This window comes from the organism of the source record quoted next, unplaced genomic scaffold (assembly GCF_019419815.1).
Source record: "Pyrus x bretschneideri cultivar Hongxiangsu unplaced genomic scaffold, Pyrus_bretschneideri_v1 Contig37, whole genome shotgun sequence".
NCBI lineage: Eukaryota > Viridiplantae > Streptophyta > Magnoliopsida > Rosales > Rosaceae > Pyrus > Pyrus x bretschneideri.
The window spans coordinates 3,948,769-4,019,684 of NW_025999690.1; the positions used below are offsets into that span (position 1 = coordinate 3,948,769).

At 37.0% G+C, this 70,916-nt stretch overlaps 6 protein-coding genes and 2 pseudogenes across 7 annotated transcripts; 3 read left to right on the forward strand and 5 right to left on the reverse strand.

The window, feature by feature from the left end:
• Positions 1-2,651: 2,651 nt before the first annotated feature.
• On the reverse strand, positions 2,652-7,821 carry LOC103966845. Of its 2 annotated transcripts, none has more exons than XM_048563950.1 (10): positions 7,802-7,821; positions 7,351-7,764; positions 6,176-6,385; positions 5,916-6,018; positions 4,885-4,964; positions 4,725-4,802; positions 4,257-4,348; positions 3,613-3,724; positions 3,197-3,322; positions 2,652-3,111 (listed from the first exon to the last, which is right to left on the reverse strand). In XM_048563950.1, the coding sequence occupies exons 2-10, from the start codon at positions 7,591-7,593 to the stop codon at positions 3,001-3,003; spliced, it is 1,155 nt and encodes a 384-aa protein (XP_048419907.1). In that variant the 5' UTR covers positions 7,594-7,764; positions 7,802-7,821; the 3' UTR covers positions 2,652-3,000. The 2 variants fall into 2 exon arrangements, with proteins under 2 accessions (XP_048419907.1, XP_048419908.1); XM_048563951.1 differs by lacking the exon at positions 7,802-7,821 and adding an exon at positions 7,007-7,140 and having other exon boundaries at positions 7,351-7,762.
• A 5,045-nt stretch (positions 7,822-12,866) lies between these two features.
• Positions 12,867-15,458, forward strand: LOC103966844 (beta-glucuronosyltransferase GlcAT14C). The gene is made up of 4 exons (XM_009380061.3): positions 12,867-13,770; positions 14,059-14,134; positions 14,276-14,385; positions 14,567-15,458. Exons 1-4 carry the CDS (start codon positions 13,251-13,253, stop codon positions 15,115-15,117), a joined length of 1,257 nt encoding a protein of 418 aa, XP_009378336.2. The 5' UTR covers positions 12,867-13,250; the 3' UTR covers positions 15,118-15,458.
• A 2,478-nt stretch (positions 15,459-17,936) lies between these two features.
• LOC103966843 (B-box zinc finger protein 32) lies at positions 17,937-19,238 on the reverse strand. Its single transcript, XM_009380060.2, has one exon. It carries the CDS (start codon positions 18,994-18,996, stop codon positions 18,184-18,186), a length of 813 nt encoding a protein of 270 aa, XP_009378335.1. The 5' UTR covers positions 18,997-19,238; the 3' UTR covers positions 17,937-18,183.
• A 16,660-nt stretch (positions 19,239-35,898) lies between these two features.
• Positions 35,899-38,045, forward strand: LOC125480909 (annotated as a pseudogene).
• Positions 38,046-38,747: 702 nt separating this feature from the next.
• LOC125480910 lies at positions 38,748-43,563 on the reverse strand (annotated as a pseudogene).
• A 1,370-nt stretch (positions 43,564-44,933) lies between these two features.
• Positions 44,934-51,845, reverse strand: LOC103937765 (mannosyl-oligosaccharide 1,2-alpha-mannosidase MNS1). The gene is made up of 14 exons (XM_009347719.3): positions 51,339-51,845; positions 50,694-50,741; positions 50,053-50,235; positions 48,709-48,821; positions 48,136-48,201; positions 47,811-47,982; positions 47,522-47,611; positions 47,194-47,318; positions 47,015-47,080; positions 46,550-46,658; positions 46,355-46,453; positions 46,055-46,135; positions 45,803-45,973; positions 44,934-45,629 (listed from the first exon to the last, which is right to left on the reverse strand). The coding sequence occupies exons 1-14, from the start codon at positions 51,495-51,497 to the stop codon at positions 45,387-45,389; spliced, it is 1,725 nt and encodes a 574-aa protein (XP_009345994.2). The 5' UTR covers positions 51,498-51,845; the 3' UTR covers positions 44,934-45,386.
• Positions 51,846-53,819: 1,974 nt separating this feature from the next.
• On the forward strand, positions 53,820-57,732 carry LOC103937766 (metal tolerance protein C4). The gene is made up of 13 exons (XM_009347720.3): positions 53,820-54,356; positions 54,476-54,527; positions 54,647-54,779; positions 54,891-54,946; positions 55,297-55,411; positions 55,562-55,619; positions 55,729-55,847; positions 56,157-56,276; positions 56,502-56,603; positions 56,690-56,762; positions 57,120-57,187; positions 57,302-57,362; positions 57,456-57,732. The coding sequence occupies exons 1-13, from the start codon at positions 54,077-54,079 to the stop codon at positions 57,578-57,580; spliced, it is 1,362 nt and encodes a 453-aa protein (XP_009345995.2). The 5' UTR covers positions 53,820-54,076; the 3' UTR covers positions 57,581-57,732.
• Positions 57,733-67,202: 9,470 nt separating this feature from the next.
• On the reverse strand, positions 67,203-69,913 carry LOC103937767 (60S ribosomal protein L7-2). Its single transcript, XM_009347721.3, has 7 exons — positions 69,759-69,913; positions 68,693-68,871; positions 68,490-68,587; positions 68,346-68,403; positions 67,906-67,985; positions 67,709-67,811; positions 67,203-67,628 (listed from the first exon to the last, which is right to left on the reverse strand). The coding sequence occupies exons 2-7, from the start codon at positions 68,867-68,869 to the stop codon at positions 67,413-67,415; spliced, it is 732 nt and encodes a 243-aa protein (XP_009345996.2). The 5' UTR covers positions 68,870-68,871; positions 69,759-69,913; the 3' UTR covers positions 67,203-67,412.
• Positions 69,914-70,916: the final 1,003 nt, after the last annotated feature.

Below are 70,916 nucleotides of genomic sequence, written 5' to 3' on the forward strand. Positions count from 1 at the left end.
CGAATCATGAATTTGAGATCACAATTTACTAGAAGTATACACCATGTTCTAGGTTTTGTGTGTGAAATCTAGGCATACACCATGCTAGGTTGCTTCTTAGAAGAATATAATTTGATGCATACATCATGATTGGATTATAGAGTTGGGAAACTTAATCATCAACATAGGAATTGTTAATTGGATAGTTGATAGATAAGAGTCAGAATAGGATTGTTATTGGTGAAAGTGGATGTCTTAGCCTTTAATGTCTTGTTTGTTCTTAAGTTTTATTGTTATTGGTGTATTTATTTTCTTAAACCTTCAGCAATTTTATCCTTTAGTATTAACAACCAATATTTCCTTTAACTTTCTTGCTCAATAATATTTTCAATTTCATTTGTGATTGAAGTGGTTAGTTATCAAATTAAATCACCTGTTCCTTGTAGGATTCGACTCTGTACTTGCACTTCTATACCATCTACAAACCGTGCACTTGTAGATAAATGTGATTAGAATTAATCTATTTTAGGTTGCTCTAATTTACGCATCACTAGCACACAAGTCGGAGTTGCCTAATGCAACTTGTACGACAAGACTACGTGTAATCATAATATACGCTTTAGTTCTACAATCACATGAAGACTGGCGCTATTCGCGGTCACATACAAGTCGGAGTTGCCTATTGCAACTTGTATGACAAGATGTCAAAGTTGCCTATTGCAACCTGTACGACATGATTGGCACCTACTTGGATCTAAGGTGAGCGTGCGGTGCAGATGTGAACATACACGTGAAAGATTGGCCTTGGCCCTGGGCGAGCACTAACACCGGGTGCAGCAATGATGAGCAGACTACATAAATATAAGCATGCCATAACGATTCAATAATTCTGGTCAACATAATAAACTTACCTGCGCATCCCGTAGTATTATTTTAGCATTTCACAACAGTACAACATTTCTTATAACATTATTTAATCATGGCATAATAGGTATAAATCAATAAAACTTTATATATCATATATATGAAAACAAATGCCCACTCACTGATACGTCAATGGATCGTAGCCTCCTAGCCTCGCTTGTCCTCGTACATCCTCAGGATAAGTCTCACCTATGTAAGAAATAACTAACTAATTAATTAATAAGGATATAAACAAAAAGGCTAGGAAAAAAACCCCCATAGTTTGCTCAAACGGAGGGTTTAAATATACGAAAACGTTCTACTCGAGGACGTGGACCCATACATGTCTACCACTTGCCGGCCAGTGGCCAGACGCATCGTCACGCTCTGCCAGGTCACTGCCACATGCGCCTGACACGTTTGACAAACTGACAGAAGAATATTCCATCAGATTTGATGGAATATTCCATTAACCCTAACGACTTCAGCTACCTTTAATGGTGTCAGAATTTTTCGTTAAGTTTGACGGAATATTCTTTCTTCTTCTCTGGTGGACCTCCGCCGCCATCTGGTTCGTCGAAAACTAGAGAATTTGGCCGAATTCCAGAGAAATTTCAAACTTTCATATCTTTTTCATTTCTCAACCATTTTTGACAAACTTTATATAGACTCTCGGCCTTACTTTTGTTGTCTCAAACCCATGGTTTTCCTCGTCGACTCCACTTCAAAACTAGGCTAGTGGCCTTGGGGAGTCGCTTAAATGCTTCCAAACCTTCTAAAAATGTGCAACTCGAACGGAAAATAGTGGAGAAAATCACCCCTGGGTCAAAGCTTCCAAGTTGCTCCGAGTTGAACACTCAAAACTCGTCCATTTCGTGATCGGTTGGTATGGATGTGTTCGTGGGAACGAGAGGAACACGATGGTGGTGGTTGCAAGCTTGATCTGTGAAGATCTTTGATTGGCTGAGGAGAAGAAAAAATCTAATTGGGTGAGAATTAAGGAGAGTGATTGATTGGTGGGTAAAAACAGGTCACGGGTCCAGTTTTAAAGAGGGAAGGGATCAGCTTTCATGCAATATAAAACTACAAGAAACCTATAAAATCTGACTCACCCTATCTAAAACAGTGTTTCCAACACTGGATAATTTGCACACGCGTGTACAATTCTTCCCGTTGTTACTTTAAATAAACGTAACATTTTCGTTACAAGTCCGTTTTGGGTCTAACTCGCGCTCACGTGTTCATGACAACGAGTATTATTTAATTATGATAACAAGAAAATTAATTAAAAGCCAAATAAGTACATCCACATCACTTTACTAACAAGGACATAAATGTCAACTTACACACTCAGGGATAGAATTACATAAAAAAATTAGGGATGGGTCGTCACATTATGTGAGACCTATATAAATTTCTTGTAATGTATTATCTTACAAATTTGACAAATTATTAATTTTACACTTTATTCCCAAATCGAAACCGAACGTAAAAATTATTAACCGAAATTATTAATTTAACGGGTATAAAATTACCGAAGTTCTACTGTATTGTAACTCAATCCAAAGCAAATAAATATTCTAGTGACAACAACTGATGAGGTACATTAGGGATCACTAAACATTGTGAAAGGATTCACAAAATCCCAAATAATTTGTTATTTGCTACCTCCCCGTAGCACATAGGGTGTGCCGTAAGACTCAGGGCCGACACAACATTCTCATACAACTAATCATTTTAATACTCTGTTTAGTTAGAAACCACGCTACTAGACTCGACAGATTCATTAATATTATCAAGACCAGTAAATTATTGAAGCACATGATGAGAGTAATAAGAGGAGGCAGAGTTCTGTGTGTCTAAGATGAAGGGTGTCGGTAGCACAATGGGCCACCAGACGTCTAAGAACAAGACACACCTTGCGTGCAATTCCAAACTAAATAATGGAGCTATTACATTTCCTATAGGTTAACAGAATTATATGTAACTTGACAAAACACGGTACGGTTATTTTTATCCCAGTTCGAAACAACAGCGACTTGTTTTACAGTCCATCCACTCCGATCAGTCCATTCACTTGTAAGGAAATGCATCACGAGCGAATCCCTGTCATCACTTCTATAACTTGAATACTCGGCCTTTGTTTATCACTTTTCGGAGAGCAACCTTTGCTTCCTCCAGTGTCTCGACAGAATGGCCTTCGTCAAATGATATCCTCTGTACGTTGAACTGCAAACGGAGCAGAAGATCATTTTTAATCGTAAGAAACCGGGTAATGTTAGAGATTTAGAAGGTTGTTACTTTAGAAACCTACCTGTGCACCTTGGCGGACCCGAATATCAGTTCCCTTGCTGTCTATGGATATGAGAGCGGCATCATCCACCTCAGACTCGGCGGATAAAAGCTCTTTTAGGGGCTTCGAAAACATTGCATTGAGTTCCTAGATGAATAGAAAATTAACAGTGAGTAGGCCTAACTGGCAAAGAGGAGTGAAATCTGCAAAATTTACTTGGGGAAAACAACAATCAACTTAAAGGCCCCATACAAGCAGATAAAGACGAGCACACTAAAAGTTGACCAAAATCTGTCGACAGCATAATCAAAACACGAAGGAAATATCCCTTGCAGCACTATGCATACGTGTGGTTAAGATTATTGAAAATTCAAAAGTTCCTATTAGCCTTTACATAATTTTCTCTCAAATAAAAAAAAAAAATTGAGAGTGTTTACCTTCAGGTTCTGCTCCCCTCCATTAACTGCAATCCTATCAGGCTGCAGGGCCTCGTATTCTTTGACGTCGACCCAAGCAACAGTGCCAAAGCCACCAATGAAATATATGTCGCTGCAAGAAATCAAAAGAAAGTTTCAGCATGCCAAGAAATGCATTTAGTACCACTTTTGATCACCTCAGAAAACATGGAAATATTTGGCCAAGGAGTTTTACTTCTACATGGTCAAGGCATCACTTAATTCATCGTTAGGTATAAATTCCCACTCCAACACGCATTATTATTGTGCCCTAAAAGTTCCATTCTGTAAGAACAAGCAAAATAGAAAGGCAGCATCCGGCACCGTGGATTCTACCTAATGATTCATGGTCAAAACTTTACCACGTAATAAGAAATACAACTAGCCCGCCCCAGTTGTAAATGGACAATGCTTTTAAGAGGACATTGACACAGGCATACTTCAGGAGTCCGTAAAAGGTTCCCTGTCCCAAAATGGTTTTGACAATTTATGGTTCGGAAGAGCCTAGCAGTCAAAAACCAATTACAGACACAATGCGCAGAAAACAGCATGAAACACGAGAAATTTTTTAGTCATGGAATCAACATAAACGACACTAATTACTCAAACCAAAACAATTCACCAACCTTATGTTCTGCATCCTGAAGTAGTAGAAGTTTCCCCATTGTTGAGAAGGCCCCTGTTGATGCTTTGCTATGTATTGCTTATGAGCCCATTCCTACAATCACAGCCAAATGCAATGAACCTACTGCTAATTGTCTGTCCTCTTATCACACACATTTAACTTTTAAGCTAGACATTCAGCAGCAACAGCTGCGAGTTATAAATACGCTGACAACTCAAACTTTTCATGACCGGATTCTAAGAGCAAACTGCAAGTCAACTATAGAATTAATCCAAAAACGAAGAATTGACCCCAAACATGAGCTTCAAGCACCTAATCTTTTCACTACTATCTGCTAAATCATTCATTTCACATTTCTTACAGGTGAGAGCTTTTTGTTGCAGATCACCACTGTGGCTAGAGGAAAAAAAATAGACTTGTGCCCAGGTAACCAAATACATCCTTGCCAGGGTATGAGTTAGAAAATCACCTGTTCATGCTCTGGAAGTGGGTAGACATCACCAAAAATGGTTACCCTTGCATTTGACAAGCCGCTCCATCCAGGAATCTACACGAGCTAACTTTTAACAATATCCAAATGGAGAAAAATAGAGTAAAAAAGCCAAAAGAGAAGCAATCAAATCACTAACCTGCACAACAAGTGTGCATCTTGGATCAGCTAACAAATTCCGAGTATGGATGGCCAACGGTGAAAACGAAAATATAGGATCTACATATCATCAACGAATAACAATAGATTGATCAGTCGGGGGTCCAAAATACAGATCAAAGAAAACAAAATGGTCCAATATAGAGGATGACGGTTCAAATTGTCAACCACCGTAAACAAAGACATAATAGACTGCTAAACAGCCTCCATGCAACTGTTCAAGTTGTACAAATAAAAAGGGCTAATTATCACAAACGGTCCTTGATGTTTTGGAGATCCATAATTTTCGTCCTTTATATTTCACTTCAATCAACTCCATTACGGTGCTGACATGGCACACGGGACCCACAACTATACTTATTTGTTGCTATGTAGATGTTAGGGAAAAAAATCAACTTAATAGCTCAAAGTTTTTAAAACCATAATGAAAAACTTAAAACCTTCATCCCCCAAAACTTAAAAACCTATTAAAAAACACAACCCAAAACTCAAAAACCTCATCCGCCATGAAAGAATCCGTGGTTGAATCAATTGAGCTGAGGCACATCTCTGAATCTCCAGTCCAACTTCATCTTTAGTGATGGCCTGAGCAGAGAGGGGATGCAAATGGTTTATCATTTTCCTTTACCTATTTTTTTTTCAGTTTTGAAATTAAAACATTTCTTAAAATTTAATTATTTGCTTAAATCCATGTGGCATAATGTGATTGGTGTTGTGGGATAGCACACATGTGCCAATTCAGCACACAAACAAAACTTTAAGCAAATTTGGATGAAAGGACCGAACTGATGTGTGGGAACAAACATGGAGGACCAATGAATCAAAACATAAAGGAATAAATTATGATTTTCCACAACATTAAGGACCATTTGTGATAAAAACCCAATTTAAAAAAACATAGTGAAGGGGATTTTTAGAGACCACCTAGACTTTAACTTTATATGCAAATTCTTTTTTATTGAAGGATGACAAAAAACTGCTTAATAAAAATGTTAAAGCTCATTAACTTACGCCCTGATGAATCAGGTGCAAAATCAACTAGAGAACCAAATGGATATCCTTGTCGCCTGTGGTGCATGCAAGACATTACGGTGCACAAATGAGCAAATCTGGCCTTGAATGAGGAAGCAAGACGTATTTAGCAGCTTAAAAATAAATAATCAGCTAGCATATTAAATCCTCTTCAAGTGAAAAAAAAATAATATATATATATATATATATATATTATATATATTCATTCAGAATCAACAAAAATAACAAAAAGTGTCTACCTGCTCCATAAGATTGCGTACAGCTAAGGCGGGACGGGGTAAACCATGAGCTGAAGTTGCACTCTGCACCCCGCCAGAAATTGGAGTTCTAAAGAGCCCAGCTCTTGTTCCACCTCCTGCTCCACTAGCAGAAGGGGATGTAAGAGACATATCTACCATTAATGCCTCATCCACATTCTTCTCACTACTATCGAAGTGATTTAAATCGCCCTTCAGAACAAGAAAAACAGAAACAGACTATGATCAGATACAATTATAAAATCAGAGAACTATAAAACATATATGTACTGAAAAGAAGGGACTAACACTGCAAAACAAATGTGAGAGACCTAATTGTCAATTCTTAAAAAAAAAAAAATTCAAGCGTTTATAATTCCACACTGAAGCTATATGTAAAAGAACTACATGTCAAAAACCACCTTGTGCTGAAGAGGTCATTCCAAAGCAACATTTAGAGGTTGGTTCGCTGTTAAAAATCATTTAACCACAAAACAAAGGGTGGCAAGTTGGCAAGGGAGGCAATGCTCTATGGTGTCCCCAACTCACCTACTTTCTGAATGCAGTTTTAATAGCAGGCTATGGAGGCATACAATTGAAGGTTTTAAGTTGAATTTTCAGTGATATTCATTGTAAATTGGCTAAATGCGCATCGCAAAAAGTTTCTCTCTACTAAATCGTCTGCCTGTTTCGGACCAATCTGTTGTATGACCTATGGTTCGAAGAAACCAGACAGTGTTCACATATTGCTCCAGCACCGGGGCGTATTTCTAGAATAGCCCTTGTCGGTGTCATTGCTGAGCAATGTTTTGGAATATCAAGGATTTAACTCACAATTTTAGCTATCTGTGATAGTTGCCAGATTCCTTTCTTGATAAAGATTGTTGATTTTTCAGCAAAACCAATATGTCGGTTCCAATACATGTCAAATTCTTCACTTTTTCTTCGATCACAAAAGTTTAAAAGTCCTACAAATCAAAAACTAAACCAATATCAACAACTTGCACTCCAATTTCCACTTATTTGCACTTCCCACAACTACTTAACACAAAATACGATTTAATCAAAATTTTAAATTAATAAAAAAAACATACACGGACAAATTAACACAATTGCTGAAAACTTCACAAATTAAAACACGGACAAACATATGCAGAGAAAGAAGCAAAAGCAAATACCTGAGAGAAAGAGAGAGTGTCTTCGGAAAGCAAGCCGAACCCATTATTCGGAGGCCTCAGCTCTTCACTTTCGCCGGACCCAGAGGCCTCCCCGGACAGAGCTCGAACGCGAAGCCCAGAAAAACGAGAACTTTGACTGACTTTCACAAACCCACTTCGATTGTTCGGCGTTCTGATTGAAGTGGGGTTGTTCAGAACTGGGTGTACCTCCGGAACGAAGGCAGAGCTTGCGAGGGCTTCCATGGAGAATATACAGAGACAGAAAGACGGTGGATTAAGTGTTTGGTTGGATGTACTGTAAACTGCGGAGGCGAAACTGAGTGACAGATTTTGGGGTTGGAGATGGTAATTGTCTTGGGTTTGTCTTACGTTGTTCGCCCCAAAATCTGTTTTTTTTTTTTTTTTTTTTTTTTTTTTTTTTTTTTTTTTTTTTTTTTTTTTTTTTTTTTTTGGTAGTTTTTGGAAGTGGCATGCAATCGAGGAAGGTGAATAAATTGGGTCCTAAACTATGGTGAGATCTCGCGGATCGTTTTAGAGAATCTTCTGCATAATTGTGTATAATATCGAGAGTTGGGACAAAGTATCCTAAACGATGGTGCCAATCCTTCACCTGATAAAAATCTGCGACAGGAGTCTACAAAAGGAAATCTCCTTAGTAGGTTTTTCAGTTTCAATGGGACAAGGACTCCCAATCCAAATCAGAATTGGTTTCAAGGAACGGGGTACTATAAATACAAGGAATCATGCAACAGAAAAGGACCTTTAGAATCAGCATACAATTGCCCTGCGCAAAACCTCTCAAACATCTTGAGATTTTTCCTTTTCTTTTCCTGCCGACACACCTTCAGTTTGGATAAACAGCACTGCTGCCGCAGAATAAGCCGACCGAGGGGCACCTTCAGTTTGGATAAACAGCACTGCGTCGAGGTCGACCGATTATCTATCTAAGTCTCGGCCGAGAAGGGTTTTCGAACCCTTGTTGGTAGAGGTCATCTTACTAGCCTTTTCGGCATAGTTGGGTGTTACGAATTGTATTGCTCGGCGCCTTGGACGCCGAGTGATTTTATGATTGGATACTCGCAAGTAAGTTTCAGGGTTCGGCATTCCAACGGCCGAACTACGTTTACCATCAAGACATATATCACATTCGAGTACCTGTGCCCATATAGTTTGGTCTCGATTCGGCATGCTTATACTCTTACGAATATAATCACAGTGACCGAATCAGGCTCCGACGATTTGTGAACTCCGTCGAATTAGTAGCCTTGTCTTCAGGCTATAGACCCCAGAGACCGAGAGCGTTCCTTCCTCGGTCGCAATCGCAAGATACAGAAGTTAACAGCGCGCTCAATGCGACATTATCAAATTTTACTCCTCGGCCGAGCTTGGCCGACGAGTTGGCACGCCCCGCATTCAACCGAAGGACGTAGTTAGCTTATTAGTTACTCGGCCTGCGCGCCACGTGGTTTTGTAATTTTTAGGGTGAATAGTTATATATCGTGTAACAAGTTTTTGTTAAGTACTATTTATAGTCAATTTTAAATAAAAAAAAATTTACAATGATTTTTGTCCAATGAAGATCCTCCTAGCTAAACTATGACCTAATAACAAATAAAGCTCAACCATGAATAATTCTTGCCACCCGAGGTGCCATTTGTCTCGGTCCCACATCCACCATTTCGATCATAGGATAAAAGTAAAATGACAATGTTTAGATAGGTGTAAGTAAAACAATGTCGTTGTAAGGATTATTTGGTTCAATTTCAGAACCACTGAAAGCCTTACCAAACCAACAAATTTCAGTTTGGTTTTTCAAATTTAGTTATTTTTTTGGGTTTGGTTTTTTTTTTTATTTAGGTTCGGTTAAATTTGGTTTTTTTAGCATTTTAAATTTTACTCTTTTAGAATATTATATGATATTATTCTCGGCACTTTAAACAAACATTATAATATCCAAAAATAACACTTAAAAGCACATTAACAAAAAAAAAAAAAGTGTTGTTATTTCACTTCAAAAGTCTAATTATACATTTCTCATACATGTATCTTTTTCTAAATATAGAAAACTTGAGGTTCATAATAAAAATCTTTTAGTGCTAGTAACAGCCAAAAAAAAAACAAAAGTATTAATTTCAAAGTCTTTGTCAATGTATTAATGCCCCTCTCCCCGGATCTCTTCCTCCAAAATCTAAAGATTAAGTGATCTGAACTTTTGAAATTTGATCCAACGACTAAAAATTATTGTAGCTTTTAAAATTTTTTACTAACTTCTCTGTTTTTAGCCGTTGGATCAAATTTTAAAGGTCCAGATCATTTGATCCTTAGGCTTTAGAGGAAGAGATCCGGAGAGGATCTATTTTCATAATTGCACAATTATTTGACTGTCATTATGAGATGTGACTAATCTGATTATAATAAATGAAAACTGTAGTATAGAGTCATCCGATGAAATGGAAAACAAAAATTGCAGTGACAAGATACATATCACACAGGCAACTTCAATTTTCTGTCCATTCAGTTCATTAGGGCACAATTGCAACCTCGCCACTCAATTATAAGAGTACTAGATAGAATCGAATCTAAGTAATTTATTTGATCACCTGACTTCGAATTATCTTAAGAGAATCCACGTTTGGCTCTTTTGAAGGGCATACATTTCTTCTTCCGTTGTTCTGAGTTACTTTGTACAGAAATTTATACAGAATTACTTTAGATTGACTAAATCCTACGTTAGATCGACTAAATTAATCAATTGACCAATAGGTCCCACGACGTTAGAAATGGTACAACCTCTCTGTCTATTGCTTTTAGTTCTTTTGTTTTTTTCTATTGAAGTTTATTTCGGACCAAAAAAAAGGAATCAGATCTTAAAAGTTCTGCCTGCCGGACTGGCAATCCTCATTACTTTTTTACCAATCTTCCCCTATCATATACCCTGCCATGCGCCTATTGATATCTTCAAAAGATATTGCCGCATAGGCTATTAGGCCTCAGGAACATCAAAACTGCAGCAGATTTGACTATGCCCCACTGCAGTAGATTTTACAGCATGGCGCGATTTACATGTTTTAAATATATTTATTATGTTAATTGATAAAGAAAAAGTTAAATATTTGAAGTAAATGAATAATTTTAGATCATGCTAGAAAAAATCCCTCACAAACCAATCAAAGAAGCCGATTCACATAATAAAATCGGTCTATTGAATTTACATTAAGAATAGGGAAAATAATATTTAATAAACAACTAATTTAATCAAATTATTGCTAGCCCATTACGAGGTTAACCACACCCCCATTATCTTTACTGTAGATAATATCGTTTGTTTAAAAAAAAAATCATTGATAACTAATTTAATCACCTTGTTATGAACGTGCGAAATACCTTTTTTATAACCGGCATTACATGCCTTTTAAAATGTTTTGAACATGTTTTAAAAAAAAAAATAATACTTAATAGACAACTAATTGAATCACATTATTGCTAACTTATTATGATGTACTAATTATAAAAAATGTACAAAAAGAATTAATTATTAAAAAACACTCTTAAAATGACGAAAATACCCATGCATTATTTGATGCATTACTTTGGGTTGCTTTTGAATTTTTTTCTTTTGGAGGCATTTTTATCCAAAACTTTTTGGTGAAACTTGTGACCCGCCCGACTAGCGCCTAACGTTTTATAGAATCTTGTTCTTAATATGTTATGTTTTTTTTTAAGGAGTTTAACTGAAAGAGCTTCACTCAATTTTATTTTAATTAAAAGCACTTAAAAAAATTTATTTAATAAAAATGACACATATTACCCACTAATTTAACTTTTAGGGTTAATCTCAGTTTACTATCCTGAAGTTTATTAGTTTTCAACATTTGGTACACCAAGTTTTTTTATCCCAGAATGGTACCTGAAGTCATAATTCTAGGACACTTTCATACATCTATCAAGGTTGTTATTAGATCCGGCATTTTGATTGTACACAGGTTGTTGATGTAATGTAAATAGAATGTACATGCAAACTGAAATTCTTATTCTACCATGTCGGTTCAACTATTTGTTTAGTTTTTGAATTTATTTGGAAATACTTGTGTTGATTTGTGGCTTTGTGGGATTTACTAAAGCAAAATGTGCATTTTCCAGATTGATGAAATTGAGGATGTGATAGTGTTGCTGCTGCCTATTAAGTATGATTTATTGCTAGTTGTTGTTATCCAGATTTTGTGTATCTTTTTGTGGAAATAATTCATAGCTGTTGTGGATTGCAGTCTCAAAATCCGCAGTGGGTAATTTTTCTAGCCTTATCCATTTCTTAAATCCATTTCTGTTTTCTTGAATTTAAGGTGCTCGTACTGTTTCCATTTTTCAATTTACGTCTCATTTTTGTCAGCTGAATTTGAATTTGGGAAACAGAGAGGCAAAAAAAGGTCTTCAATTTGTCAACAATGCCAGATGCAGAATTCTCTTGAGAGTTCTTCAGTACTTTAGTGTAAAGGTTGAGGGACCGCAAAAAAATGCATGCCGGTGAGAGGTGTACCATTGACAGTGAGGGGTGATGGAATCCGGGTCGGGTGCATTTCGACCCGCCCACATAGTGGGCTTCATAAAGATAAGTGGGCGATGAAGACTTGGGTCAGAACAGAAATTGAAACTTGATTGGCCCAAACTACTGGCCCTATAGTATGAATCTTTTTTAACTCATATTTCATAGGGAGCAAAGGAGAAATTTTTCAGTATGACGGAGACATAAGTGGTACACCATGTATTTTTATATATGTTGTTAAATTTTTTATTTTTTAAGTTATTAACTTTTTAACACACATATCTCACCATTTATATAGTGACACGTGGTATACCACTCTATGTACCAGTCACACTGAAAAATCTATAGGAAGCAAAGATCCTAATCTACTCCAAATTTATAAAAAGATGAGAAAATTTGTATAAGTAGAAGTAAATAATGATGCCTTTGAAGTATCAATAACATCGTCATTCTTCAAATACAAAAAGTAGTAAATATATAGGAAGAAAACAAGAGTCGAACTTTTACAATGCTTTACCTTTTGGACTAGAAAACCAACATAAAAAAGTTGGTTTTACTCGAACGAGGGACGAAAACATAAGCAACTGTGTGCAAGTTTGATTCCAACAAGGTCATCATCGCCTGTATTTCTTATTAACACACCCAATGAGTTTGATATCATCCGTGTGAAATTAATGGGTGCTCATCGTCGGGTCTGTTTTTTGGTGCCTTGAAAAAGCACCACGCCAAGAATATATTTTGAGTCTTTTAAAAAACTAGCATTTCAAAGTTTTCAGCCAATGACAAAACGTTCGCTGTTGCACCGCGTGAGCCAATGACAAAACGTTCACTGTTACACCGACACGCGGTGCTACGCAAATGTACGATAAAAGTGCTTACGGTTAACAAGATTATGATGAATTAACATCTCAACTAATAAAAAATACACATCTCAACTCTCTCCCTCTCTCTCTCTCTCTCTCTCTCTCTCTCTGTATCATTTTCAGAAGGCCTGACAAAATATCTCCTTGCTTTCTTCAAAAACCGGTCTCCCCAACCTCCGACCTTGTTCCCACAGCTGCCTTTTTCATTTGTTTTGGTACAACTTGATCCCATGAACCCTTCACCAAACCCAACCTTTTTTTTCAAGTTCATGGATTCATTTTTCCTCTTGTCCCGAGCACTAAAGCTACTTCCCTCTCTAAGGTTTTGTCCAAGCTTTTAGATTTGAATGGTTTTTCTTCTTCACTCGAGCGATATTCTAATCTAAGCTAAACTGCGGGGAAGCTGGATTTGAACTTTAGTGCGTAGGGGAAGCATTGTCCAGCCAACTTGACTACGCCCAAATCTCCGCATTTGAATGGTTTGAAAGCTTCCCTCAATGAGAACATCAAACATTTCTTCGTGGTGTTCGGGTTATCTTCTATGGATCCCAGCACTTTTGGTTACTTTAGTCTTGTTGGGAGCAATTTCAAGATCATCTCCCAATGTGTTTTCTAGATATGGAAACAAATACCAACTCTCAGTGGGAGTGCCATTGAAGGGGAATGGCAACCCCCCTATCTTTGCTTATTGGATATGTGGAACTGAAGGAGAAAGCGAGAGGATTTTGAGGCTTTTGAAGGCAATATATCATCCGAGAAATCGGTATTTGCTGCAGCTTGATTCATGTTCGTCGGATTATGATAGGGGGCAGCTAGCTCTCTCTGTTCAAGCCGAAGAAGTTTTTCGATATTTTGGAAATGTTTATGTTGTGGGAAAAAGTTTTGCCCTCAACCAGATGGGGCCTTCTGCTCTTGCTGCCACACTTCATGCTGCAGCATTGCATCTAAAGCTCAGTACAGATTGGGACTGGTTCATCACTTTAAGTGCTTCTGACTATCCCCTCATGAATCAGGATGGTAAGTGCTTTCACATCAAAAGCACTTATATTACCGGCAGAGTCACTTGATGCTGAACTTCATTTAAATCAAGCTTGAAAGGTTTAAGGATTTAAATATCTGTTTTGGCTTATAAATTTTATCTTCGGCTTTCAGTACCCTCAGGCCGAGTTTGATAACCATTTCGTTCGTTTTCCATAAAATGCATGTACACTTAGGAACTTGATCACTTTAGTTTGGTAACCCATCTTGGTTAATTGATCAACGTGATTCACTGACTAGGAATTTTTTCCAACTCTTTCTGTTCAGATCTGCTGCATGCTTTCACTTTATTACCAAGGAATACCAATTTTATACATTTTACGAACAAGACTGGCTGGAAAGAGTAAGAAAAATCAGCCTCTTGATGCTCCCAGTAGTTTGTTTCTCTGATCTCTTTTTTCTTCGAACAAATTAGGCACATTGAGTTTTTCACTGACAATTTACGATGTCCTGCATTTTCTAAATGGAAGCTGATTGTCTGCAGGCAAACAGATCGAATCGTTAATGACCCTAACTTATATCTTCAAGAGGTTGCTCCACTTTTGTATGCTGTAGAGAAGAGAACCATGCCAGATGCTTTCAAAATCTTTGGAGGTAAGTTGCTCTTACTGAAATTGAGCACGAAATGAGTATTCAAAGAGAAACTTTTGAGCATGATAGTGATACTGACACGTAGTGTTACTAAAAAACTTCTCGTATTCAATGTGTTATAAGATTAAAACAGCTGCAAGTTGGAAAAATTCTAAAGTTTCATCATAACTTATGAAATGTGTAGGTTCGCCTTGGACGATTTTAACCAGAGATTTCATGGAGTACTGTGTAAAAGGCTGGGATAACTTTCCCAGGAAGTTACTGATGTACCTCAGCAATGTGCCCTACCCTCTTGAATCCTACTTCCACACAATTATCTGCAGCTCATCTGAGTTCAAAAACTCTCTAGTGAATAATGACCTAAGGTACATTCTTTGGGACACGTCTGCACTCGGAAAAGCAAAAGTCCTTAACATGTCACACTATGATCAAATGTTAGCAAGTCGAGCGGCCTTTGCTAGACCGTTTCAAACAGATGATGATCCAGTGCTAAACAAGATCGATGAGAGTGTTTTGAATCGGACTTCGAAAGGGTTGGTACCGGGAGAATGGTGCCCTGGCATAGGGAGAAGTAAGAGCTTAGAGAATTCAACACCTGATAAGGAAGAGTTGTGTCCAAGTTGGGGCAACATTAACCATGTCACCCCGGGTCCTCGTGGCGTTAGTCTCCAAGAATTTTTGGCTAAGCTTGCTGTAGAAGGAAGATTTACAACCGGTCACTGCCAAGAACACTGATAATTTTCCAAGCTTGCATTTGGAATGTTTCTTGAATCAGATGATGATGATGATACATATATATATGATCATGATACACGTGTGTGTGTGTGTGTGTGTATTACAAAATAACACTTCAAACTACATTTGAGTAGAAGGCTTGGCTTTCTACTTGATTGAGGTATGTATGGTTAGTGAATTAGGAAGATAAGGTCTGCATTCTCACCCAGTGCATTTGATGACAGAGTCTGATGTTGGATTAAACTTTCTTTTAGCCTGTATTCGAAAAGGCTGTGAAAGTTGTAAACTGACAATAATTTTTAGTATTATTGAACGATATCGAGGACATGTGGTTGGGTTAAGTTACACAATTAGCTAACACTAATTCAATATTGAACTCGTCATTTTATAGCAATCTATACTAATACTTCACGTTTACAAGTACAGATAAATATTATTTGACCGTAAAACCAGTAACAGCTGATAATTGTCTTTCATTATTCAAAATCATTGAACTATGTGCATATATGGGGCTACCTAGGACATTTTACCCGCCCCTTGCACCGAAATTTTGAAGTCCCCTCCCTCTAAACTTTGTAATAAAATGCTCACGAATACAATAGGACGATATTTTCCGATAATTTTCTTATGTTTAGGCTCACTGTTTCCTTCAACCTCCATATTTTGTACCTTGGAGGCTTGAACATATTTTTTAAACAATGTCTTGATCAAAAAACAAAAAATTTTTTTAAACAATGTCAAGGTACACACAAACACACACACACACACACAAACATACATATATATATATATATATATATATTATTTCTTGACGTGTGGTCATACATTCTTCTCTCTCTACTAGTGCAGAGAAAAACCTAGAAACGTCACTGGTCATGGATGTAGAAAATAATTGACATTCACCCAACTAAAGATGTGTCTTTTTCATAAAAAAATAATAAAAAATGTGATGCAGGGTCAGCATCTTAAATTGAGATTTCACCGATTCTTTGTGTCTAGAGTCGATGGATCCGGAGATTTGTACCATTTATTTTAAATTATGCGGTTCTCATTAGCCTATTCCTTTACTCATTTCATACAAATCAAGGATGCGAATCTCTCTTTCTTCAACGACCTGAATTTTCAAATCCTTAAACTCTAGACACATAAATTCAAAGACGATCTCGACATCGTTGCTTCTGACCGCAGCCACAACCGAACTTTTTGAATGTTTCTTTCTCCTCCACCAAACCTTCTCAATGCCTCAAAAATCAGAAATCCCCACATTTCAGTTCTCACCTTTATAATTATTAACTGTTAATATCTGCTTTACTTTATTATTGACCCCTCTTTGTAGAGTGACTCACACGGAACAACCATACCACTATTGTACGTTTTGGTAAAATAATACAATTTTTTGTGCACATAATAGTCCATTATTGGACCGACATGCCAGTGTTGGTGAATCTGATGTATAAAAGTTGTGAGGCTTGTAATTCGTGATTGGCATGGGACTTTGAGGCAGCCGGTGCGTGGAGGAAAGAAGGTATTGTGTCTGTAGCAGATCGAATTGATGGCAGTTTGGGAAGGACTCTGGTTAGCAGAGCCAGAGCGTATGGGTAAACAACAGATTGTGGTCAATACTGACTATGCTCATTCTCTTGCTGCCATTAACGACCACTCTAGGGATTGCTTTGCCGTTGGTCTGATTGCGGGAGGACGTGTGTCCCTAAAAGCTGTAATGGGGTGGCCCATAGATTAGCTTAGTTTTCCGTGTCAGACAATGAAGTAATTTTGTTCGAAAATCCAACTGATATTATCAACTGATATTAACACGAACTTCTTATCCAAGATTTGATGTAATTTTCGTTTGAGATCATTAATATATCGGCTCTTTAAAATTTAAAAAAAAAATTATCAATTCCATTATTATGTCAATCAACTCGCCTATTTAGCATTCCCGTATCTTCTGGTTGCTTTATGTAATGAGAGCTGGCAAATTTACTACCACACTATATAAAGAAGAATCTCTCAAGATTTGAAAGTTTACTTGGTCAGATGAGCAAGTTAACTTGATGAGTGATAAACCTTGGAGAGAAGTATCGAGTGTATTTTACGGAAATGTCAACAAATTTGCACCCACCACAAATATGACACATGCATCTTATTATGCGGTAACACATCTTAATATCTTTTACCACATGATAATGCTTATGAGAGAGAGAGCATATTTCTTTTATAGCAAGGAATGCTAAAACACACCATGGACACAAATTTGTTTACAAATCATCTATCGAGAGGCTAATTTTGTGGTAGATGTTCTTGCAGATGCGGGTCACTTTTTTTTTTTTTTCCGCTAGCATAATTAAGTTTTCCATGTTAACCAATGTTGGTGTTTTCTTTTTTTAGTTAATCAATAATTTAACAAGCTTTTGTCCATGACTTGGAGATCTAACAAATTAAAAGGACTGAATTTTACTAGACTAAAATAGTCATTGGCGGAATCCCATCATTCTAGTAAAAATGGATCTTTCTTTACAAAATTATGGTTAATTAGTTGTTGGATCCGTTGAAAGCAAAATCACAACCATCGCCGACTAAAGATTTGGTCCACATTTAAATCTCTTTTAACACATCACCATGGAAAAATTGGGCATGTGTGGCTAATTTTCCGCTCTCACATCTAAAAATGTGGATGAGAGGTCACTCTGAGAGTCAAACTCTTGTCGTATCGTGAATATAAAGTAAAATCCTCGACCATAAGACTTTGAGCCTTCGTGGTATTAGAGCATTAATAGCCATAAAACGGTCAAGAATTAAACCACTAATAAGAACCAAAATTAATGATGAAAATGTGGCCAAGATCGATCGATTTTCAAGAATTTCGGGTTGTGAATTGTGATCTTAAAAAAATTAGGAAAAAAAAAAACGAGATTACAAAGTTAATTTAATCCTTTCGCCCCCAGCTGGTGCCTAATTAAATGTTATACTGACTAATTAATGACCATCATAATTGAGTCTTGACACTTAGAGTTCACACGCGTACATTGCACTCGCACGTGCGAAAGGACTCCAAACACTCAAGTCTCAGCACTCTGCCCAGCCTTCCTCCAGATCGTCCCGTCGTGCGCGCCTAATCCTCAGCTCACTCCCGAGCTTAGCTTCAACGGCTAGGATCAGCTTAGCCGGCACTCCGGATAGCACCTCGACCCGTCTCAGATTCTGACACGTAGAAACCGACCTATCCCCACGGAATCTCAACCCGAACCAAAACGACGCCGCAAGGGATACTCTCAGAGGCACACCCGCCAACCGCTCCAGGCAAAATCCCGAGGCATTTGACGCCGTTGAAACCACCGCAGCCGCCAAATTACCATTCACCCCAACGTTCTTACACCAATTTACGAAATTACCCTCCGCTCTCGCATCCACTCGCCTTGAAGTTCTTGCTCGCGCACTCCGTACGCTATAATTTCTCTTGGCGCCGGAGAATTTGCACAGCATATTCCTCTTCGCGCCGGGGAATCTGTACGGAGTATTTGAACCGGAAACCTCCGTCACGGAGCCCTCGGATTTCGGATTCTCGTATCCGGTCTTTGTGGTCCCCATTTCTGTGCTGGATATGCAGGCGGAACAATCCGACGATGACGACATGGCGTCGCCGTCGCAATCTCCGGAAAAAATTTCAGGCGAGCAGGAGGAGCAGAGAGAGTGACGATCAGGGGTTTCAGCGACGGATTTGCAATTAGAGCAGAGAGGGTGGCGGACGTGGCGGGCGACGAGGAAGTTGGCCTGGTGGACGCGGGCGTCGCAGCGGGAGCAAAGGAAGGCGGAGTCAGAGGGGCAGTAGAAAGAGGCTTCCTGGTCGCAGAGTTCGCAAGCCCGGAAAAGTTTCTTCATTTCTTGATTTCCGGCGGAGAGCAGAAGAGGAATGGAAGTTGGGAGACGATTTGGGAATTCGGGGAGGTGGTGCGGTGAGAGGATATGTGGGTGTGGCGAGGGGGATTATATGGAGAGAAATGCGGTTATGGAAGATGAGAAGGTTGTGTGTGAGTTGAGTGTCTGTATTTTGGCTTTTAAGACTTCCTCCTCAAACACTCAACTCAGTCTCTGTCCACATACTAAAACCTCCTCCTCTCCCTTGAAATTTGCCCACATATGCTCTTATATATATAATAATATAATATTCCAACTTTCGGGTTTTGCAACCTTCACTCCTCTTACTTTTGATTATTGCATTTTATCCCCAATTAATTATTTTTCTTAGCAAACCTTCTATTATCGGTTTATATTAATACTAGTAAAGTAAACTTCGAATACGTGAAATCACCCAAAGTAATAAAGATCACTTGAAATTTTTTTGCTTTCTCTTTGTCTCCTTCCAATTATCTGTATTGTTGCGTTATATTTAGGATCATGTTCGACAGTTTTGGTTTGTCGTTTGCACTTGTGGGAGGAGATAAGAACACTCCAAAAATCACTTCCATGTATATAAGGTTATGAAGCATTTGAAAACGTTATGAAAGTGGATTTGGATGTGATTGTATGCGATACATTAGTTGTGAGGAATTGGTAACATTGTACTCTAGATGAATTTGGTTAGGCTCAAACAAGAGAGAAAAACCATAAGCAATTATGAGTTAGTGTCAATTGAACAACCTACCATTTTCTATAATTTTAATATGTTTTGACCCATTGATTTTACAGTTTTAAATTCTTTAAGTAACAGATAATAATTTTCAAAGTTCACACTGAGATTTTTAAATGCAAGAATATTGCTCGTTGCTTGAACTTTGAATTTGAATGTGTAGAGAAATGCCCTCAAGAACTAATTGCATTGGAAAAGAATCATAAGTAATATTTCAATTGCAGCATTTTATATAAATAATCACTGAGTTTGTAATATTTCCTCATTTATAAGGATAGTATCTTCTTATTAAAATATATTAAGAAAAACTAAAAATACACTGGTGTGAATTCGTTTCTTATTTTTTTCTCGCTATAATTAACTATCAAACCGGAGCTCTCCTAAAAACACATTGTGGCATTATTTGGTGTTGAGGGTGAATTCAGTAAAACGATAACAAAAATGAGCAAAAGGGAAAAATGGTGGTTTTTGAAATATTTTTTGGCCTTTGTAATATTAAACAATAAATGTGAGTTTGTTTTGATTAAATATCGGGCTGCTACCAACTGTGGTGCGAACGTGAGCCTCAAGGGCCCCAACGGCAACCAATTCTCCACCAGAAGTTGGAGCGGCATTTCGGAGACACGTGTCACTATTTGACATATATCACTATTTGACACGTATCACTACGTAACTACGTCACCATCATCGGAAATCACATCCTCCAAACACCTTGCAAAATTTTGGAAGTTGTTTTGCTGAGGACTTCTTGACAATGTCTGGAAGTTGTTTAGCTGAGGACTTCTTGACAATGTCATTTTAAAACTCAAAGAAACTGTTACGTTGAAAAAATATATTTTTTTTTAAAAAAGATAACTGGTAGCAAATTACGATTATCTAAATAAATAACCTTTTAGAGTATACATGATTTATCTTACAATGCCGGTCATGTTTGGATAAAAAAAAAGGGAAAATATTTTAGGTAGTCGACAATCGGTGTTTTGTTTTTCATCTTGAATTGCTATGATAATGAAAACTAACAGAAAACCTGTCGCAAAATCAGTAGCGATGTTCATAAACTTGACTCCATTTAAAATTTTAGTAGAATAAAGTTTGATTGTCTTTGTTTTACCGGCTGGTTTAAAACATGTAACGTAATTAGATTTTTTTTTTTTTTGAAAAGAAAAAGAAGAAAAAGGATATTTTTGAAGTTTGCGTAAAAACATAAAAGATCATAAAGTGGGGAAGAAAAACTTATAGTCAAGCAAGTTTATTCTAGATATTGTAGAGGGTGGTGGGGTCACGGCGGAGCTGCTTCATGGTCTTCATTGCGTAGAGAGAACGCTCCTCCGTGAAGCGTGACCCCCTGACCATACGGTAAACCGACGCGTGGCAAATCTCAGCTCACAGTTACTTTCCAACTCCAATTTCAACCACACAAGCGATTCAACCACTGCAAGTGACAACACAAGGAATTAAAAAATGGAGAAAAATTAAATCCGGCGGGGACCCTGCCGATGAGCGCCACGTGTGCGGCGAAAGCTGACGGCTGATGCAGAACCACGCAGTAGGGAGGGAGGGAGCGGTGGTTGTGCGCAAGTTTGGCGTGATTGGAATGGGAATGATTTGTAGGTGGGAGTCGTGGGACCGAGCTATCTTTTTTTTTTTTTTTTTTTTTTTATTAGAAAACTAATAAAAAAGATTTGGAAATTTTAAGTTTTAACAGTAAGGACAAAATAAAGAATAAAATAAATAGTACCAGGATTAACTTTTGAGGGTAAAAATGTGGTTTTTCGTTAAAGTGAACAGTATCGCGAGCTTTTCGTTAAAATTTCTTTTTTTTATTTGTCACTCAAATTGTATAATATTTTTTTTTTTTTCCTTTATAAAAGGAAAATGAGAACTCGTTGATGGCTTCGATATAACAGTTCATTTTTTTGGAATTTGAGAAGACTCCCAAAGGTATTTCAGTCTCTCTGACCACTATCTTGCGATTTATTAGCATCAGAAATTAAAGTCATGACTTATTCGTCCCCAACTACTGAGTCATCCATTGATGCTTGGAATTGTAATAATGCAAAAGGTATCGCACTATTGTCTGCACAAAATCAATGGTACAAAAAGCAATTGCATGCGAGGTTTGTTTTAGAGAAAGGTATCGTATTTCTCGTTTTTGAAATGTAACACTAGGTGTAGAATGGTTGAGATTTTGTTAGAAGAGTTTTGGGCAATGAGAGAACAACATAAATTGTAATGTGTCGGTTGTTTTTAAATTACGTAGGGGTAGTCTATATGTTTCTTAGAATCTCATAATAAGGTTTATTATGCTGGAACGTGTTGGTTGATTTTGATCGTTAATGTATGTGGAGTTACAATAAATTAACGACTAAATTTCATTGACACGTGCATTGATAATTGATAGTATTAGATTTTTATTCATAATATGTGACTTCAGTTTCATGCTAACATTGTTACATTGACATGCATATTGTAATAATACTTAAAGGAAATAGATCTTCATTTGTTTTTAGGAGAAACTATAAAATATTTACAGGACATGTTCTGCGTTGAATTTTAACTATATGAACTGACTACTTTTTAAGTTCCACTTTGAAGATATCATTGCAAAATATTATCAAAGTTGAAAATGATTGAGACGTCTAGTTGTGATCAAATAATTTGACGAATATGAGCTCGTTTGATATGTTTTTAAAATGATTGAAATTGTCTTTAATGAAAATATTTTTGGAATCAATCCTTAGTAAAAATGTGAGTAAATCCTAGAAAAGCACTTAAAGTGCTTCTTGGAAGAAGCACATAACCGGTGCTTCTTGCATAAAAGCACTTCAAGTGCTTTTGGAACCCAAAAATATTTTCTCTAAAAGTGCTTTTAGTCATTTTAACAGTATATCCAAACAAGCCCTACGTTTTTCTAAGAGATATTAAAATTCACTATGAGAATCTAATGGATAAAGTTTCGGATTGAACTGATTTTTTTTTTTTGCAAAAGATGGATTGATGAATGGAGACTTCAGTTTGTTGTAAAAGAATGCAAAACAGGCACCAGAACTAGTCTCCATTTATTGTATAAAAATGGAAATCCCTCTCTTAAGCAACATATACGATTGACTCAAAGTTCATCTCTCTCTCTCTCTCTCTCTCTTTATGCAAATCCAACATAAGTCCATCAATATACCATAATCCCCTAATTAAGCCAGATTACAATAAAGATTCTCAGGCAAAAGACCAATGCCCATGGTGTGATCCAAAAATTAGACTCGGGAAATCAATAAAATATGTTCGGTTGGTGTGCGCGACTAACCTTAACACTCCGTTGGTTATGGACCAAATTTATCAGTAATTTTGACATATGGTTTTGCATTTCTTGGATGATGCCTTAAGTTTCACGAGAAGAATATAAGAATGAATGTAAAGAAAGAAAGTACTATGGGCAGAGGGGGCGTTGAAGGGTAGCGAGAGGTGTAATTGCACAGGGCGGCGAATTTGGGGCCCCAACATTTTTTTGTCATCTAAAATTTATATGTAAATATTAAAAAAATATTTTTATTAGCATTTTAAAAATTTCATTGTGCACTCCTTATAAGAGTAAATTATTTTCTTTCCAAATATAAAAATTTAGAGTGCACAACAATATATTTGAAGTACCAATAACAACACCCTAATTAAAAAATATTTTTTTTAATTTTATTGTATAATAATGCTATATATTCAAGTGAAACTTTGAAATTAGAGTTTTTGAAACTTTTTTTTTTTTCTTGTTTGGTTGTTTAAGATTAAACTGTTTTTGATTATTCAATGAATGTTATGTTTGTATTTCTTCTTACTTATTATTTAATGACTTTGGAAAGTTACAATCAGTGAGTCCTAAAGTTTGTATTGATTTAAGTTATTGTTTTCTAACATGTGTATTGTCCTACTTTTTTTAGAAAACTATCTTTGAAAGGGCATTTTTATGAATTTAAAGCCTCTAAAATCTCAGAGACGGCCTAACTACGAGGTTGTGACTTGTGAGATGAACAAGACATGTGGTTGGGTTCTAGGCTTGTAGCTAGGAGTTTAAAACATGTTTTTTTTAATTATTTGGGGTGTGCTATCCACATATCATTTTTTACTTCTCACACATCCCTTATTAATTTTTGTCCATTGATCTTTTTAACTCATCTGATCCAACGATCGAAAACCAAAAAAATATGAGAGAAATATAAAAGGATGTGTGGATGTCACACCCCTTTATTTAATCACCCCATGCCAACCATAACCATCCATCTCTAACTTGTCCATGCGTTAACAAAAGGCCAACTGAAAAACACTAGTACTTTTTGTCACATGGAGGCTTTTCCCTGCCCAACTTAAAGATATACAAACACATTTTACATGTGTTTTAATCAACTAGTACTATCAGATTTTTTTTATTTATTTGTATTTTTTTAAAACTGTGGGGTTCGGATGAGAAATTTAGATTCGATTTTTTATTAAGTTTTTGGAAGAAAAGATATTGCTAAACTAAAAATTTGTTTGTATCAATATTCTATTAGATTGACAGTTTATAAACATAAGACAACAAGTTAAATCCTAACAATGTATTGTGTGTGTAATCATTACTTGTTTTGATACAAGTAATAATCGGTGGAGTCCAACCTAAGATTTCAAGCAATAGCGGAGCCATCTTAAGATTAGAGTAAGCTCGGGCCTATCCTCAAATTATTTTTTCCTAACAACCTCTACTATCATTAATTAATTTTATAATACCACTATTACTTGAGTTTGTAATTGTATTGGTTAGTTCAATTAACTTCAATCCAACAAATACAAAGCTTTAAATTTTTTACATTAAATATTTGAAACTATAGTTCTATACTAATATTAGTTGATCATCATTTCAGAAAAAAAAAAAAATAGTTGATCATATTATCTGGTTCTTGACTATATACAATTATTTCCTTTGCTTGTAGACTTATTATTTTGGTTAATTTCTCATTTCCCTCTATTATATCATCGATGAAATCCAGAAGAGAAAAATATTTCCTTTTTCCAAATTAGCACAATGAAACCCTTTAAATGTTCTCATGCCTTAATGTTTTTAGAAAAATGTTCTCTTGGTCATTATAAGAAAATGAATGCATGGTCAATCACCTTTGAATTTGATACCAAGAATGAAGAATAAATGGTGTGCTTTTAATATTGTTTTATATTCAACTCTTGATATAGTTGACCATATATAATGAAGAATAAATGATTGGTCACTCACCTTTAAATTTAATACCAAGGCCACCAAAAGGATGAGATAGTTTCTATTTATATATATATATATATATATATATATATATGTATGTATGTATGTATGTATATATTATGTCCATTTTGATCTAAAGTGCGCCCCTCCTAACATGAAGTTTTGGCTCCACCACTGATCTCAAGTGCATGAATAAATGCTTTTACTACTTGAGTTATAAGCCTTTAAATTGACATTTTTTAGCTATGCTTTTACTATATTTATTTTTTCTTTATCACATTTAAGTCATCAAACTTGTTCTAATATGCATATATTTCATGAACAAGTAAATAAACAAAAGTGCTAGTTTTACCACATATTTGTACCATCATTTGCACCATATCTCTAATAAAGTTGGACCCACATATGTTAGCGGAACCTATCGTTGTTACAGAGATGGTAAAAATATGTGGTAGATGTAGCATATCTCACAACCTAGAGAATGACTTATATAGAAGCGGTTCACCACCACTGTGGTGTCTCATTCTAAAAAACCAACATGTAAGTTTTTCAACACATGACATTTGTATTATCGAATTGGAACACCACGTGATGGTGAACCCGTTCCATGTAAGTTACTCTCCACAACTTGATCTCAAGTTGTTAAAAAAATAAAAATTTGTTATAAACTTTACTGTGTAGGGGGAATAACACATCCTCTACACAACCCTACAAACACATCTCTCTCTCTATTTTCTCTGTGTCGCCGGCCCTCTCTCCTTGTCAGTTAAATATAGGCCACAACACGTTATCAGCATCCTCCTACTGCTGGGCTTAGGAATCTAACGTGGAAGTTTTCTGCATCAAACTCGTTCATCATTATCATCAGGCAATCAAGTTCTTTCAAAACGACGGTTTTTATCTTGATATTTTTGTAGTCCTGATAGCATGAACATTCACCATAATGCATGACACAACTTTGCGTTTTTCAAATTTTAGTTTCTACATAACTTGTATATGCATTATATCCATAATTGTTGAATTATGTGAATTGATATTGCCATAAATTGTATCATATATCTGTCCATGCATTCAATTATTTGATTAAATATGCATTGAATTAATTGAAAAAGAAAAAAATTGAATTTTTTTTTATAGTTCTTCGAATCCATGACCTAAGCCACTCACGGAGCCATCGAGCTCCACTGGAAAACCCGACGCCTATGGCGTCCAACCTAGAAACCCTAACTAGCCTGCAGCGGGACCATGGCCTTGCCATGCAATTTTTTTGGCAAAATACGACATGTTGTCATGATTTTTGAACCAAAATCATTGAAATTCCAGAAGAATTTCATCGTATTTGGGTAAAATTCAAGTTTAAATTTCATGGGTTTCCCTTTTTCTTTTCCCTCGACGTTGAGTTACTCCATCTGTCACTAGGAATTGGCTTACTGTCGAACCCACGACTCTGCACCGAGAACTATGTCCCAAAACCCAGCCGCTTGAAACGATGACGCCGTTTTCTTTCCCCAGTGACACAACCTAGTTCTGACCTTGGACTTGACCCAAGCCCACTTGGGCTTTATTTCTCCCAGCCCGTATCATAGAGCCCAATTGGGCCTCTATTGGACTCAGCCCACGACACCAGCCCATGGCTATAGTGTCCCCGTGTCCTACGACACACTGGATTGCGTCTCCCTGAGTTTATACATCTGCATCGCACCGAATTCCAACCTGAAGCTAGAACATTAATGCATTGCATCACGAAGCACCAGAGCATGCCTCTGAATAGGCTTACATCCCCAGCATGCTCATTGCCGCACTTGATTAGTGCCCATATGGGCCCCTTATTTTTGGGCCTATTCCAGCAGCCTGTTTGCTACTAATGGGCTAGTAGCCCAATTCTTTTAAGGTCTAATTAGCTCGTGCTTATTCCAACCCAATTTTTGGGCCTGGACCTCACAGTTTCAAATTACGCCCACCCGTGGGCTTTGGCCCATTATTTTGGGCCCCGAGTTTAAATGCCTAACTTTTTAGGCCTATGAGTTTTATAAATTTTCACGAAGTCCAAATAATTAATTCAATTATAATAATAGACCTTGAAGATCTATTTGCATATTTCTGTATATATATTAGTGTTTGTCTACAGGAACATCTGAACCTAAAGTTCATAATTATTTTGAAACCTAAAGTTTCTAGAAACATGCCTTGTTTGAAAACCAGAAGATTTCTTTAAAAACATCACCCATGAAATCCCGAAGTTTTTTTCATGTAAATTTAAACCAATAAATGTCTATTAGAACCTGAATATTGTACTCCTATGTGAATGGATTGATTTTTTTCTCCATTACACTAACCACATTCTTGTCCATTTATTTTGTGATAAGGACATGTCGAATTTAAACAAACTCGACTTCATTGCTTTAGAGGTCTTTGGAAGGAACTACCTCAAGTAGGTCCAAGATGTGAAGCTCCACCTCACTGTAATGAATTTGCATCCAGTCATTGAAGATGAGACGAACAACCCAGTTGGTGAAGCTGCGAAATCCACTACCATGATCTTCATCTGAAGACATATTCATGATGCACTGCAAACATAATACCTTGCTGAGGAAGATCCATAAGCACTTTGGGTTGCTTTGGCTGATTGCTTTGATCACTAAAGGACATCTTTTTGCCTGAAGCAAGATCAGCGCTTCTAAGACTTTAATTCTGTGAATGAATATAATTTTGAATTTGTTGAATCCGATCACTTCTCAAGTTTTGTAACGAGAATTAACTGAAGAGGATCTCTTGGAGAAGACCTATTCGACCTTCTCTGCTAGCAATATTGTCCTGCAGCAAAATATAGGGCTCAGAAGTTTACTTACTTTTCGGATTTGATCTCTGTTTTACTTCTCGCTAAAAAGCAAAATTAGCTGTTGATGAAAAATCATCAACCTTAGCCTACTGGGCCGACTGATGTGCCTGAAATACAATATAACACAAACCAACGTCCAAAATGCCAACATAGGCGTGGTAGGGGCGGCCAGAAGCCACCCAGTCAAGGTCAACAGAGCCAAGGCCCACCCAAAGGAGGAAACCGAGCCCAGAAACGCCCTAACCTCGCTCCCAATGCCCTAAACTTCAAGAATAAGGGTAAAGCACCAGAAACCATGGATGTGGACATACGCTACAACTGTGGTTCAAAAGATCATTGGTCCCGTGTCTGCCCTGCTCCCTAGAAGGTTGTAGTTGAATATCATTCTCATCGTAAGAAGTTTGAATCAAACTTTGTGCAAGTGGATGAATCGGAGGGTACTAAGATGAAGGTTTCTGACTTTCAGGAGGATACCACACCTATAGAAGATTATAATCTTAGACATGAACTATTTTTAGTTGTTATTTGGAACAATGGAGCCGAATTCCACCTAGTGGCCAAACCCCCCTTGTTTTTTGGTTTAATTTTAAACAATTTCCTTCATGTTTGGATTATTTGTTGGTGATTTGTTTTTGAATATTAAGTTTTTTAATTACCATCCTTGAATACTTAAATTATTTTCAATGGATATTTGTTTTTTTTAGAACTTTTATCATGTGACCGATTCAAATTAATTTTTATTTTTAGGTATGACTAGTGGGAAAGTTAGTTGTTTGGCAGATAGTGCAACCACGCACACCGTTTTACATGAACACATCTATTTCACTAACTTCATACCTAAGAATGCACCTTTGACAACCATCTTAGGACCATCCAACCTGATAGAAGGATACGGTAAGACATGTATAATGTTGTCCAATGGTACAATCTTGACCATTGATGAGGCACTCTATTCTCCACGTTTTGGAAGAATGTTGTTGAGTTTCAAGGACATTACTACAAATATGGCCAGAAGTATATTCTAAAGAAGATAAAGTGTATCTTAAGTGGTCTGTATACTACGACCATACGCCTAATAAAGAGCAACTATATGGTTAACCTACCACTGGGACCACGCACGAAATTACACTTTGGCATGATCGTTTGGGACACCCTAGACAAACAGTGATGCGTCGTATCCTCAAATCATCACACAGGCATCCATTAACTCGAAGTTTAGGTTCGATTCAAGGAATCGCATGTCAAACATGTTCTATGGGAAAGCTTATTATTAAGCCTTCTTATGACAAGATTCTCTCAAATCCTTCTATTTTTCTACAAAGGATTCAGGAGGACATTTGTGGACCGATTCACTTTCCCAGTGAACCATTTAGATCTTTTATGATTTTGGTAGACGCTTCTACACATTGGTCATACATGTGCTTATTGTCCACAAGGAACGCTGCATTCTCCAAACTGTTGGCTTAGGTTATCAAGCTCAGGGCTTACCACCATGATTATTATTCGATCAAATCTATTTGATTGGATAATGCTAGAGAATTCACATCTAAAACTTTTAATGGCTCTTGCATGTCAGTTGGGGTTAAAGTTGAACATCCAGTACCCCATGTTCACAACCAGAACGGCTTGGAAGAGGCATTCATTAAGTGCTTACAAATGATTGTTCAATCGTTGGTAATACATACCAAGCTCCTGATTGCTGCTTAGGGTCATGCAATATTGCATATAGCCATATTTGTCCGCCTGCAGCCTGTTGCTACACAACCAAATAGCGCCCTTCCGTTGGTTACCGGATATAAACCCAACATATTGCATATGCACATTTTTAGTTGTGCGGTCTATGTGCCGATTTCATTGCCCTTGAATACAAAAATAAGTCCTCAGCAAAGGATGGGAATCTATGTCAGATATGATTCTCCTTTGATAATTCGTTACTTAGAACCTTTGACAGGCAATCTATTTACTGCTCGTTTTGTGGATTGTCATTTCTATGAGATAGTCTTCCCGTTGTTAGAGGGAGATAAGAACGTCAACATTCCTGATGAACGACGTGTATTATCATGGACGACTCCTAATTTGTTTCATTTAGATCCGCACCGCTCAGTCTTAAACTAAAGTGCAACGCATATTATATCTTCAAAGCATTCTAGATGCTTTCACCGATCTAGCGCGATGACAAGATCACATATTCCAGCTGTGAATGTGCTTGCAAAGATGGATGTACTAAATGTACGACAAACTTCCCTTTTAAAGGCTTGGGACGCCACCTTGGCCGATCAATGTACAGTAGTAGCTAGCCAATCATCTGCACCTACACATAAGCATGGCAGACCACTTGGTTTAAAGGATTTACACCCTGGGAAGAGGAAACCAACGACACAGGCCCCTTAAGAGCCTATTGTGAATCCAACTATCGCCTACTCATTCTATCCAACTCATGAGGAAATTCTAGATTACAGAACCGTCCTTGAAGAGACGAATCCACCTATCGAGAATCATGAGATTTCGACCCATTATGCTAGCTTGGATGATGTTTGGTGTAGAAATGAGATGATCATCGACGATGCATTAGCATATGCAGTAGCCACTGAGATTATGTTGAGCAATGACATTGAACCCTATTCTGTTGATGAATGTCGACATAGAACTGATTGGTCAAACTGGAAGCAAGCAGTAAGTCAAACTCGAATTGCTTAAGAAATGTAAGGTGTTTAGACTTGTAGCTCCTACTCTTCCATATGTGAAGCCTGTTGGCTACAAGTGGGTTTTAGTTCGAAAAGGAGAAGAACAAAATTGTGCATTATAAAGCTCGTCTTGTTGCTCAAGGCTTCTCAAAATGCCCCGAGATTGACTATGACGAAACTTATTCACCCGTTATGGATGTGATTACTTTTCGCTACCTTATCAATTTGGTAGTTCCCAAAAAACTGAGTATGCAGCTGATGGACGTAGTAACTACGTATATTTATGGGGATCTTGATACAGAAATTTCTATAAAAGTTCCCGAAGGACTTACATTGACTAGATCAAATATTTCCAAACCCCAGAACACACTCTCAATTCGGCTGAGGCATTTACTCTACAGTTTGAAGCAATCCGGAAGAATGTGGTATAACCATATGAGTGAGTATTTGACTAGTTAGGGATATATGAACAACGAATTATGCCCTTGTGTGTTCATTAAGAAGTCACATTCCAGTTTTGCGATTGTTACAGTATATGTCGATGACATGAACCTCATCGGAACTCCTGAAGAGTTCCAGAGAACTACCTCACATCTGAAGTCGAAATTTGAGATGAAATGTAATGCTCCAGAAATTTTATACATAAACTAACTATGGTGATAGTCACAAAAATGTCATAGTTACCCTTTACGTTATTAACCATGCTAACATTTCTTTCTTTGATGATTTTTCCACTAATATTTAATCTCATTTATTTTATGGCTGCATCTAACTTTGCGTTAGACTGCCTACGTACCCTTCAGAAGGATCAAGTCAATCGTAGTTCACAATCCATTTTACACATTTTAGAAAAACAATACTATTGGACCAAGTTTAGGCTCCCTTTGGAACATTCAAAACTAAACCAAATCATGTAATTATATATGGGTTTTGAAGTTTGTGTTCTGTACTTTAAAAGCATATAAAGTTTGTACAAAATGGAGCTCTAAATTGAAAGTTATGCCAAAAAGAAAAATAGAGTCTTGAAACTGGACACCCAGTTTTTTGATGCTGTTTGGCAGCTCGCAACCCAAGACACCATATAGATGAATGTATCCAAGATACCATGTTTAAAAAAAAAATACTCTTATAAGTAATGCACGATTAGAATTTTCGAACCAATAATAGTTTCTTGCATATATTTTGAGGTTATATCTACTTTTTGATCTTGTATTATAATTAACGACACCAAAAACTATATTAGAAGTCGAAGATGAATATGAAAAACTGAAAACTATGGAACTAGATCCAAGAACCAAATTATGATAACATAAATAAACATATGGTCATGAATAAAAAAATTTAACAACACAAATTATAAATAAAGAGGTGGTAAAATTCCTTAAGAGAGGTGCTAAAAAGCCTTTATATAAATACCTCTCTGGTAAATTCTCTAGTAAATCAACGATTCGATAGTTGAGTTGAGAACCGTAAGATATTTTTCATCAGCCTCGTCTTCACCATCATCTAGAGGTTTTGAAGCTGCCATTCACATTCTAACTGCATCTAGATTAACCCGATTACACTCCAGAAGATCACTTACTTTTTGTGTGCGCACAAGCGCTCAATATTTGGGTCTATTTATAGGGAGGGTGGAGGGTTAGTGAAGGATAGGGGTATATAGGGTTAGGGTTAGGTTTAGGTTTTGGAATTCTGAGTTATGCAATTTTGGCGCCTTTTCCATTCTTTTTGTTGTCCTTTTCTGGGTGAGATTTTTGTTTTCCTTATTTTTATGTTTGTAACTGTTTGGCAAGGTAGTTAATGCTAATCTTGCTAATTGGTGGTCCAATGCAATGTACTTTATGACCATTCAATGTCTTTGAAATGACAACGTACAAAGAAAAATGGGGATCTGTAAGAAAAGGAAACAAATTTCAAATGTATCAGAAGATTTCCAATTGCTCTTGTTTCCAAATTTGTAAAAATAATCAGAAATACAAATCCATAAAAACTAAAACCAATAAATAAAAAAATTTTCTCAAAAAATAAAAAAAAAAACCTAACCTTTATCTGATATAAAAAAAACACCCTCATGGACATATAAATTAATGAAAAATAACAGACTCGACAAAAATTCACAGTTTATGTAAGCAAAAACGACGTCACCTGTTCTCATACTGAAATATAATAAATAACTTAAACATTTGATTGCTCCGACTTCAATAATTTTTTTTTATAAAAAACATTAATACGAGGTCAACCCCAGAATCCAAATGCCCATGGCACCAATGCCATAAAGTTTGTATTTTCTTAAGAACAAATAAAATAAAATAATTTAATTTAATTACCCACTAAATATCTAGGTTGAAATATATAAGCTTTAATGGTCCTTTCCCTTGTTTGGCTTTTTTTACTTTTTTTAATGATTGTCAACTCATTTTGGATTTTATGACTCAAATAGTGATGATGAATCTCTTTATTCTCAATGAGTCGAAAATGCGTTTGCATTATTGAATCAAACTCTCCAATCATTTCAAGTAAACCTAAGAAGTTGCCATTAGAGTCTTCATAAGGTCTTTCATTTGTTTCACGAAATGCTAAATTACATATGGCAAGACATTTCACATCAACAATAATTCTAAGCATCACTTGTTTCCAATGATTTGTCTCTTCTTGATTCGCATTTGAAATTCTTTGTCAATTGTCTGATTTTTTGTCAATCTACCTTTCAATCCAACCCTAGTTCTCGAATTAGTGAGATGCTCTTTACTCTTTTCATGTTGGTCAAGCTTCTCTCCAAGGTGTCTCCAATCACTAATTCCATCTTTTGCTAACTCATTTTTTGATGCAATTGTTTTAAACAATTTACAACAAAAGCAAAAGACTTTATCCTACTATTTTGAGTACACGAGCCATTTTCTATCTTAAATTTAACCCGTTCGTAATTTTCGATCGTAATAGTGTGAGGAAATTTTTCTAGAGAGTTTGTCCTTAAGGATAAGTGAGATTAGTTCTCGAATTGGTCCATTTTGTACAAGATTTCTGCATTAAGACCATCTCAAACTCTTGGATCTTAAATGTTTAAATGGAAATTAGGTTCAAGAGATTCAATAGTTTCCTCTACACCAATATGATCATCATCAACATTCAAATTTACATCACCACCATTTTCATGGTCTTGAGACTCATCACCAACATTTTCCTCTAAACCACCACTATTTTCATGGTCATGAGACTCGTCATAAACATCTTTCTCCACATAACCACCAATTTCTTGATCATGAGACTCCCCAACATTTTGTGACTCTTCACCAACATCATTTCCTCTCAAATTTTCAACCAACTCATTCTCTGTAGAGAAAAAAATTATTAAGTGATCCTCTTAAACTTTCGCAAATTTCGTTATCCTTTGCCTTTTTTTTCATTTTCATATTACCAGACAATTGTTTCCTAAAAGACATGGCTTCAATAGTTTGTTTGCAAAAATTATCTACACATGATATAACAAAACCCATCAAAATTATCTTTCCAACACATATTATATATTATAAAAACATTAACATCTATTATATATTATCAAAGCACTAACACATTATCTAACATATTATAAAAATTGATACAATTGAACCAAAAAATTGGGTTGGAAATGAAATCAAATAATTCAATTAATCAACAACAATTCTATACATCAATTACCATATAATTCTATATCACTTGTAAAATTTTATATTAAATTATGATTAATAATTATTCAAATTTAAAAATTAAGTTACCTCAAAACTCAAAGGGGTTGGTGAATGATTGCTGAAAAGGACATGTTTGTCAGGGCTCGAGCTTGAAGAATGAAGCTGCAGCGCAGCAGCTTGGGAGTTAAAATGTTGCACTTACAGGCTTGCAGCCAATGAAATTAAGAGAAAAAAACAGAGACATCAGCAGTGGGGAGCAAAGTGGGGTGGGGGGACTGGGGAATCAGGAAAAATGTTTGAAATGTTAGAACCTATTTGGTATTCTACTTGAATCCAACTTTTTAAACTCAAAAACAATTTTCAAGTTTTAGGCTTTAAAAACTTGTTTGGTAGGACTATTTTAAAAAACTGAACTCAAGACTAACTCAAAAATATAGTATATTCTCTAAAAACAAAAAAAGTAAGTTTTTAAATTTAAACTCACTCCTTTCTTTTCTCTCACTCCTCCCCTCTCACTTCAAAGTTATCTCTCTTTTGTTTCTCTCTGTCCTTCTCTCTTTTGTTTTTTTTTTTTTTTTTTACCTTTTTCGTCTCTCCTCCAATCTGCTCTCTTCATTTTTTTCGATTCTTTCTTTCACTCCGCTTCCTCTCTATCTCCTCCAATCCTCTCACTTCTTTATCTTTCCTCCAATTATCTCTTACTTTCTTTTCTCCTCTCACCTCTTTCTCTCTCGACCCTCTCTTTTTGGATCTCTTTGTCTAGTTTAAGTTGTAAGATTTAAAATTTTTAAATCACATACCAAACAAGTTTTTGAGTCTTAAAGAAAATTGTTTTAAAAAAAAAATCTTTAAAAAATGTTTTGAGAAATTATAAAAATTTTCAAATAGGATACCAAACAAGCCTTTAGTAACTTATGGTTGATTGGGGGAATAGTGGTCCCCTTATGTTATTTTTTATTTTATTTTATTTTTAATGCCCAAAACTTGGGCCGTTCTATTTGACACTCACACGTGGGCTCTTGCCCTCCAACCCCTATTTTAGGCTCTGAACAATTTTTTTTTTTAAATACCTAATTATTTGGAATATTATTTTGTGGTGCCCCGTTCAATTTTGGGCCCTGGTAGCACTGTGCATGCTCACGTCATCATGCTAATATGGTATGACTAACAACTCAAGATTTTAAGTTATTGATTTAGTATCTTTATATGAAGAAATGAATTTCTTTAAGTGATTAGACTCGTTATGTCTACATAATGACTTGGTGTGATGTAAGTCCCATCAAAGTTCTTTTGAATATAATGATGTACTAGATATTCGTGCTTAGACCTAAACCACACACCCATGCATATTATGTGTTGGTGTGACAAGCAACTGCAAGAAGTTCTGTATGTCATGATTTATAAGCTAAGTTTCTAAAATGGGATTGATTTATTTTCTTTCTTTTGCTAAGTATATGTGTCATAAATGTCAGCGAGTGCTCTTCATATCTTATTAAAAATATGAATAAATGAGGAAGACTACATTATGAATTTTCAATAAAACTAGATACACGATTTCCATTAATACACGCTTTCATCCAGACAAAGATGGTAGGACTTCAACTCAAAACCTACCCAAGGGCAAAGAAAAGGGTTAATAAAGACAAACAAGACAATGATTGTTAACACTACGAGGGAAGCATGCTTCAACTACTGTTGGGATGCAAATAACATGTTTTGGTTTTGTTGTGCTAATGCATTACTCAGGGCTATATTCATGTTGGTTTGATATGCAGATAACATGAGACTTTTCAGTTGTGAAGAAAGCACTTCTGTCTGTTTCAGGTTGTCTTCAAGATAACCCTAAGGTAGATGTAGCTAACTCTGGTGCTACCAAAATTTCAGGGGATCAAATCACAGAACTGGTATAATTGCACAAGTTGATCCTATTGCTCATCGGGCTTTGGGCCTGGCTTTAATGCATCAGATTATCACTCAAGGAATTATTCTTCTAATCCCGGGCCTGAAAATATTGGAAGTGGTAACATGATGGCTATGGAAGAAGAGGTGGTATTCAAGTTGCTATGTCATGTTGATAAGGTTGGTAGTCTGATAGGGAAGGGTGGCTCTGTTATTCGGACTATGCAAAATGAAACTGGTGCATCATTTAAGATAGCTGATTGTGCACCTGATTCAGATGAGCGGGTTATCATCATATCTGCACAAGAGGTACAAGAGGCCAATTGTATTTGCCTTGCCATTTTATCATTACTTACTGGAAACATTTTGTACATTTTATGTTTGGTTCCTGATGCCCAATAAAATTAAAATTAAACAAAATGAAAGGTTTTCAAGTTTAATGTTGGAAGTTCATTGCAGAATCCAGAGCAAGAATATTCCCCAGCACAGGAAGCTGTTATTCGCGCACATCATCGAATTGCGGAGATTGGGTTTGAACCTGGTGCTGCAGTGGTTGCTAGGCTTCTTGTACATCCACAGCAGACAGGTTGTTTATTGGGTAAAGGAGGTTTCATCATTACAGAAATGAGAAGAGCTACAGGTGCTAGTATACGGATTTTTCCAAAGGAACAAGTTGAGAAGGGTAGCTACCAAAATGATTAAGTTGTACAGGTATATTAAGCTCATATGAGCTACAAACGTTATTATAATGCACATTCCTTCCGTTTTTCACGATGCTTAGTCTTCAATTCGTTTTCTCTGAAAATTTCTACCGGATATATATGGTTCAAGTAAAATTTTTATGAAAGTGTTGGGGAGATTGGAAGTCTTAAACTAATCCAAGTTGTGCTTGATACTTACTGATATTTTGTCAGAGTATTAATTGGAATTAACTTTTCTGCTTTATCTGCAAACAACTAAGAAGGTAAACTTCTTTGCATTTACTGAAAAAAGCTCGTGGACCGTTAACGTTATAGAGAAAATGTATCATGCAATACGAAAGTTTAACTTGTTACTAGAAGAGCTTTGAACAAGTTGGCAATCAGAGCTGGTAGGAGGTTAAATCTGCCCAGGTCAATGTCTGTTTCCTAGTCTGCTATCCTTTGTGTAGGCTGGGCAAGCACACCATTAGAAATATGAGATTTAATTATAATTAGATTAATTGAGTATGATATTGAATATTTCTGCAGCAAGATAGGCAGACAATATTAAACGTTAAAAACTTCCGCCCATTATGATGTCTGTGTGCTGGATAAAGTGATTGGCTGTTAGACTTACATTAACGGTCGATTGATTTACTATATTTGATACGCTTGTTTGGTTCAGAAGTATAACTAGTAATATAGTTCATGTGTTTTGATCAAAATGCTTAAATACCATTCTTCTTCTCTATTTCTATTGTTTTTGGTCCACAGTTTTCCATTTATTAACTTGAGTATCCTAATCGTGCTAAATGCAGTAGGAATAATCTCCTGGTGCTTTAGAAGCTTGCTGTCTGTACAGGATGCACTCTTTCATATAACAAGTAGGATTTGGGAAACAATTTTCCCTATGAGACCTCCTTATGCTAATCTCAGTGGCCCGCCCTATATGTCTCCATTTCCTGAGATGCCTCCCCCCTCCTTCAGACCGAGATTCCATCATGGAGTTGATCATTCTGCTTTTCCATCACAAACTCCAGATCATCAGCCTTCATTATCTCATGGTACGGATCACAACGGTCCAGCTCACATGGACCGAGTTCCCTATTCTTTTGGTAATGAGCGACCAGGATATGGTCCAACATTTGAGAGTCCATCTCCAAGAGCATGGTACTCTTACACTTTGAACAACCTAATAGTTTTATTTTTATCGACTTGGGTGCGATACTTATAGGGAGTAAGCTGATGTTGGTTCGGGCTTGACTCCAAGAAATGGGTCTCGATCTGGAAACAACATTTGATATATGCTTTTGAAGTCCCAAGTGTCTGTGATTAGATAGGGTTAAATTTTATTACTAAAGCGCACTGCATGTTGTCAATACTCGCCATGTTATTTTACCTCGGGGGATTCAGTTATTACTCCTGTTACTAAAGCGCACTGATGCCGAAATGTATAGTTAATGCAGTGCGCTGAGAAGAAAGATAAAATGAGCACTGAAATATTACTTGGAACGCAAGGAATCCTCGTATGAATAAAGCATACATTTTATAAACCAGGTTTGGTGTTTGCGTTCCTGCTCACACCACACCACACAGGCCAGGACTATATAATCCACCAAACGCCGCTTATCCATTCCAGAAATCATCCCTATCACGAGCCTAATAAAAACCGTACATTACACCCGCGCGTAGAAAACCTCCCCATCCTCCCAATGAGAAAGTATTGGTTTGTATGGAATTTGAGGATTGATTCAAACAGAATCAAGTCCATTGACACGATAATATATATTGCCGACATCACCAAGCATTTTCCCAGAAAACTTGAATGACAAACAAGTTTCTGTGGAAACAAACAGTGGATAGGGAGAGAGAGAGAGAGAGAGAGAGACCGTTGTTGTGGATTCGAGGGTCGCTGGGTGTGAAGGGATGATGTACCAGCAGCAAAAGAAAAAACAGCTAGAATTTTTCTACATGCAGTAAAGCAATAAGCTCTCATATGTGTTTCATGCAGCAAAAGTTAATAGGCCTAGCTGCTCAAAATAGATGTCTTCGTGCAGCAAAGCTATACTCTCGAATATGTGTTTCAGTTTCTCATGCAGAGCCATCTCCTCCAAAACCTTATCCTCAGAAACAGCTCGGATTTTCTTCTCGCGAGCATCACTCCTGTCCGAATCAGAAAACACCAACTCAGACAAATGGCTCTTGTCAACTTCGCGTTCGTTCTTGTGCTCCTCATTTGTTCCACCCATGAGGAGGTGGTACACATAGACAACTTTTCTGTCCTAGCCTGTAGGCACGGGATATAGCTTGTCTCTCCACCGACGGGTTCCAAGTGACGTCCAGAAGCACAACACTTGAAGCTCCGACCAGGCTTATTCCTGCACAGCATCCTTTGGTTGAAGCTAGTAAAACCTTGGCTTTAGTGGAAGGATCGTTGAAAACCTTCATCAAGGACTGACGCTGCTTCATATCACAACTTCCGTCCATATAGAGCACCTCTTCCCCTTCAGTCCAGTGAAACTGAGATCTCAGAAGATCCCTTGTAAGAACCAAGGGTTTAATATACTGACTGAAAACACGAACTCTTTCATTCAAAGCATCGCTGAGTCGAATGCGGTCCATCACAAATTTTACCTTAACTCCAACATCAGGATTTAATTTCAGTTTGTTTAACTTATCCCAGTCACCAGAAAATGCTTCCTTGTTAAGCAAGAGGGAAGGATGAATAGATATAAGAGACTCCAAGTGTTCATTTTCAAACTGTGATTTTATCACTTGAATTCTCTTATGGAACTCCTCCTGTAGTTGCGTTGGGCGTAGAACAACAACTGAGTTCCTTAACCCAGGAAGACTACTTGCAGTACAAAACCCTTGTAGACATTGACAAATGGTGCAATCTTCGCTTTGACCTCTGTAGCATGTCTTTCTCTTTTATCATTGATTTTTCCACTACAGTTGGTCACAGAAGTCCATTGCCATGTCTCTAAATTTCTTTTTTGGCTTTGGTTTCTGCGAAAATCTCCAGTGAACTTATTGGAGTCGATCGAGTCTGCAAATGTAGGCTTCACCAGGCAGATTGTATTGAAGAGCTCCTGAAAATTATTCTGGAAAGGAGTTCCGGACAGATGAATGCGCCTTTTAGTCTTGAGGTCCGATAAAGCCTTCCAAATACGACTTTGATCATTCCGAGGAGTGTGCCCTTCATCGAATACTACAAGACCAGGAAACTCAAGTATAATTTTTCTCCATTCCTCCGCTTGCTTCAGTGCTCCAGAATGATTTGTCCCACAAAGCTTCTCAAACAATTGGTAACTGATTCCCAGGATGCTTCTTTTCTTGGTCCAGGAACACAACTTCAACATTCTGCTGTTCTTTACTCTGTCTATGCTTTTCCGGCCTTCAATTCGCATAACCAAATTAACATCCGTTTCAATTTCTTCACCAGATAAGTCCGTGTTGGTTAGATTGTGAAAAGGAATGTCAAACCCCATTTTTGAAACTCCTCTTCCCATGTAAGCAACATGCTGCGAGGAGCTATCAGAAGTGGCCTGCAGTGTGGGAACCGCTGCATGTATGTCTGGAGAAAGACAATGGCTAGCCGTGTCTTCCCAGTTCCAGGAGCGTGTGTAATTATGCAACCATTCCCAGCATAATTACTGCTTCTTTTTTTCAGCTCCTCAACATGTATTCCACCAGCTATATGATTCCATAAGAACTCAAAACCTTCACGCTGATGAGGATACATGCTGCTTTTAACACCTGGAATGAAGTCCCACACTGGGCCTTCATCGTGAAGGTGAGATCTACAACCAGAATGGGGACCGGAGCCAGAGTCATGAGATCGAAGCTCATCAAAGACAGACCAGTTGTCAGTTTCAAAGCCTCTTCTGCCAAATTTTTCGTAAGGATTCTCAACCTGGAATGTGCATAACCAAGAGAAAAATCACATATTTGATATGCCAAATCATGATAATTAAGTTGATAAGCACGCAGTTACAGTATGAGAATGCAGGCAAGGAAGGTAAACAAAGAACAGAAAATTATACCCTAATGTAAACTCATTCAAAGCGTATGCTTGATTAGAGTCGACAGATTCTTAACAAGAATTTCAGATTGGCCGGAAACATTCGAACGATATTTTTTTAACTCACTTGATAATTCCAATTTGAATGATTAAAACCAACAAGTTGCAATGTTTTTGAATATTAACGCCCCAGCAATTATAACAATAAAGAATGGCAGATGCAGAAGAAAAAAAAAAAACCTTCTCAAGCTAAGTACACAGAAACATAAAGAACTGGCAAGTTAAGCACCAGAAGCTTGAGTACCCAAAGTACTTAAACAATGGTCAAGTCCGAACGAACATATGTTAGAGCTGTTCACAGACACATATAGATCCAATAATAACAAATAACGAAAAACAGATAGCAGCTGAAATTATATGCCAATCAGGGTAACAATCTGAACTGTCAGTTTGCCCTAGAGCCAAGCCAACTCAAGTTACAGGGTAAGCAGCAAAAACACAGCATACTTTCATTCCAAATCCCTCAGACCACCTAGGTAGGCAAGCGCTTGCTCTAAGTCTCTAAAATCTCTATGAATAAAAGTTCCAACAATGGATGCGTACTAAAGCATGTTCCAAACAACAGGCGGTGCTCTATACTCAGTGTTACACTGTTTCCATAAGAATTAACTAGATTTTATGTTTTAATGCAAATGAAAAATGATAACATAAAAAAAGGTTTTAACTCACACTGAAAAAAACATGCGTAAACTTACAAATTCTGGAAAAATATATTTGATCTCCTTGGCTAAGTAAGTGCAAAATTTGCATCGGAGTCCAATCTCTTCATCGAGTATAAGCTAATGACTCCCTCGCTTACAAAGGGTAGCAGTATCCTCTTCATGAACAGTGGGGAGTGAATCTTGATTTCCAACCTGCCAATCAATACATTCACTTACAATCAAACCTTAACAACTAATTAATGACTCGGCTACTAACAATGAATATGTACTGATTGGATCATTGCTACAATCTAACAACTAATTGTAAGGTCATACACCAAAGTGAAAATACACAACACGGTAACAATTATGTACTTTCAAGATCAGAGTGAATGATGAATTTATGCCAACCTACCTTATTATATCCAGTCGAACCAATATCACAAGATCTGAGAGAAAAGCGAAATCCATCCCAAAGTTCGTTTTCTTCTGGATCAAGTTCTGGCTTCTCTGGTACACTTGGCTCCTTAGATCCAAAACAGAACTTCAATAGAAAAGCAGTAACATCTTTTCTACTAGAATGCTGCCCCTTCTTCACCTCGACACCACCCTCAACAGTTTTCCCCTTTCCCTCTTTTCTAAATCCCCTTTAACTTCCCCTTCATCAATATAATGCACTTTATTCACCTCAATATTATCCTGAACACCTTCCCCCTTTTTCGCTTTCCCACTTCCCTTTTTCTTCTCCCTTTTATTAGCATTCTCCCCCTTCTTCATATCAGCATCACTTTCATCGCTCCACTGGCCATCTCCACCAGATGAACTTGACTCCTCAGCAAACTCAGAACTTTCCGACTCTTCTGGGTCATAATCCTCGTCATCCGAATGAGCGCTTTCCTCTTCACTAAACAGGACGGTCTCTGAATCATGTGAGCTGTTGGAAACATCAGAAGCAACCTCCTCAGTGGCCTCAGATTCATCTGAGCTATCAGAAGCAACCTCATCATTGGCATCACTTGTCTCCAAATTCAAAGAACCGAAACCTCTTCCTCCTTCTCCTCCCTCTTCGCCAAAATACACTACATCATCATCACTAGCCTCCAGATCAACTGGGTCAGATTTCTTGCCATTCATTGATCCTGCACTATGTACATCATCAAAATCCATGGGATCATTTAAATCATGATCTCCACACTGGCCTCCTCACCATCATCAGACACATCCATATACTCATAGTCCATTGCTGTACCAAACATCCCTTTCTTGGACCTGTTAACTGGATTTTCGCTTCCCGAGCCTTTTCTTCTTGTGCTTACCTCCTGAGGCTGTGGGTGGAGCTGCATTGGCCTCATCAGAAACATCAAGTGACTCATAGGCTCTGGACTCTTCCTCACTCTCATCAGATATAGACACGTACTCTCGACTCGCAGCGGCCGAGCCACCCGCACGATTCTTCTTCCTGGTTCTCTTTGCTACTGGCAAGTTTCTGTAGTCCATCCTCTCTATGAAGTCCAAAGCTTCCACCTTTTCTATCTAAAACATGAAAATTTCCTGAAAAAAAGTCACCTCTTTTTCACCAAAACCACACAAACACAACAATCATACAAACACATGCACATATATACATATATAGATATACACACATGCATGTATATACACAAACAACAAGTGAACATCAATCTTTACCTTATTACCTCCACAGATTCAAACTTTTTCCCCAAAGACACAAAATTGACATAAAAAATCATACAAAAACAGAAGGCAGCATAATAAACACAAAGATCCAAACTTTTTTCACCCAAAAGTTGAAATCATCACAAAGGTGTAAGAGAGAGAGAGATTTGCCGGCAACAATGAAGGAAGCTTCAGAGAGAGGGAGAGAAAGGGTTGTGATATCGAATGAAGGCTAAAAGGGCGCGAAGGATTAGTATTTGAGAGAGGGAGGAGGAGTTTCAGAGCATCTTTTTTTATTCAACTTTTGGTCGTCTCTCTTTACTGTGACGTAAAAAGAGGTCGATTAAAAAATCTTTCTTGCACAGAGCATGCCAGGTCAGCATTCCACATAAGTATCTGAAACCAATAAAATCCTGATAGCTGTCAACCGTTCAATTTTTCTTTTTTGAACAAAAACTCTACGCCTTCCTCGTTAATTTGAAAATTATTATTTGCATTTCAAAAATTTCATTTCGTATTTCAAATTTTTTATAATTAGAAGAAATTACATTTATAAATAGTGTAAAATGAAAATTTTAAAATACTAATAACAGTTCATATTAATTTTTCTTCTTTTTTTTTTACCCCAATTTACTTGTTTTGATTGTTGGTACTCGTCACTTTTCTTTAATGTTTTATTTCCCTTTTTGATAATGTGGTATTTTGAGTTACTTTAATTTGTCTAGGGAAGAATTCGTTGTCAATTATGAGATACATGTCGATGTCACATATTCAATTATGAGGAGAAGACAGATCTCTTCCATTAAGATCATCGGATTAAGTGATTCGGGTCTTTGAAATTTCATCCAACGGTAAAAAATTATTATAATTTTTAACGGGTCAAAATAGGTGGGCCGTTTAATGAAATTTCAAAAACTCGAATCATTTGATCTGATGACCTTGGTGGAAGAGATCCGGAAATGATCTCTTCTCAAATTATGACTCCACAAAGTTATGAGATATGCGTTGAAGTGTGACACCATAAACACGAAATTTAGAAGTAAGAATTCATTCATAATTTTGTGGAATCAAAGTATCTCTCAAACAAAATATGTTGTCAATTTTGGCTAAATAGTTCCCACGCCTCCTGCCAATTCTACACGTGCCTCTGTCACCCATGCCTTCTGCCTATTATGCATCTGCATCTCCATCGTGGACACGTCATTTGTTTTTCAATTTACTTATTGGAGGTGGATTGTGTGCCCTTCCATTTCCATACTTTTCATATGCCCTCCTGTGATGTGTGGTTACGGTTAAGCCACGTCAATATTTTATATTAATTTTTTATAAAAATAATAAAAAAAAAGGTAATAAGAATATAAAATGTTAACGTGGCTTAACCGTGACCACACAAACAAGAGGACATGAAGAGAGTATGGAAATGGGAGTGTAGACAATACACCTCCTTAGTTATTTTGAATTTGTCAGTGTTGCTTCGGAAGTTGTTTGTGTCACTACTGCACTTTTGTAGCCTAATTGTTTGTGATGGCTTTTGAGAGGGTTTCAATGCTTGGTATGTTACGTCTTGTTTATGAGGCATATATGCCTCGTGACTCCTCATTCTAGTGGTGTGATTTATGTGGTAGTCGTATAGAAGTTTAAAATCATTTGCGTTATGTGCTAACGTATAGGAGTTTGGAATTGCTGCACTTTTTAAAAAATTGCTTATGTTGTGCTATATAGTATATATACAATCATATCACAAGTGATAATTTTTATTCAAATTTTAGCTCTTCTTACTTTTCTGACAATTTCCGAAAAATCATCTAAATATAGCAAGGGAATATTACAGGTCGAGGTTTTACCGAAATAAGCAATTCACCATAACAAGTGGCATAGACATGTCAAATGGAGGGGGTAAAAAGTTTAAACCAAAAGCATTCCCCTCGAAATTACAAATGTGGATCCATAATCCATAATCCATAATCCATATTCCATATATTCCCAAATGGGTAATAAGAGATGAATATCCATTTTCCTGTGGGGTGACGACCGGGGAATGATCTCTGTATATATGCTATGTTACAGATCCATCACTGTGAAGAAAGAAGAGCACAAATGTGTTACCATAGAATACAACACCGCCACGTGAAGTTTGTAGAGCCGAATCAGTTCCTCCTCGTACAAAAGCGGACGTCGAATCTCAACAGACTAATCTTCATCTACTTGGACCCTTGAATTACACTAGGATTGAACAAAACCTATTACTCTTGTGTTCGGCCTGCCTTCCTGCCGCGCAATCTAATCTTTGGTCTGTCGTTCCCATTTGCTATTCCAGAAGTGACAGCGTCATGCCTGGCCACAATTTTTATTGGGTGAGCTTCTGTGTTGAAAACCCATTCGTCTAGCGAGATGACTGACGAGGGTGAAAAAAGAAGATAGAGGTATTTGAGAGTCTCCGCAAGAAAGAAGCTTTGCATCATATTGTCTTTCTCGCCAGTGTTAACCTGAAGAGCGAGTGGCTTTGATTAGTTCAAAATATTCATGAGATTGAAGCAATGAAACACAACAGAAAAAATTGCAGCCCCTAGAGATTATTAATCAACCATGAATAAAAGGTAACGTAAAAGAGAACTTGAATGCAGATACAATGTTAGTTATGGTTTTAAGAGGTGCACACATCTTTCAGTCCAACATATCCCGACTCTATGCGGGAGTTCTTTTCAAATGCTTGAAATATATTCCAGCCCCACTCTTGGTACGTCTTGTTGCCAGTCAAACGCCAGAGGTAAAAGAGTGATTCAACTGTCTCTGGTCTCAGTATATTCCATGATGTACCCACGCTCAAGTCCTGGAAATTTCAAACGTAGACCACCCTCTGAGCAAATATTAACTATATTTCATAGTCTAAACAAAAATCAGGATAACTAACCTGCCCAGCATAAAAGAAATAGTTCTCTCCAGCTAATTTTGTCGGTGTTGACTGGTAGAAGTTATAGCATGTCCAAGCAAGCTGAAAAGTAGGCTTACAGAATCAATCAAAGGTCCAAATAGTAACATAATTTGGCAAGCTTAATTGAACTTTTTTGCTGATAAGAATAAAAGTTGTGTGCAGAATAACCCACACATACTATCTCAATCAATAGGGCTTGTCCAACTGACATGGAATGTATGTTTAAATGGGCCTTACAATCTCCAAAGGTGAAACTAAAATCTTTCAAGGAAGTAATACCTCTTCTGCAAGTGTTAAGAATTTCTTAGAGTCATCGGGACCATAACCAGATGACCCTAAAGCCAGCATTCCTGGAGCAAAGCATGCTAGTTCGTCCATCTGCATTTACATATACAATGGAAATGCAACTCAAAATGTAACAAAGTAAATATCGCCGTGACATTAATTATACTGCAACTGCAAATGATAATTTACCTTGTTTGTGAGAGAGTTTCCATTCTTCTCACACAAATATGCAAAAGATGATGGTGTTGTTCTCCGAATCAAGCTCAACAGACCTGTCATTGATTTCTCCCACATATCTCTGCTTCCAACAATCCACAAGAATTTTGACATCAAGACAAACTTAAAAAAACCATGACCACATATCCACTTCACAAACCAGAGTTTTAGAAAAGAAAAAGTTCAAAAATAAATTAAAATTGAGGAGCTACAAGACTTTTGACCTAAGACAATATCTATTGCCCTTAAAGAATACAGGTCATAGTACCAGAGCCAAGGCTGCGTGATTCCTTTTTTGTATTTCTATTGTTAACTCTATGACAAATTGAGTAAATAGGATCTTTCAAGCAGATATGCTTCTGAAAGTTTTTAAAGCCTAACAGAACATTTTGTAAAAAAGTGGTTATCATCATCTAAAGACAAAGACAAGCTTCTTACCTGTACGGCTTTACAGCTGAAGTTTGATTCCCCTGTATCCAGACTTTGAGTAAATATTCATAGAAGCTGCAAACGATATGTGAAGTTAAATTCACCATTTTTTTAAGCCACTCACACCAGTATGCCCCATAAAACCTGAAACGGAATATTACATGATTCATATCAAACTTTATGCTTACCTGTCACCCATGGCACCGAAGGTTATAATGGAGCGTCTAGAAGTTCCTCCTTCAGGATTAATATAAATAGGAAGCAAGCCGTCATCAGGGAAAGTTTTGTTAAGCTCCACTATAACTTTCTCAGCCTAGAAATCAACATACAAGCAATTAGTTTCTCACACCAATGAAATGACAAGTCACTGATCTAAGCGTTGTACGCATGTTAATATGGGCAGCAATTCATAATATGACTGACTTCATGAGTTACGTTAAGTCAGATAGAATTTCCTGTAAATGTGCTACTTGATGGGGAAATAAGAAAAACTAGTTAACATTATAGTATATGTACCTTCTGCTGGTATTTTGGGTCTCCTGTTCTCTGAGAAAGAGCAATAAACTCCACCTGCTCTGTGCCAGAATCTGCCAAAATACTTTCACCCTAAAAACATAATGAACTCAAATATCAAAAATTTATCAAATGAAATTTCAAAACACTAGTAAATGTTGTTTCAGAGAAATCATGAAAGAGATACAAGCATGCAACACTAATAATAAATAAACTCAACTTATGCTAATTTTATATCATAAAAAGACTACAAGAGACTATCTGAAAATGTTAGCTCTTTTACACTACTTACCCCAGTCCATGAAGGATTGTGCGGCCTTCCATGTGCCAAGTTGATAATGTTGTAAGGTATCCCACTAGGTGTATCCCATGCAGGCAGCAATCTGTCTGCAATCTCTCTAGCCTTATCAAGGAAAAGTTTATCTTCTGAGAGATCATATGCACTGAGAAGTCCACCTACAACTCTGGAAATTTTAGAAAAACAATAGACATCATACGTCAGAAAATCTGCTTTCAGAAACCAAAGGAGGAAAATAAAAGTGAAAGCCCCAAACAATTTCTTATGAAGGGGGAGAAAACAATTAAAATCAACCATATATTAAACCTTATAATGCAACCTTATGGTTGTCTCAAAAACACTAGCCTCATAATCCTTGTCAAAATCCAATGAGGTTGCAATCCACCTGCCAAGAATAACATATTAATTATAAAACATTTGTTACAAGATGTAACATGTAACACTGTAGGATGAGGTTCGGGCAAAAAGAAAAAACAAAGATGGCAAAGAGAGAAAATGGGAATATAAATGAATAAATGAAAGTCATAGCACTGTTGCAAATAATAGAAGGAGAGTAGCAAAAAATAGAGATAAGTAAATATGAGGCATGGCACGAAATGAGAAATCTTCTCCTTTTCTTTTGAATTAACAAAAGAAAAGTTCATTTAGGATGGTTTGCACAGTGCAATCTTTCAAAGCACTGTTGCAAAGATTAATCTGGTTCAAGTTGAAGGAGCAAAAGGACAAGAAGCTAAAATGGCTGGCATAGAAAAAGGGCCCAACATAGGACTTGATAGTTGACAGATATATGACACTACATATATATGCTCGTACATATGGCCAAATAGCCAGAGCTTAATTTGGTCCACTGAGTATGCTACCAAAGAATATCAAAATAGAAACTTCAACTTACTCTCTAGCTTTTTGGAACTGCTCATGAAGACCCATTATATACAGTGTATCAAGAGAGTCTACTAGTGTTGCTCCAAGACCACCAAAGCTATTAACACCATTCTTTGATTGCGGCTGGTGTACATGCAAAACAGCGTTGACGTTAGAAATTTGTACAAAAAGAATAACATCATCAGTAACATGGAAAGTACAAAAAAAAACAGTATCAAGTTGTGGTCGGTACAAATAGAATTGTGACTGAGCCCAGACAACTTTAATGCTCCTAGATTCTTGAGCAAGCACAGAAACAGAAACGGAGTTTATCAGAATAGAGACATGAACACCTACACTAATTTTTTTTAGCAAAATGTTAATGGAATCTGAAAAATCTAGCAGATTAAGAAATCAGTATGTATATCATCAGCTTCTTAATGTGTTTTACTGAATCAATAGGAATTAGCAATTTTTTTAAAATTTAAACCGCATCGTTAAATTCTCTTAATATTTATCCACTGGTACATCACTTATCCGCCACAACACATCATAAGATATCCAGCTTACCTCTGCCCAACAGAATATAGAACAACGACATTCCACCAAAAGTCCCTCTCTGCCTCCTTACGGACTCTTATTTTTTTGAAAAAGACAGATACAAATAATAGAGACCTGGACTTGAACTGACAAAACTGACCAAGTCCCAACCATAGCCTTGGAATGTAAACCTTTTAGTCCTTCTTGCTTTTTTCCACTACTCGAAAACCTTTGGCCAAAGATTTTCTAAGGCCAAATAATTCTTCACAACACTAAATGACTCTAAAATTTGAAAGTGGCATGTAAAGTTAAAATTATAGAACAAGCTACTTAAACCTGATCCAACAGCATCATAGAACAAACTCCTTAAAAAGAGATAACATAGATAGATAAGTACAAGATTTAGGGTTAAGAGATTTAGAGACAAATATTGTTTGCTTACTTACTGGGATAAAATGAAGCACAGCTTCAGCCTTCAGGTGGATACAAAGTGTCATCAACTTAATAATGATTCCTAGTACGTACAATTTCAGAAACTTCATGTGTGATAACTTTTCTAATTAGTTACATACTGACTGAAAGTTGGACAACTTTTCTAATTAGTTAGATAATGGCTGAAAGTTAACCCCAAGCTTGACAACATTGACAAAGTCACAACTTCAGCAAGCTATAATAACAATCAACAAAAGATACACCAAAAGAAAACTAAAACCTTGTAAACTGAATTCATAACATAGCACAAAAGGAACACGTAGGTAGAGAAAAGGCCATAAAGCACTGTGAACTGCTATTTAAAAATGAAATAGGCAATGGTAAACTGAAAGGTTCAAGTTACCTGAAGTTCATCTTGGCCCCATGCATACTTCTCATATGAACTCCATGCGTGAATCATAGCTTCCTTGACCTTTTCTCTTCTTTGAATGTCAATTGGGTCCAGGACAACCTCTTTCTCACCACCCCTGCCCTTCAACATAATCTTTTTAGTGGCATCACCTTGCACATTTTGTGAGTCTTCCACCTGAGTGTACAGTATACCATTAGTTGTAACTTGATACATATCAACCCCTTAAAAAAGGATTAAAATATTGCTTCAGGGTATTCTGAGATACATGTGTTCACTTCACCTCCAGGCACAAATATCTAATGAAGTCAGATTATAAATAACCATAGAGGATCTATTTTGTTCAATTTCAAAGAACAGTTGAGGCGGAATAAGAAGAACTTAAAGCTCTTTATTAATTTATAAAGTTTGTCATATTCTTTTATAGTCGTTTCAGACAGCCAGTTGGGGGGGGGGGGGGGGGGGGGACTGTCAGATTAAACCTAAGTGTTATGAGTGAAAAATTCAGAGATTGATAGCTATGGCAGCAACAGTACCACCCCATCCCAAATAAATGGATGAAAAAGATGGCGACTGAAGGCCACATACAAGAAGTAGCTCAAGCATGAACAAAAACCATGGTATAAGACGCTTACCAAACTTTTCAAATGGCTCAATTGTTCGCTTAACTTGGCAACTTCTTCCTGCATTCATTAATAAGATCATTAGATGAGAAAAATAAAAAACATGTGCAACTCTTACACCTCGGGTATGCAACAGAGGTTCAATTAGTAATGCAAACTCTCACCACTAGGAAATCTAGTTACTACTCACGCAGCATCTCAAGAGAAATTTATTCATCATTCTTCAAATTCCGTATAACCTGGAATTGTAGCTTACATATAAAAGGCTTCTGCAATCCATAACATTTTATGATGAATTACATTAAACCAGATGCTCCTTTCCTCATAGTTATAACAATCAGATTACCATTTTCCACATGCCTAATTTAACACTTACTCCAAGATTCGAAATCTTATTGAAACAAAAACACATTGAAGGCAAACAAACACAAACACATTAAACATTTTCTCATAGCAGTTACTGAGCTTCAAATTCCCCTCTAACGCGATCAACCCTTTTTCCATCCACAGTTAAAGACCCTAAAAATGTAAACCGCCAATCCATACTTAAATAAAAAATTTCATCCCCATTTCCCAAGACTTTCTCAGCAACCAAACAGAGCATACAAGACTCAAAATCCAAATCAAGAAACCAAAATAACCGAGAAGGAGACCAACCTCGTGTTCTCTGAGGAGAGTCTGACGGTCCCAGACAACAAGAGTGACGCAAACGAATGCAATGAAGAGCAAAGCCAAGCGTTTCGGCCGCTTCAAGTAATACGCCGGGTTGCAGTACCTCAATCCACTCGACGACGACGACGATCTGACCCTGGCCATCGCACCAAACAAACACTTACCCTCCGATCCAGAGGCACAGCGTCGAACACGCAGCGAGACCAAGAAAACGTTTTTTCCGATCTGGAAACAACGGAACCGCGTCCAAATTGTTTTGCAGGATCGAAAAGCCGGAAATGAAAACGGGAGCGAGTGCAATTGAAAACGTTTCGAGCAGCGATGTGATCTCCGGTCAAATGAGATGTGCGTTTCGATACGGGGAAGAAACGGGAGAGAGGGAAAGGACGAAGGTAGGGTGGAGACTTTGAAGTTTCAGGAGGGGTGTCGCCCGTTTGTCGATCTGTTTGTAAATATGGAGAGAGAGAGAGAGAGAGAGAGAGAGAGAAGAGTTGTGGAAGTGGAGACTGAGAAAAGACCAAGAAATCCATTTTGTTGTCCTGATTTAAAGAAAAATAATAATTGGTTTGTTACCAAAACCAAACAGAAAAGAAAAGTTTGTTGTTAGTAATAAAAAGAAAAATGAAAAAAAAAATTAGTAGTTTGTTTGTAAAAATAGCGAAGGATTTTGTTGGTACGTGAATCAAATTTATGATTAATTTAGAATATCATTTGTCCGCATACAAAAATGTTTAGAGTGCTCGTGTTGTTATCTACGCAGTCTTTTTTTACTTTCTATATATTCTTCTTAATTTTTGATTATTAAATCGACTAAAAAGAAGATTAAATAACATAAATTAATATGAAATGTGTGCGTAGGTAAAAAATGGATGTGTAAATACAACCATACCAAACATATATTAGAGATTGATTGATTGATTGATAAAGCTTTTACTATATGAATAAATATAGGATAGTACTATTCACACATGTCATATTTACCTTTTACTGTTAACTTTTGGTCATTAATTTTCTTCACTTCATTGATGGCAAAAAAATAAGAGAAAAAGTATGTGAGAAGTAATAGTAGGGTGTGTAGATAGCACTACCGTAACCCCTTTTTTCTTCTCACATACTTTTGTTAATTTTTATCATTTGATCTTCTTTAATTCATTTGATCTGAATGTTGTAAATTAAAAGAGTGTGCAAGAAGTAAAAAATGGTGTGTGGATATCTCACTCCTTAATACACATTATATCTACTTCCCTAGACGTAACAACTGATTTATGTTAGTTTTCTTTTTTCTCATTTTCCACACAAATAACTATTTCAAAGTGCACAATTACTTTAGAATTTATATCCTAGATCTTAATTTTCCATACAAAAATTACAACGAAAATTATAACGTGCAAGTAATGAATAAAAGATGCTTGTAGATCCTCAGCTATGTGATTTCATTCTTCGAAACAAACGTTAATATTGTTAGACTATAAATATCAACAATTAATTAGGTGACTTATGTTTCAATATGTACATCAAACTTAGAATCGTCACTTTTAGACCTTCCCCCATCTCATCAACACGTTTGGAGAAACGAATGCTACTTGAATTGAGGAACCACTTTTGAGAGGTTTAAAATAACTACTTCAACTTTTTAGTAAAAGTGTTTCTTTCAAAATAAATAATTTTATTTAGAATTCGATTATGAAATGATTAAAAGTTTTTTTTTATCATAAAATATAAAAGTGCTTTTCAGTTATAAAAGCATTTTCGATATACATCTAGTAAAACACACGATTTTTATAAAGTAAAAGTAGTGTTTTAAAAAAAAAAACATGTCTCGAGGCGCGCCTGATGCCGGTTGGTTGGCGTTCCTAGATCCATCAGCGACCCAAAATCGAAGTCAAATGGGTCTGTCGTCTAGGCAAATCAAGGTCAACGGCTCTGTCATCTAAGTTTAGGGTTGAAAGGAGTGCAGTGTCTTCACGAGGAAGACAACAACGAAGAAGAGGAAATTTTTATTTTTTTAAGAGTTCGTCCAAAACGACGTCATTTTGGCCAAGTCTTTAAAATTTTTTAAATGACTTGACCCAAACGACATCATTTTGCCCAAGTCTAATTTTCTTTTATTTTTAAAACCCACAACAATCCCTTTTTTTTTTTTTTTTTTTTTTTTCAAATAACTAACAGTAGTTCCTGTTTCTTTTAATAACCAACCGCAATCCCCAATTATTTAGGTCCCATAAGATTTCGACTCATGACTTACACTTAGCCGGAGCTATTCATGAAACGCTTGGCAATAATGTGGTTTAATTTACTTTTGACGAGAATGAAATATAAACCTCTCACTTAATGAAGAAAAATATCACTAAATTCGTATTTTAAAACATTGAGTAGAAGCGCTTCCTACCGAAACCCTTTGGCGGGTCTAATTTGGGCTGCCACACCATTGGTGGCTCGATATCTTCACCATTTTTCTTCCACTTTGACTTGTTGCAGATGACAAATTTAATTTTTAATTTTAAAATCTTTGTGCGAATTGGTTTTATACTTAACCTTGTACTAGCAAAAACAAATGTCTTAAGCTCTTAGCTGTCACCATCCTCAACCTCGCTCTGCGTCTCTGATTCTTCACTCTTTTCGACAACCCACAAAACCCTAAACCAATCCCACCCTCAAAACCCTAAAAACAATCGAAATGCAGTAGCTTTCCGAGAACCCATGAACATTTCCATGCAGATGAGATGAGAACGTCCTCCTACACTCTCGTTTCCCGCCTCCGCCGCACCCACCGCTTCAGTCCTCGCTGCTCCTCCCAATTTCTGCTCTTTCACTACTCAGACCCCCGGAACGACTATCGCAGCCTCCCCCAAAAGGCTCCGTTTAGCTCCTCTGCTCACACTCTGCTGCGCGGCCTGGTTTCCTCAGCTGCCTGCTCGGAACGGGTCGTTTTGTTCGACTTGGTTTCGTCCGATAGTGTTGTTCATCGTCGTCAGCAGCCGCAGCGGCACTTGCTCCATCGCAGTAAGTTCTTTTTTCGATTTGGGAAGTTATGAAATTCTGTAGGAAAAGTGATAAATTAGTCAATTTTAGCTGAAAATTTTGTGCATTTGGGTAAAAACTGGGTGTGCATTGATTTGCAGGTTTCTTTACTAGAGCTAAGCAGGTGAAGATTGAATTCAATGACCAGCACAGGTACCGAGCCTGAAAATGTTTGTAATTTTTTCGATTTAGTAGATTTTTATTGTTTGTTTGTTTAATTACTTGGAATTGCATTAAATTCTTATGATTTTTGCATCAATTCTGTTTGCTAGTCAAAGGGCAGTCACAACTGCATTGTGGTGCAACTTCCTTGTCTTTTCACTCAAGTTCGGTGTCTGGTTATCCACCTCTAGCCATGTTATGTTTGCCGAAGTTGTGCACTCAGTTGCTGATTTTGCAAATCAGGTATTGGGTTCATGCTGATGGAGGTCTATTTGAAGTCAATGTTGTTGTGATTTTTCATTTCATGATTGAATCAATTCAGTGATGCAGAGAAACTAATCCATGTCATTGTAGGCGCTTCTTGCTTATGGTTTGAGTAGCTCAAGGCGTGCACCAGATGCTCTCCACCCGTGAGTCTTTCTATACCATGACCAACTTTTCACATCATTGATGAAACCTTCATTAGCTTTCATTGTTTAATTTGTCTTTTTATCAACAAAAGTTGCGCATTATGTAACGGTCTTAAGAAAGGTTTCAGAAGGAAGAAATCTATGACATACCATAAGAGTTAGCAATTAATTTGACTGGTTTAAGCACTTCTATGATTCTAGAATACTCGCTCGAGTGGAATTGGATGTTGCAAGTGCATAATATACAAGTCAAGAGCTGTGAATAGAAATTAAATACATGCATATATACTATTATATGCTCGCACTAAGAATTAGTTCTAATTATCATGCTATGTCTTTGATTCTGGCAGTTATGGATACTCCAAGGAAAGATTTGTCTGGTCTTTGATATCTGCTGTTGGTATCTTTTGTCTTGGTTCTGGTGCGACTATCATTCATGGAGTTCAAAACTTGTGGACTTCACAGGTTATTGAGTTTTTACTTGGCAAAATTTTGTTACCCAAACCTATGTGTACTATTTTTTCTTTCTAATGTCTTACCGTTAATTTCTTAGATTATCTGTTGTGTTTGTAAATTCGATTCCGGTTTTATAGAATTTGTCTGCCTCTTCCTCAGCCCCCTCCAAATATTCAGTATGCAGCTCTTGTGATTGGTGGCTCATTTATTATTGAAGGTAGAGCTCAATGCATTATCTTTCAAAACAATGATGGGAAGCCCAATCATACGATTACTTTATTTATTTCTCATGTTCCCCCTCTTTAACCTTTGCATCCATTCCGTAGGTGCTTCTCTTCTTGTTGCCATACAAGCCGTCAAGAAAGGTGCAGCTGCTGAGGGCATGAAACTGAGAGACTATATATGGCGTGGACATGATCCCACATCTGTTGCAGTCATGACAGAGGTAATACACTGGGATGTTCTTTCTTTATTCTCCCTTGGTTGTTGGAGTTTATTTCTGTGATTGCAAAGGAAGAAATGATTAGGTATGGAAATGGGGATGAATGAAAGTTTCAGTAACACCAATGAGTATATTACAGTCTACTTAATTGCAAGAAACTATCTCAAGCAGTCAAACCCAACATGTAATGTCATTGAAACCCTTCATTAACGTAGCATAAGCCTAGAGTTGATTGAAAAATGATGAAGCCACACATATTTTCTGGTCTGATAACAAGCTATTATCCCTTTGTAAATTATCTTATATATGCAGGATGGGGCAGCTGTAACTGGGCTTGCTATTGCTGCGGCATCATTGGTTGCAGTGAATAGAACAGGAAATGCAATTTATGATCCCATAGGATCGATTGTAGTTGGCAACCTACTTGGAATGGTATGTGATGCTTGTTTCCATAAAAAATGATGTAGAAACTGCAATTAGAGTACCACATTGCTGTCCAAAATTGAAGTGAATATCTGCAATACAATGCTAATTTTGAAGAAGTCTGATTATTAAATGTTGGGTATTCAAAAAAAGAAAACTAAGTAACACAACAGATTGTGACTGAGACACACAGTGAAATTATAATTATACAACCGAGTTGAATCTACCCTGCAGGTGGCTATTTTTCTGATCCAAAGGAATCGACATGCTTTGATTGGCAGGGCAATGGATGACCATGATATGGAGAAGGTTCTCCAATTTTTGAAAAATGACCCGGTATAATTAATGCTAATGATCTCTTTCTGGTATTGATATACCTTCATGCTTCTTAAGGTTAGTAAATATCACTGATTTTGTTATAGGTTGTGGATTCTCTATATGATTGCAAAAGCGAGGTGATTGGTCCTGGGTTCTTCAGATTTAAGGCTGAAATAGGTGACCTTTTTTCATCTCGACTTCTTTATTTCTTGATTCTTCTTGGGTTAGGTTCTCAGTTTTCTAACAAACCACTGTTGGTATTTCCAGTTTTGGCTGATTTTGTAAACAAAAAGTGAATCATTATCAATACTGTTAGCAATGGATTGAAACTATCACCATGCTGACGTTGCAGCATTTTAAGTTTTATCTTCTGCAATGACATATTTCTTTTGTAATTTGATGACCACTAAAACTGAAATTTATTACTTCAACAACTCTTATGTTTTTTCTTAGAAGTATACTCTTTCCATTATTTTGCATTTGGCACTATTGGGATATCAGTGTGATATAACCGTCGCTATCTGCATGGGACAGATTTCAATGGAGTAGTGGTAGTTCAAAATTATCTCCATAGGACTGGGCGTGGAGAATGGGCAAGACAGGTTAATCATCTCTATAATTTTTGAAACTTTTTTGGACCTCTAGTTACATTCAAGACATATCACTCATTGTTGGTGTACGTGCTGAATTCTGCGTGTTATGTGGATGTGATGCAGTTTCGTGAGGCTGCAAAGGAGAAGGATGATACTGCATTGCTTAAAATGATGTCAAACTATGGTATTTTTATGCGTTTTACTTTTAAAAAAATTAAGTAGTTTCAGTGACCGGTTTCTACGTGCAATACATTACGAACTACATCTCCCATTGCAGGTGAAGAGGTAGTGACAGCATTAGGAAGTGAAGTCGATAGATTGGAAAAGGAGATCCAAAAGCTTGTTCCTGGTATACGGCATGTTGATATCGAGGCGCACAATCCAACAGAAGTATCCCCATGATTCACAAATTTATCTTTATGTGGTAATGTCTGATCATTCTTTGCAGAAAATCTGTTGTGCTACCATTTACTTAATGACATGAACGGCTTCTTGCTTCTTTTAGGCAGGATATAGAAACGGTATATACAACCTGTCGATAGTTATGTTAGATACCACATGTTCTGTCAAAATTTTCTTGCGTGCGATTTGTCAGTTCTTGGAACTTCGGCCAAATGGGAAATTTTACCTATGGTTTTTAATTAGTTATGCAAAATTGTTACATAAGTTGTCATAAAAACTATTTTCATGGAACTCTAGCCGCAACACAAGCTTCTTAAGATTCATGCTGAACATTCTATAGATCTTCGAACCGACATTTGTCATCGAATAGTGTCTGAACAACTGCTCGAAAGACGTCGGTAGGGATTGACTTTGAGGCGTGATTTGCCACTTTGGGTGGCGGCATGGTGTAGGCTTTGAGCCGTGTTGGAGACGAGTACTGGCATTGGTGGCCGGACAGCTGCTCTCTTGTAGTCTGAAGGTAAACGCGTTCTTTACGTAATGATCAAGCACATAGGCATTTAGGCATAGAGCTCTCGTTAATATCCTGTTGGATGTTCAAATGTGAAAACTCCCACATACCTTGGATCTTCTTCCAAAGAAGTTGCATAGCAATTGCCACCAACATTGCGGTCTACTAGTATTCATCTACACTCAATTTTAGATTTGATTCATAGTCTCATGGAGGACAAGTTTGATATATAATAGCTCATTGTGCAGATTAGCAGTAACCCCCCTCCCCAAAATCTTTGTATCAAAATAAAAAATATAAAAAGTTTTATAATATGCTAGAGAGGCCAATTTTTAAATTAAATGATGTGTCATTGTCACTAATAGGAAATAAGTACGTTGATCAACACTTAATCAATAATTCAATCATGGATATTCACATTATTTGGTTTACAAAATTTGATTTAAAAATTTGATCTCTTAAGCATTACCAATTGAAAAATATTCTTTAGTGTATGGGCTTTTGGAAAAACTAGAAATGCTTTTAAATAAATCAAAAACGTTCTTGACAACACATTAAACATAGATAATTAAAAGTGATTTTGGATTTTGAAAGGCGTTTTCAGCCAAAATGGTTCTTGAGATTTGCATAACTTCTCACTTTGGTCCCTGTGATTTGAAATTGATAGACTTGGTCCCTGAGTTTGTCCACAATCAATCATTTTGATCATTCTGTGAAAAATCTCCATAAAATAAGAATAAAATGATAAAAATACTCTCAATTTTGTCAACTTATTTTGGCCTATTGTTTATTATATTGATGGTAATTTTGTCACTTTGATCATTGTTTAACATAATTTTTCACTGAATGACCAAAATGATTGATGGTAGACAATCTCAATGACCACTTCTATTGATTTCAAATCTCAGGGACCAAAGTGAGAAGTTAGGCAAATCTTAGGGATCATTATTTTGGTCAACACCTTCTAGTGTTTTCTTGAGTAACCCCTTCAAGCGCATTTTTCAAGAAGTACTCAACGTGTAAAAGCGTTTTTAGCAAATGTGCTTCCTAGAGAAGTAATCTCCAATGAACTCCTAATCAATGGATTGGACATTTCATATGTATTGCATAACGACCATTGATATATGATAGTGACATTAGGAAGAAGAAAAAGACCGCGTGACCCTCGGCCTAAGTTTTGGGAGACTTGGAACCGACTCAGCCTTTCATAATTCGTGGAACTTTCTACATCCTTCCTGGAAAATAACATATTAATTTACTTTCGATGGTAGCAAGCTGTTCCCAGCAACACAAACAACCACCAACACACAGAAGAGAACGAGCAGCATTTTCCAGGAAAATATTAACTTTGCAAAGCACAAACATTGACAGATTCCAAACGCTGGAACTATAGGTAAATCACACACACACACACACACACATACATATATACATATATAGAGAGAGAGAGAGAGAGAGAGAGAGAGAGATTGTTAGAAAGATAAAAAAAAAATGAGTGTATTATCGGTGTTTGATCTGCGAGAAAAGGTGGTGGGAAATAAAGGAGTAGCAGCAGCGGCTTGCCCCTACTGCGGAGGGCCAGTTATGGGATGGGACTTTGAAGCTCACTTGTTCTTTTGTTTCATCCCCATTTCCCACAAAACCAAGAGGAAGTTCTACTGCACCATTTGCTCCGCTCGCCTTGTTCCTGCGGCCTCTTGATGTTTTGGGTTACAAATTTTCTACACAAAAAAGCATATGAAGTAATATATATATATATATGTGTGTGTGTGTGTGTACGAATTTTTATTGTTATTTTATAATGATTTCCCCTTAATTAGTTTGATAATGTAAACACTCTAGATATATGGTTCATATTGAGACAAATGCCAAATCATCCAAACAAGTCACTAGTTAGTTATAACTGTAGACAATTAGATATGGCAATTGTGTAATTAGTTTTAGAAACTAAGGGCACTAGTGTAGCAAGCTTGTGGCTATATATATCATCCTGTATTGTTGTAATTTTTGATGAAATGAAAAGTCAGTTTCTATATGGTATCTCGCCAACTTGCCTCACAACGCTGATCCTTTTTTCTTCCGCTTATCGACTCGCTCACCGCCTCGATTTCTCGATCTGTTTCTTGATCGATTTCTTCTGTTTCTCAATCAATTTCTACCTCTGATTTATGATTCTTTCTCTTTTCTTTTAAATCTTGTCTCTGATTGTCATGGCTTCTCCATCTGCATCCTCGTCTTTGATGGATCCACCGCCATTGTCAAACCCTAATTCCTCTCCAAATTCGTATTTGTCTCTTACGATTTAGAACATTGGCAGTATGATGCCGATCAAGCTCAAGCGCACCAATCATCTCCCATGGCAGGCATTGTTTGCTCCGATCCTTCGCCGCTACAAGCTCATTGGTCTCATTGATGGAACTGAGCCATGTCCGGTTTCGCTTCTTCCAGATAGATACGTGAATCCAAAATTTGAGCAGTGGTTAGAGAAAGATCAAAATCTGCTGATTTGGTTGAATTCGACACTTTCTGAAGATCTAATTCCCTTTACGGTTAGAGTCTTTACGGACTGGTTTGATATTGCTGTGAAAGCTGCTTCTGCTGTGCTGTGAGAATAAGCAACTGTGAAATAAAGCAGCAGAGTGTTTGGTAAACTTTTTTGTAAAGTGCTTTTGAAAAAAAAAAGCAGTATTATAGTGTTTGATAAATTTTTATGTAAAACAGATGTGAAAAAAAAGCTGGTTTTTCAAAGCTGGGTTGCAGCTTCTTGTTTTTGGCTTTTTTTCACCCAAAACTGTGAAAAAAAGTTGAAGCTAAATGTTTACCAAACACAAAAACAGCTCCCAGCTTTTTTTTATACCAGTTTTTTTTCAGAATCACCTCAGTACCAAACCAGGTCTACATCTCGTGAGCTATGGAAGAAGCTTGAACAACATTTTGGTGGAGTTTCTGATGCTCATGTTCATCAGCTACGCTCTCGTCTTCAATCCATTCAAAAAAGTTCTCAATCAATCTCAGAATATCTTCAACAGATTAATGAGATTTCAGATTCTCTCACAGCTACTGGTGCCCTTATTTCTGATCGAGATCTACTTGCAGCAACGCTTCATAGTCTACTTGATGAATTTGAGTCATTCATTAACTCCATCATGCTTCGCTTGTCTTCCACCTCCCTTGATGAATTGCATGGTTTGCTGCTTACTAAAGAACTTTCCATGGCTCGTCATAAGCACAGTGTGTCATCTTCTGTCACTGAGCCATTTCAGGCATTTTCTACTCACTATCAGGCATCATTGCTGCCAACGCCTTCTCCACAAGCTCTTTCTGTATGTCATCAGTCACTCTAGAATTCATTCTGCTATAATTTTAATCGTGGGAGACAGAATCGTGGTTTCAACAGAGGGAATCGAAATCATTGTACTAATAGAGGTTCTTTCCATGGCAACTATCGTGGCATTTCAAATCATTCTCCTAATCCAGGCTCCAAGTCCAATTCTTATGGTTATTCATCCTCATCTGGTAGCCAAACTCCATGTCAAATTTGTGGTTCTACTAGCCACGAAGCCATAGATTGTTTTGACATGATGAATCCTGAGATTTTTAGAAGGGTACCACCAGCTAAGCTTGCTGCTTTATGTGCTCACTACTCTTCCAAACCCTCTCTATCTTGGCTACTAGACTTTGGAGCCACATCACATATTACAAATGACATTGCTAATCTCTCTGTTTGCTCTCCCTACACTGGTGAAGACAAGGTCTACATAGGAGATGGTAAAGGTCTGTCTATCCATAATATTGGTTCCTCTTCTTTAAATACTCCTTATAATTCTTTTAAGTTGAGTAATGTACTGCATGTTCCACATATTAAGCACAATTTACTGTCTGTTTATCAATTTCTCAAAGACAATAATTGTGCTTTGACTCTTGACCTTGATGGATCCACTGTAGAGGATTGTGCTTCGGGGAAGACGCTTTTGCAGGGCAAAGTTAGAGATGGATTTTATCCTCTGCAAGGCTCTTGTCACACTCCAACTTTATCACCATCAGCTTTAATAAGTGTCACAACTCCTGTGAAGGTTTGGCATCGCAGATTGGGTCATCCATCCTCTTCTATTTTTCGAAAGGTTCTCTCTATCAATAAGCTTGCGGTGCAAGGCAGACCAACTGTTGATTTCTTTTGTCAAGACTATGCTCTTGCTAAAAATCATAAGCTTCCTTTTAGCTTGGCTACTTCTACTACTACTCACAGCTTGCAATTACTTCACTATGATCTTTGGGGCCCTGCTTCTATTGTTTCACCTAGTAGTTTTTAATACTACTTGTTAATCGTTGATGATTACAGTAGATATAGCTGGTTATTTCCATTAAAGGCTAAGTCTGATGCCTATTCTACTTTTGTTGTATTCAAACAATATGTAGAAAATCTACTTGGAAATAAAATCAAGATTGTACGCTCCGATTCAGGGGGTGAATTTCTTAGTATTGTGTTTCAGTCTTTTCTTCGCACTCATGGTATTTTAAACCAATTAAGTTGTCCTCATACCCCAGAACAGAATGTCTATGCTGAAAGAAAGCATATACATCTTGTGGAAACCAAAAGGACCTTACTTGTTGCTTTTAATGTTCCTCATCTTTACCGGGTGGAAGCTTTCTCTACTACTATATACCTTATTAATAGGTTGCCAATTTATGGGCTCTCTAAGTCCCCGTGGGAATTGCTTTTTCACAAGTCACCAGACTACTCCAGATTGAAAGTCTTTGGTTGCAGGTGTTTTCCATGGCTCAAGCCTTATGTTCATTCTAAATTAGATGCTAAAAGCAAAAGCTGTGTCTTTTTGGGGTATAGTTTACAACACAAGGGTTATCGGTGTCTTGATCCTCTCATTAGCAGGATTTATATTTCTTGTCATGTGCAGTTTGATGAAACTTCATATCCTTTCCACTCAATTTCTCCAGATGCAGCTGCACTTGAAGAATCTGTTTCTCCTTCTATAGATCTTCAATTCTCTATTCCATTGATGCAATCAAATTCTGGTTATGTTAATTCACTTCATCCGTCAGCAACTCAGCATCCTGTCTCTTTTAATTCCAACATTGAAGTAGCTTATAATTCTACCAGCTCTATCAATCCTTTAGATGCCATCTCAACACCTATTTCTTCAAGTGACACATATCCCCCATGGCCTTCTAGCAATATTCATCCAATGGTTACTCATTCCAAAGCTGGAATACATAAACCTAAAGTCTATGCAGCTACCAAACATCCACTTCCTATGGATATTGATTTTGTACCATCTACATACCTACAAGCCTCCAAGCATGCACATTGGAGATTTGCTATGCAGGATGAATTCAATGCCTTACAATCCACCGGTACGTGGATCTTAGTACCTCCATCTTCCCACAATGTTGTTGGATGCAAATGGTCTTCCGAGTCAAGAAACAACCTGATGGAACTGTTGACCGTTTTAAAGCTCGGTTGGTAGCCAAGGGCTACCACTAACAAGAAGACATTGATTTCCAAGAAACCTTTAGTCCCGTGGCTAAACTAGTCACCATTCGAGTACTATTATCACTTACAGTCCAGTTTAATTGGTTTTTAAACCAATCAGGCATGAGTATGCTTTGCTTCATGGGGATTTAAAAGAGGATGTGTATATGCAACAACTTCCAGGTTTTGTTGATCCCAGTTTGCCAAATCATGTTTGTAAATTGAGAAAATCACTATATGGCCTTAAATAGGCACCTCAGGCTTGGCTTGACAAACTCTTTCAAGCTCTACTTCAATTTGGTTTTCAGCAGTCTTCTTCTGATGCTTCCTTATTTGTTCTCAAAGGTCCCTCACTCGTTATTGTTCTTGTTTATGTCGATGACATTTTGGTAACTGGCCCTCATCCTTCTGTGTGCAATCTGTTCATTCAAAAGCTTAGTGCTTTATTTCCAGTCAAAGATTTAGGACCCTTGCATTGTTTTTTGGGATTAGAGGTTCATCGGTCCTCTGCAGGTATTTTTCTTCATCAAACAACGTACCTACTGGATCTTCTCAGGAAAACCAATATGGTTGGTGCTAAGCCATGCAGTACTCCACTTGGTTCTCAAAAGCTTGATCACACAGGTCCTTTTCTCTAAAATCCTACTGAATATCGATCCATTGTTGGTAGCTTGCAATATTTAACATGGACACGTCCTGATATTCCTTTGCAGTCAATCAAATATGCCAGTTTATGAATACTCCTCACGATCAACACATGCAGGCTGCAAAGAGGGTTATTCGATATCTTGAGGGTACTGTATCTTCGTATTTGGTTCAAAAAGGGTTCACCCAATCTCACTGCCTTCTCTGATGCTGATTGGGCAAGTTGTACGTTTGATAGACGATCCACGAGTGGTTATTGTATCTTTCTGGGATTCAATCTTATCAGCTGGAATGCCAAGTAACAATCCACTATGGCCCGTTCCTCCACTGAAGCAGAATATCGTTCTTTGGCACATACAGTTGCTGAACTTACTTAGATTTGCAAAATTTTCTGTGACATTAGCTTCCCATTCTCTCAGGTTCCCAATCTATGGTGTGACAATATTTCAGCTATCTCTCTTGCTTCCAATCCAGTCTTTCATGCCCGAACATTGAAATCGATTACCATTATATTCGAGAATTGGTGTTGGCTCATCTCCTCACGGTTAAGTTTGTTTGCAGTCAAGACCAATTAGCTGATATTCACACCAAGTCACAATCCAAAAGTCGGTTCAGTTATCTTAAATCCAAGTTGTCTCTTGGTTCAATGGTTGATCCCAAGTTCAGCTTGAGGGGGTGTATTGAGACAGATGCCAAATCATCCAAACAAGTCACTAGTTAGTTATAACTGTACACAATTAGATATGGCAATTGTGTAATTAGTTTTAGAAACTAAGGGCACTAGTGTAGCAAGCCTGTGGCTATATATATCATCCTGTATTGTTGTAATTTTTGATGAAATGAAAAGTCAGTTTCTATAGCTCAATCCTATGAAAGAAGGGCCTTTTGGTGGAAAGCATTGATACATGATAAATAATGGTTTATTGTAACACTACAAAGATATATCCACCACTTGTTTTCGACTTACAATATAGTTTGAGCAAAACATGAACTTCAACGAGTTGTATAAGGTCGTCTGATTATGACAGATCTCACATTGAGTTGGACGGGACCAAAATACCGGGAGTCCCATTATTAGGGAAGATCGACTAAACTATCAAATCAAGATTATAAATTTAGTTGGTAAAAAATATCCTAACTTCAAGTGTTTAAAAAGTAGCAGAAATGATCACTATCGTGTGCACATTCACTCAAAAAATTCACAGGATCATATCATTTTCTACGTCATCGCGTGCAAGCTCATTTTTCACATTCACTCAAAAAATTCACAAGATCATATCATTTTCTACATCCATATAGTCATCCTAATTGGAGCCTCCTCCACGCCGAAGCCATTGACAAGGAGCAAGTGCGTGGGTACTTGCCCTTGAGATTAGTTCAAGAATTCGTGGAAAAGAGGATAATGGATGGCACTGCTGTATAATTTACACATGTAATTAGTGTAACTTACATTTAAGTTAAGGATGACGCTAGCGATACCACATTTTTAAATTAAATTTGCAAAAAAAATGATGTGTTAGCAATAGGAAATAAACATGTTAATCAACACTTAAGTAACAATTCAATACATATAAAGTTGGGGGGACCAAATTTCTAAACCAAATTTTGTTGATTATTGAATTATTACTTAAGTATTGGTTAACGTGCTTTTTCCTTTTCTATTGGTGACACATCATTTGCTGTGCAAATTTGGTTTAAAATTTTGGTTTCCCTAATATTACCCCTTAGTTGATGTATGGACAAATGCTATGGAGACTAATTTTTAAACCAAATTTGTAAATCAATGATGTGTCACTAATAGGAAATAAGCATATTAATCGACACTTAATTAATAATCCAATAGTAGCAACCACATCATTTGATTTATTCACAATTTGGTTTAAAATTTTGATCTCTTTAGCATTATCTTGTATGTATTAATTAGGTGGCGGTGTATGAGTGGGGCAAATGAACAGGGAATTAGGGGTTTTAGGGTTTAGAAAGAACCGGGTTCGAGAATAAATGTGGACATGGTGCCTTCCCTCCAGGCTCCAAGCAACAATTAGAATTAAAAAAGGACCACAAGATTTGCCTAATTCCAAAGCCAATTCACCTAGTCAAAGTCAAATCTCTCTTAGACTACCAAGGAAACAATATTCTCACCCCATATATGTACCCAAAACCTCTACGTCTCGAATTGGAATGAATAACATTCAAAGTCACAATTGAATGCAAAAGAGATTTCTTTTGAGAGGATTAAAAGGGAACTAGACAAAAATAAAAATTTCCCTTCTAATCCTACCTTTCGGAGGATAACTGGAACAAGTTTTCTTGAATCTTGAGTGATCAATCTCGTATCTTGAAAATTACATCTTATCCATTCAAATCCAATTATTTATCAAATGAGGGCCATGGACTAATTTAAGAAATTTGCAGGAACCATACAACTACTGATAATCCCTCAACAGCAGCCGTAACTCTAGTGTTCCTCTAAAGGCCAAAACTACCCCAGAAGTTGCCGCCAATCGTTTTCTTTGCGAATATTTCCGATTTCTAACCAATAAGAGGCAGATGCAAAGGACATAAACGAATTAGATCCTCTCCGGTTATCCTCTCTAGGAATCTCGAGAATCAATTAATACCAACTCTTCATAAAAAATCGTGCGGCCATAATTTTTTTTTTATATATTTTCAACAGTAAAACAGCCTCGTTTAAGTCCACAAATTCACAACAGTAACCAACAAATAATTTTTTTTAACAAGCGTAATTATCTACAGTTATGGGAGAGAAAAAGTGATTAAGCCTCAAACTGGGCTAGCAGTAACTCTCAGCGGTGATATAAATTTCACAAGAATATAAAGGCTCCATTCTTTTCATCTAATTCCTTTCCATTGTTTTATAACTTAATCTCGAAAAAGGAAAAGGAGTGCAACACATCATATGAAGAAAGTCTAGCCAAATTTCAGCCTCAGTCGAAGCAGACGTAAACAAGCAGGCAGGCATCAAAAGCAAGACATTTATAAAAGGCAACAAAACTTTCTAGCATTACGTCTTCAAAAACAAGTGAATAATATATTTTCCGACAACAGAACAAGCCTTGAACCTTAAAGCAAAAACTGTGTTCAACTTAAATAGAGGAGAAAGTATCAGATCCCCTCTAGTGACGGAATACCCTCGAGTGACTGGAATCATAAAATACTGCATACAACTAATTCATTCTCCTGATAAGCTCGTTGATGTAGTTCTCACGGTTTCCGGCATCTCCTCCTTCAACATAGTGGTTCCTCTTCTTCTTAAGACCACCCAGTGGTGCCTTCAGCTTAAATGGCCATAGAAAGTTATTGGCCTCCTTGAAATGAGGACCAACTGTCAAGATCTCGTGAATAAGATCTTCCGTGCAGATAATGCCAAACTTGCCGAGAGCCTGTAACAATAGCACATGTTAGAAAGATGCAGCAATTACCGAGAAGCCATTACATACAGCACCAACAGTGAGGTACAAACCTCCTCAACAATGGCGTTGTCAGTCAAGGCAATCCTCTGCTTGTTTAGCTTCCCGTAGCCTCTCTTGTAGATCAATTCCTTGACGCTCTTCAAGTTGGGGTATCTGAAATCAGCAGAACTTAAATTAATCATACATTTTAGATAAATTTACAGCTATAAAAATAAAGAAAAATGGAAACAGAAAGATGTTCACACACCCGTAAGTAACATATGGCTCAACCCTGTGAAGCATATTGAGGGTGGCCTTGTTAACTTTCAGGAAGACTCCATTGAAGATCTGTTTCAGAAGATAAAACAAAATCAAATTTAAACATATACCCAATATGGGCACACCAACAACAATGAATGGAGGCAAGCAGATAAAGAAATTCTAGATTAAAACTCTACTGCGTTTGAAGATATTATCAGTCATCTAATGAAACAACAAGCAGATAAAGTGAAAGCTTTTTCACTTGAGCAGTGAAACCATCAGACAAACAACAACAATAAAGCCTTCTCCCACTAAGTGGGGTCGGCTATATGAATCCTAGAATGCCATTGCGCTCGGTTTTGTGTCAATAATACAAAAAGAAACTAACAGGACCTTAATACAAAGATAAATGTTTCTTTCACTAGATTAACGGGTTAGGTGTGCTACCTGTCTCAGTCTCAAGAGTTGCAAAATCTTCTTGGTCTTTGGGTCAATGGCGTTGATACTGAAAATTAAAGAGATTAGGTATAAGACAGAGAACACTTGTCACTAAGACTTCTGCTCCAATTTAGTTAAACACTCAGGACATACCCACGGATACGAATAATGAACAAGAGCTTAGCCTCTGGGTCAACATAAAATCCACCTTTCAACTTAGCCTCACGCTTCAACTGAATCAACTCTTTCTCCTACACAAAGGAAACAAAACAACGTTAACAGTGAATAATCAGGCCGATAAACAGAAACGCAACAGATGAACTAAAATGAACCCCATGAAAAATGACAACATTTACCTGCTGCTCATACTCCTTAGAATACTGCTTTGCTCTGTTGTAAATGAGCTTCCGGTTCTCAGCCTTCTTCTTGTTGGCAGCAACACGCTCCTGTTCCTTGGCCAAGGCCCACTCCTCTTCCCTCTTCCTCTTTTTCAACACGGACTCTGGAACCACAACCTTGACTTCTTCACCCATCTCTACAACATTACAAAGTGAAGAACATTTAGAGGACAAGTACATTCAACAAACACCAACTTTAACAGATAGTTGAAAATGGCAACCTAAGTAACATCTTCTCAAGAAATTATTCACGTCAAGCACAAAGACAAAGCGTATCCAGATAAAAAGAAGACAACAAATTAGGAGTTCTACTTCACTTCAATAGAGCAATGGTAAATATAAAAAAATAAAGGTAAGAAAATTCGGAACATGTTCCAACACTACACAAGGACAGATTTAGGACTTGTAATGGCAATAAGAAAGACCATGAATGACTACATAAAATGCGCAATAGAAAGAAATTAACACAACCGATTCCAAACCAATAACAATGATACAGTAAAACCAATTTTCCCATATCACATTAACAACACTGAATACATTCGGATAACATAAACATACAAGACGAAAAAACCCATTCCAAAATTTCCAACTTTTTACAAGTAACAGAGAAAAATCAAGCTGAAACCCAAAGAAACGAAAACATGTACACAACAATCCCCGACTCCATCAAAACATGCATGTTAAGAAAACAGAGACTGAAAAAGCAACGAATTTCTTTAAATAATGAGACAAAAATGAGCTACCCAAACAAAACAAAACGTTATTCGTCCAAAGTGATCCCTTTCCCGGCAACCAAACAGAGATAATCATACTAAAATGCTATCCTAGTGCTCCATTTTCTCGGAAAACAAACAGAAACACAACCCAGCAATCAAATAAAAGTATCCCAGACGGATAAATCAATCCAAATTACGAAAACAATCAAACAGCTCGTTCGATGCTCGAAATTTACAGATAAAATTACATGAAATGGAAATGCGAATGAATCTGAAGTTGGAAACGGATCTGAGAGATTACTCACCGAGTTGTTGCCGCTGTGTCTTGGGGAACAACGAACTAGGGTTAGGGGTTTCTCGGCGGACTTACTAGGAAGATGTAGGGTTTTATCTTCTATATATATACAAAGCCAGAAGGCCAAATAGGTAAACACACTAAAACTCCTAAAACACCCTTTTATTTTCTTCACAATCAAAGCTCAAAAAATTCATAAAACAAAGGGCAAACTAGTAAAAATAAATAACTGCACGAAAAATTGTATTGAGCAAATGCAAAAAACAAAATTTAATAAAAAAAACGAAAAATTAAAAAATAAAACGAAAATTAAAAAAAAAAATTGAAAAAGAAAACCGAATGACTTTAGAAAAAAAAAAGTCCTTAATGGAATAAACTGCTAACCCTCACAAACACAATGGATAAACTTCTAAGCTGTCAAGCAGTTTTCGCTTTAAGACTATCTTTAACTCGTAGGATAAAACTTAAAATATAGGCTTAAATATTAAAATGATCTTTGTGTTTTAGTCATTGGGCCAATTTAGTCCATGTGTTTTCAATTTGGACAATTTGGTCATGTGTTTATCTCCGTTAGCCAATTAAGAATGTAAGATCCCACATCGTCCAGGGGAGTGATCTTATATGTATATTCTCATCCCTACCTAACACAAGGCCTTTTGGGAGCTCACTGGCTTCCGGTTCTATGGAAACTCCGAAGTTAAGCGAGTAGCGCGTGAGAGCACTCCCATGATGGGTGATCCATTGGAAAGTTCTCGTGTGAGTTCCCATAAACAAAACCGTGAGGGCGTGGTCGGGGCCCAAAGCGGATAATATCGTGCTACGGTGGTAGAGCGGGCCCGGGATGTGACAATTTGGTATCAGAACCTAACCTTGGCTGTGGTGTGCCGACGAGAACGTTGGACCCTTAAGGGGGGTGAATTGTAAGATCCTACATCGCTCAGGGGAGTGATCCTTATATGTATATTCTCATCCCTACCTAGCACGAGGCCTTTTAGGAGCTCACTGGCTTTAGGTTCCATGGGAACTCCGAAGTTAAATGAGTAGCGCACAAGAGCACTCCCATGATGGGTGATCCACTGGGAAGTTCTCGTCTGAGTTCCCAGAAACAAAAACATGAGGGCGTGGTCGGGGCCCAAAACGGACATATCGTGCTACGGTGGTGGAGTGA

Excerpts from the sequence above, each read along its gene's own strand:
- LOC103966845 (XM_048563950.1), bottom strand. The coding sequence starts at position 7,593 with ATGGAAGCCCTCGCAAGCTCTGCCTTCGTTCCGGAGGTACACCCAGTT. Across the intron at positions 6,019-6,175 it reads TACGCAATCTTATGGAGCAG|GCCAGATTTGCTCATTTGTG; the intron begins GTAGACACTTTT and ends TCCTCATTCAAG. Across the intron at positions 4,803-4,884 it reads GATGCACACTTGTTGTGCAG|ATTCCTGGATGGAGCGGCTT; the intron begins GTTAGTGATTTG and ends TAGCTCGTGTAG.
- LOC103966844 (XM_009380061.3), top strand. The coding sequence starts at position 13,251 with ATGAGAACATCAAACATTTCTTCGTGGTGTTCGGGTTATCTTCTATGG. Across the intron at positions 13,771-14,058 it reads TCCCCTCATGAATCAGGATG|ATCTGCTGCATGCTTTCACT; the intron begins GTAAGTGCTTTC and ends CTTTCTGTTCAG. Across the intron at positions 14,386-14,566 it reads TGCTTTCAAAATCTTTGGAG|GTTCGCCTTGGACGATTTTA; the intron begins GTAAGTTGCTCT and ends TGAAATGTGTAG.
- LOC103966843 (XM_009380060.2), bottom strand. The coding sequence starts at position 18,996 with ATGAAGAAACTTTTCCGGGCTTGCGAACTCTGCGACCAGGAAGCCTCT.
- LOC103937765 (XM_009347719.3), bottom strand. The coding sequence starts at position 51,497 with ATGGCCAGGGTCAGATCGTCGTCGTCGTCGAGTGGATTGAGGTACTGC. Across the intron at positions 46,659-47,014 it reads TCAGCTGTAAAGCCGTACAG|AGATATGTGGGAGAAATCAA; the intron begins GTAAGAAGCTTG and ends TGTTGGAAGCAG. Across the intron at positions 46,454-46,549 it reads GAAACTCTCTCACAAACAAG|ATGGACGAACTAGCATGCTT; the intron begins GTAAATTATCAT and ends ATGTAAATGCAG.
- LOC103937766 (XM_009347720.3), top strand. The coding sequence starts at position 54,077 with ATGAGAACGTCCTCCTACACTCTCGTTTCCCGCCTCCGCCGCACCCAC. Across the intron at positions 54,947-55,296 it reads GCACCAGATGCTCTCCACCC|TTATGGATACTCCAAGGAAA; the intron begins GTGAGTCTTTCT and ends TGATTCTGGCAG. Across the intron at positions 56,604-56,689 it reads AATTTTTGAAAAATGACCCG|GTTGTGGATTCTCTATATGA; the intron begins GTATAATTAATG and ends ATTTTGTTATAG.
- LOC103937767 (XM_009347721.3), bottom strand. The coding sequence starts at position 68,869 with ATGGGTGAAGAAGTCAAGGTTGTGGTTCCAGAGTCCGTGTTGAAAAAG. Across the intron at positions 68,588-68,692 it reads CTAAGGAGTATGAGCAGCAG|GAGAAAGAGTTGATTCAGTT; the intron begins GTAAATGTTGTC and ends TCCTTTGTGTAG. Across the intron at positions 67,986-68,345 it reads AACTCTTGAGACTGAGACAG|ATCTTCAATGGAGTCTTCCT; the intron begins GTAGCACACCTA and ends CTTCTGAAACAG.